Source organism: Ruditapes philippinarum, unplaced genomic scaffold, assembly GCF_026571515.1.
Source record: "Ruditapes philippinarum isolate M1 unplaced genomic scaffold, ASM2657151v2 ctg644_1_1_1_1, whole genome shotgun sequence".
In the NCBI taxonomy this organism is placed as follows: Eukaryota; Metazoa; Mollusca; class Bivalvia; order Venerida; family Veneridae; genus Ruditapes; species Ruditapes philippinarum.
In genome coordinates, this window is record NW_026859959.1 from 323,335 (window position 1) to 387,292 (window position 63,958).

Genomic DNA, 63,958 nt, shown 5'->3' on the forward strand with positions numbered 1-63,958 from the left:
GGCTTCGTTACACTACCAGATCGCAGTATAAAAACGAACAACCCAAGAAAAGATAATTTTATACGCATTTTTTTTTTTAGAAAACAGAAAATGTACCTTGTTGATAAATGTAGATTATAAAAACTGCTTTAAAATATAATATACATGGATAGAGTTATACCGTTATATCTTTCGTTTGACAATGTTTATTTTCAATAAATGAGTACTGGCATTGGAACTTAATGACTTCAAAAATAAAAGTACTGGCACTGCATCGAAATCTTGTACTGGTACTGCACAAGTTGACAAATACTGGTACTCGTACTAGTACTACATCCCTAGTTCTGATGCATCTCTGACTTTTATGGTCACTTTTTTGTGTTCTTCAACGTACGGTATTCCGTTTGGACAACCGTATTTCGTCCCTACTAGTGATGCATAATGGTACGATGTTGAAAATGCGATGGTACGATGATACGATGATGAAAACACGATGGTACGATGGTGAAAACACGATGGTACGATAGTGAAATCGCGATGGTGCGATGATGAAAACGCGATTAAACATCGCGTTTACACCTTCGTATTATCGAGCCATCGCAATTTCACCATCGTACCATCGCGCTTTCTTCATCGTACCATCGTGTTTTCACCATCGTTCCATCGTGCATCGCTGGTACAGACTAAATAAAAATCACGATTGTCAAAACAACGCAATATATATTTGGCTTCACGATGACAGTCAAAAATTGTCATTTTCAAATGCTCAAATTATTTGCTGCGTCATATCTCCCTGCCTGGTAAAATGAAATAAATACAAATGTATCTCGCTTTCACATGCTGACTACGACATGCATAAATTGTTACAACGAGATTTAACTATAACGCAGTCATGATATTTTCTTGTAATAACTAGATATACCGCCTTTATAATTTGCATTATCCCATATTTGTGGCATACTTTGAGAAAAATCTTAGTTCCGCGCCTGTATTTGAAGTTATGAAGTAATAAATTTCATCATGCACTTTTTTCATGATAACGAGATAAATATTTCGTAACTGAAAGATAATTTTCTGGTAATAACGAGATGCTTTGCATTTCTTACGAAATACTACTATACCAGAAACACAAGATAGTTTTTTTTATTGTAACTAGATACTTGATCGAAACAATATGTTTACTGTCTCTATTTGGCTTTTGTGAAAACTGTTATGCTGACGTATGTTTTATTTTACTTGTATACGCTTATTTCAGAGAAAGTTGTGCGACCAAATATTGCCTTTCATGCGACGAACGTGAAAAATAACAGTCCCGTTGCTGGTAATACCATTGTATTCACTGACATTGTTCTTAACATTGGCGAGAGTTACAATACTGATACTGGAGAATTTACTGTTCCACTTGGAGGCATTTATCTGTTTACTGTTCAGCTATGTATTTATAATAATAAACAAATTGATTACGGATTGGTGGTTGATGGTAAATATAAGGATGTAGCAAGGTATCATGACAACTATGGTAGTGTTTCCTGCTTCAAGTTAACTACAACAGTCTCAGTAAAGTCAGGTAACAAAGTCTGGGTAAAGGTGATATATCGGGGGGGAAGCGGAGTTATTTTGTATCACTATAAAAAAAACTATTGGACATCATTCTCCGGAGTTCTTATTCATATAGATTAATTCAGTATGTTAAAATTGACGAATACATATGAAGAAATATAGCATTGACTTAATTATACTTAAACGTTTGGAATGTATTAATCATAGTGTTTTAACTGAAATTTCTTCTATTTTGTTTTCGCTGGATAGCAGTGCTTATTTTTATATAATACTTAAAAATATTATAATTAATTGTAATGATTTAATTTATGGTATATTTTCACCAAAAAAAACAATGAACAATTGTTTCAATGGACGAACAATTTTGATAGCGCAATAAGAACATCAGACATAAACAAATGGAAATGTAAGCAGACCGTCTACACTCCATTTAATGTATGTAAAATGTGAAAAAAAATATTGCAAACACACACATATGTTTAGATGATATAATAATTTTCAAATCTTATCAAATTATTTTAATAAAAATATACATGTAAAACAATAGAAAACCTTTAAGCCCGTACCTGTAAGATCCAATTATACATGTACATGTATTTCACTTATGATCACCATATTATTAAGGAACAGAATTAATGCATTTATTTTATCTTGCTTGATGACATTGTAACTTTCATTATGCTTGATTCCATCTTGCTTGATGACATTGGAACTTGCATTATGCTTGATTCCATATTGCTTGATGACATTGGAACTTGCATTATGCTTGATTCCATCTTGCTTTATGATATTTAATTTTTGCATTATGCTGGATTCCATTTTGCATTATTTCAAACTGGCGAAGCGTTGATCACAAGCCATTTATCGTACTGTTTTTTTTAATTAACGTCATAAACCTTTATGCATAAGTTACTTTTCTTTACGATTTAGTTCATTTTTGTATTAGTTTTATGTTGAAGTCATTCAAAATCGAATATATTTTATACCCTACTTCCTTTTGTACACCAAAAAATTACCACGATGGATTTTGTTAAAGTGTGCCTTATACGATTTATAGCTCGCATGGCGTGATAACTGTTAGCTTTCGCTTTTTTCCATTATTCAGTGTTTATGCTAACTAAAGTTTGCGTGTCTGGTGCTTTGTGGATTATGTTTGGTCATCTGACATTGTATATATATAAACAATTTAAACAATTGTGACATGTGCATAGCCAATTACAAATAATGATCATATATGTGTACGAATATAGTACACAGCCCAATGGGCCTATAAGTCACCAATAAACTGTGTCGTAGACACCCCTAACACACCACCACATTCACATACATTTATGCTTAAAGATATAATATGCGCATCTTTCAGTAATATATTTTTATTACAGAAAATTATTATTATCTGAAAAATTCCTACTAAATATGTCTTATTTAAATAAAAACACATACAAACAAAGCGTGGGAATCTGTGTTTCTTATAACTGGTCATTTAAGTAAAGTTGTGCCTTTCTTAAAAGAAACTGCCATATTCTTTCAATAACACTATATATTCATAGTGTCCACTTATAGTGTATAGAATTTAAAGCAAAACAATAGTGTGAAGCCAAATGATGTTTATTTTATATCACACAAAGACTATGACGCAATTATCGATATTTTTCAATATTTTCAAATATCAAGTTTCAGCATAGTATATATTTAAATTCAATTTCTCTATTGCACATACGACTAAGGCATACGCTCAAGAAGTAGTATCACGGTGCATATCCATATCGGTACCCTCTTTGCGAAATATGCTCAAACGGTACCCTCCTTGAACATGCACAGGTCATTCTCTGCTAAAAACAAACATTCGATGGATAACAATCCAGTAAAATTTCATTGTAATAAGGAAAGGAGGTATGACACGTAGAAAAGATGTATACCACGGAACACTAGAATGTTTTATTTATGTGCTGATTTGTCATGTGCCCGTTTTTCATGTACTGCAACTTCACAATAAGCTACAAAAAATCAACATGTCTTGCCTCGCCCATCACATCTACATATTTTTCGGGCTTAAATGAACCTATGGCTTGATTATATATGCATCATACATATTTAATATGTTCATATACATATCCTCTTCGGACAAATGGCAGTATATTGTCAAAAAGAAATGAAAAATTCATAAAAACACCCTACTTTCGGTTTTGCAGCTGCACGGGCTACCTCTCTTCATTTGAATATCACAGGTACCCTCTCATTTTTTAACACATAGGTACCCTCAAAGCACGACATATGCTTTTATTTGCGTTAATCCCTAAGTATGTAATATTAACATAAAAGTATGAAATATTACATACATACTTAACGATTCAAATGAAGAGAGGTAGCCCGTGCAGCTGCAAAACCGAAAGTAGGGTGTTTTTATGAATTTTACATTTATTTTTGACAATATACTGCCATTTGTCCGAAGATGATATGTATATGAACATATTAAATATGTATGATGCATATATAATCAAGCCACAGGTTCATTTCAGTCCGAAAAATATGTCGAGGTGATGGGTCGAGGTGATGGTAGAGCGTTGGACTGTGAATCGGGCGACCCGGGTTCGATTACCGAACGGCGCAGATCACTTTCGTTGTGATTTATCATGAAATCCTTTCTACGGTCACTCGTACTGTACCTCTGCTCTGGCATGTACAGAAGTTTCAGTTCCTTGCGATAGTGAAGGCAACTAGTACTGGTAAACTGCTTGACAGCCTGCCCAAGAACTATGCGGTGGTTGAACTGTGCTCTGGTGAATTCAATATGTGGCTTATAGTGAAAACTACCACCACCACCTCCACCACTATACTCCACGAGCCAAAATAGCGGGACCATCCAAAAAATAACGGGATGTACCGACAAAGCGACACCTGCTGTCATAATATGAAATAATACAGTCATAATAATAAATACTTAAATAATTTATTGTTTGCTTTTTTACCTATGAATTCACTTATTTTAGGTGGACATTTAATACACATATTGGAAATAAACTTGTCAACAACTCCCATCATTAAATTACTATTTGTTTACATGTTTAGTTTAGACCCGTTCTGTACGGAATACCGTTAGGGCCATCGTGATTATACGTTAAAATACAGATGGCGACAATGCAAGAGTGCGACAGTGCGATGACGACAAAACGACAGTGCGATGACGACAATGCGACAGTGCGATGAAGACAATGCGACAGTGCTATGGCGACAATGCGATAACGCGATAGTACGATGACGGCAGGGCGACAGTGTTATCGCACTGTCGCCATCGCACTGTCGCATTGTCGTCATCGCACTGTCGCATTCTCGTACTGTCGTCATCGCACTATCGCACTGTCGTCATCGCACTGTCGCATTGTCGTCATCGCACTGTCGCACTGTCGCATTCTCGTACTGTCGTCATCGCATTATCGCACTGTCGCCATCGCATTGTCGCACTGTCGTCATCGCGTAATCGCACTGTCGACTATCGCCTTCTGGACGGTTCTAAACTGCTGGCGAATAAGCTGACGGTATAGATTATGGGATAATTTTACTTTTGTCAATATTTTTTTTTCTTGTTTTTTCTTTTCCTTTTTATTATTTTTTTGTTTGTTTCTTTTCTGTATACTAATAATGTTTAGATAAAATTATTAATTAATAATAAGAATCATTTTATATATAAATACTGAAAGAGTTATACATTTTTTTATTTAATCATATTTATTAACTATCTTTAAGAAATATAAAAGAGCTATGTTCACCAAGCACCAAAAATGGCTCGATCTTAGATATTGATAAAAATCTAAAGAATCTTCAATTTGATAGGTAGTTGGTAGTTGGATATTCAAATAACCTACTACCTACTACCTGGTAGTTGGTTGTCCTTAATCCCCACTACCTACCGGCAGGTAGTTGGTAATTCGAATTTTGCATGTTTCCCTTAAAAAACAACAACAAACAACAAAAATAAACAGTAAGAATTTTTCTGGATTAGGTATAATGGATAGATGTGTTTTTCAACATTGAAACACATTGTCTCACAATGTCCACCAGCGAAATCAGTTGGCCAGTTAAACTTATAGTAGGATTTGCTGTTAAGTTAATCTTAAAGTGAAAATTGTTGACCACTTATGTTAGATATATATAGAAAAAAAATTATGTGTTGACGTTTTTCTAATTACATGTATCTTTAATAAACAATGATTTTATTTTTTTTTTTTTTTTGCATCTTTTAAATATCAACATAAGATCATTTTTATCTGAGATATTTCTATTACATTGTACATTAAAGTTTCACACAATTTATTACATTTTCCGTCTATGTATAACTCTTTCAGTATTTATGTATAAAATGATTCTTATTATTAATTTATGATTTCATTTAAACATTATTAGTATACAGAAAAGAAACAAACAAAAAATAATAAAATGGAAAAGAAAAAACAAGAAGAAAAAAGATATTGAGAAAAGTAAAATTATCCCATATTCTATACCGTCAACTTATTCGCCAGCAGTTTAGAACCGCCCACCAGAAGGCGATAGTCGACAATGCGATAACGCGATGACGACAGTGCCACAGTGCGATGGCGACAGTGCGATAATGCGATGACGACAGTACGACAATGCGACAGTGCGATGACGACAATGCGACAGTGCGATGGCGACAGTGCGATAACACTATCGATCTGTCGTCATCGTACTATCGTGTTATCGCATTGTCGCCATAGCACTGTCGCATTGTCTTCATCGCACTGTCGCATTGTCGTCATTACACTGTCGTATTGTCGTCATCGCACTGTCGCACTCTTGCATTTTGGCCCTCTGTATTTTAAAGTATAACCACGATGGCCCTAACGGTATTCCGTAGCTATGTGTAGTTCGAGGTCCTTATCCGAAGACTGTCAGAAAGGGCCGAGTAGTTGCGATTGCTGCTTAGTGCGTTCGGTAACATGTGACTATAATATCGATATCGTTGTCATCTTCCTTGTCGATGCGCAGTCAAGGAATAAATTGAATCATATGAATGCTAAGACGTCAAACTCGCCAAGTATTGATTAAATTCCATTATTTATTGTGAAAAAGTGTCGACAATGTATGTGGCAGATTTATAGCAAATTAAATTGACAGGTACTTACCATTTTACATCAAGCTATTAAGAATGTCCTTTAGACACCGAACATAATAAAATTGAATATTAATTAAATATATAGCATATTAAAATATGTGAGTTTGATGGTTCGGAAAGGAATTAACACATGAAGTTGCAATACATGATAGTGCACTCATAATGCATGATAGCATTCAGCAAAACGTAGGTTTCTATTATCATACTGAAGTATGGAAGCAAGCATTATGTAAGTCCCAATATCATCATCAAGCAAGATGGAATAAATGCACTATTCTGTTCCGTACCAGTTATTTTTCATATTTCACACTTAAGTTATATCCTTTAACAACAGTAGTTAATTATATGCCACTCATGAGCCCCAGTTATTACATTTTCAAAACTCATAAAAATATTGTTTCCGCTGCTCCTTTTTCTACTTAATTTCTTTAATTTGTAAACCAGTAAAAATATATTCCTGATTCAATAAGGGAAGAGGGCTATGTGTGTTTGTATGCTTTGATACAATGTACAAAAAAATATTGGCCGTGATTATCAAACTTCAAGAAAAGATAAGTAATTTAACAGTAAACACAACTAGTGGTCAACAGTAATTATCAATCCTCCATAAGAAGGTTGAAAAATGTAAGAAATATTTTACTGTCTACCATGAACATGTGCATTATTTCCGGAAGTTCAGCTTGATTACCAAGTTAAATTTGTACGGTCAGATTATAATGAATGACCACCACCTCCACCACTATACTCCACGAGCCAAAATAGCGGGACCATCCAAAAAATAACGGGATGTACCGACAAAGCGACACCTGCTGTCATAATATGAAATAATACAGTCATAATAATAAATACTTAAATAATTTATTGTTTGCTTTTTTACCTATGAATTCACTTATTTTAGGTGGACATTTAATACACATATTGGAAATAAACTTGTCAACAACTCCCATTATTAAATTACTATTTGTTTACATGTTTAGTTTAGACCCGTTCTGTACGGAATACCGTTAGGGCCATCGTGGTTATACGTTAAAATACAGATGGCGACAATGCAAGAGTGCGACAGTGCGATGACGACAAAACGACAGTGCGATGACGACAATGCGACAGTGCGATGAAGACAATGCGACAGTGCGATGGCGACAATGCGATAACGCGATAGTACGATGACGACAGGGCGACAGTGTTATCGCACTGTCGCCATCGCACTCTCGCATTGTCGTCATCGCACTGTCGCATTCTCGTACTGTCGTCATCGCATTATCGCACTGTCGCCATCGCACTGTCGCATTGTCGTCATCGCACTGTCGCACTGTCGCATTCTCGTACTGTCGTCATCGCATTATCGCACTGTCGCCATCGCATTGTCGCACTGTCGTCATCGCGTAATCGCACTGTCGACTATCGCCTTCTGGACGGTTCTAAACTGCTGGCGAATAAGCTGACGGTATAGATTATGGGATAATTTTACTTTTGTCAATATTTTTTTTTTCTTGTTTTTTCTTTTCCTTTTTATTATTTTTTTGTTTGTTTCTTTTCTGTATACTAATAATGTTTAGATAAAATTATTAATTAATAATAAGAATCATTTTATATATAAATACTGAAAGAGTTATACATTTTTTTATTTAATCATATTTATTAACTATCTTTAAGAAATATAAAAGAGCTATGTTCACCAAGCACCAAAAATGGCTCGATCTTAGATATTGATAAAAATCTAAAGAATCTTCAATTTGATAGGTAGTTGGTAGTTGGATATTCAAATAACCTACTACCTACTACCTGGTAGTTGGTTGTCCTTAATCCCCACTACCTACCGGCAGGTAGTTGGTAATTCGAATTTTGCATGTTTCCCTTAAAAAACAACAACAAACAACAAAAATAAACAGTAAGAATTTTTCTGGATTAGGTATAATGGATAGATGTGTTTTTCAACATTGAAACACATTGTCTCACAATGTCCACCAGCGGAATCAGTCGGCTATAGTACAATATGTTGACCAGTTAAACTTATAGTAGGATTTGCTGTTAAGTTAATCTTAAAGTGAAAATTGTTGACCACTTATGTTAGATATATATAGAAAAAAAATTATGTGTTGACGTAAATTTCTAATTACATGTATCTTTAATAAACAATGATTTTATTTTTATTTTATTTTTTTTTTGCATCTTTTAAATATCAACATAAGATCATTTTCATCTGAGATATTTCTATTACATTGTATATTAAAGTTTCACACAATTTATTACATTTTCCGTCTATGTATAACTCTTTCAGTATTTATGTATAAAATGATTCTTATTATTAATTTATGATTTCATTTAAACATTATTAGTATACAGAAAAGAAACAAACAAAAAATAATAAAAAGGAAAAGAAAAAACAAGAAGAAAAAAAATATTGAGAAAAGTAAAATTATCCCATATTCTATACCGTCAACTTATTCGCCAGCAGTTTAGAACCGCCCACCAGAAGGCGATAGTCGACAATGCGATAACGCGATGACGACAGTGTCACAGTGCGATGGCGACAGTGCGATAATGCGATGACGACAGTACGACAATGCGACAGTGCGATGACGACAATGCGACAGTGCGATGGTGACAGTGCGATAACACTATCGATCTGTCGTCATCGTACTATCGTGTTATCGCATTGTCGCCATAGCACTGTCGCATTGTCTTCATCGCACTGTCGCATTGTCGTCATTACACTGTCGTATTGTCGTCATCGCACTGTCGCACTCTTGCATTGTCGCCCTCTGTATTTTAAAGTACATAACCACGATGGCCCTAACGGTATTCCGTAGTTCTGTGTTAGTTCGAGGTCCTTATCCGAAGACTGTCGGAAAGGGCCGAGTAGTTGCGATTGCTGCTTAGTGCGTTCGGTAACATGTGACTATAATATCGATATCGTTGTCATCTTCCTTTTCGATGCGCAGTCAAGGAATAAATTGAATCATATGAATGCTAAGACGTCAAATTCGCCAAGTATTGATTAAATTCAATTATTTATTGTGAAAAAGTGTCGACAATGTATGTGGCAGATTTATAGCAAATTAAATTGACAGGTACTTACCATTTTACATCAAGCTATTAAGAATGTCCTTTAGACACCGAACATAATAAAATTAAATATTAATTAAATATATAGCATATTAAAATATGTGAGTTTGATGGTTCGGAAAGGAATTAACACATGAAGTTGCAATACATGATAGTGCATTCAGTAATCATAATGCATGATAGCATTCAGCAAAACGTAGGTTTCCATTATCATACTGAAGTATGGAAGCAAGCATTATGTAAGTCCCAATATCATCATCAAGCAAGATGGAATAAATGCACTATTCTGTTACCAGTTATTTTTATATTTCACACTTAAGTTATATCCTTTAACAACAGTAGTTAATCATATGTCACTCATGAGCCCCAGTTATTACATTTTCAAAACTCATAAAAATATTGTTTCCACTGCTCCTTTTTCTACTTAATTTCTTTAATTTGTAAACCAGTAAAAATATATTCCTGATTCAATAAGGGAAGAGGGGTATGTCACAGTGTTTGTGTAATTTGTTACAACGTACGAGAAAAAGCCGAAATAATATTGGCCGTGATTATCAAACTTCAAGAGAAGATAAGTAATATAACAGTAAACAACAGCTAGTGGCTTACAGTAATCATCAATCCTCCATAAGAAGGTTGAAAAATGTAAGAAATATTTTACTGTCTACCATGAACATGTGCATTATTTCCGGAAGTTCAGCTTGATTACCAAGTTAAATTTGTACGGTCAGATTATAATGAATGACTGAAGTTCATTGTATCTAGTAGTTTTTACTGGATAAAAATCTCAAAAGGCTATTATAATATGCGTTACATTAAAATACAAAAGCATAATCTTCTAACTGGTCGTATTAATATATGATACAATGTACATGCTTTGGGTCAAGGAAAATATGTGGAAGTTATATAGTACATTTACTGAACTTGCTAAACGTAAGCTAAGTTTAAGTTAGCTGGATGGCTTATGAGTCTATGTTTCATTAAATTTAACGTAAAGTCTAAAACAGAGGTGTATAAAAAGCTTTTATTAACAAACCATACAAAATCATGTATAAAATATGAATCATTCGAGCAATAACAGACATACTGATGTATAATAAATTCAGTTTCCAATAAAAGATAAAAAAAACATTCTTTGATGAAAATATTAATCATTTTAGAAAATGTGGCAACAGCTAGCTGTCACGAATGTCAAGTACTCAATATTGGTAACGAAATCAATTATGAAAGTTCATTAGGGTACAGAGATGTTTCTCCGTTTGTTTTTATACTCTTCCATACATTTGCACTCACTCACTCACTCACTCACTCACTCACTCAATCACTCACTCACTCACTCACTCACTCACTCACTCACTCACTCACTCACTCGAACACCGTTCACTCAAAGCTTCCTTTATATTCATCCACTTTTTAAATTAAAACTGGTTGTCATATAATCCCTATACACGTTAATACTTTCTACTGATTTAAGGGCGATTGCTTATTAGAAATGCAATCTACAAATAAAGCTGCTTATTAACTCAAAACTGGAATAGATATAACATACGTGATAATTTACAATAATATTCTGTGAACTATTACTTACCACATACACTCACCCAGGTGCGCATACACGGACATTAAAACACACACACGCACGCACGCACACATAAGTGAATGTATGAAATTTATCGGTTATTGTTGTTTTTTTCTAAAGAATTTTTCTTTTCAAAAAGATTTAATTACAATGTACTACGTAAATGGGCAAAAAGATGTCCCCTTCAGCAAATAATTTCATGAAATACCAAGTTATATGAATATATACATGTATATATATGATATGCCTCCGGGAAAATACCGCTTAAGGTAATACATCTTTTAAATCAGATTAGTTAGTTAATTGATAGTCAGTACTCAGTCATTTTGGATTCATATTCGTAATTAGGTTAACATCTCTGACTTTGGGAAACACATGAATTGTCCAATCTCAAGTGATAATATGAATCATTCATTGCAGCAGACGTTGAAAGGAACGCCGTCATCCGGCAATTGTTGGCAACCACACTTTTCAGGCGTCCTTTCGTTATCTATTGCTCAAAATTATGCTTTGTAGATATTTGACACAAAAAGACCACGTTTAGTTAGCACATATTTCGAAAGTCAATGGTATCACATAAAAAAATAAAATAATGTACATAATGACGTCAGCAACAAGACGATACCGGAAGATGCCCTGGTGGCGCTGCTGTACCATCTGGCTGTGTTGGCTGGAAAAGACAGAAGTAAAAATGTACTTGTAATGCTCGATCTAAGAAATTTCATACTGGAATAATATATTTTTTTTTTCAAAATATTTCTTATCTTTTTATTTTTATACTCATTTCATCAGGGAAATTATACTAAGTTTTAACGATATTCTCAAATTCATTTTTCGCCGGCGTAAACTGATAAGAAATGAAATTAAAATGAATTAAAATGTCAATGAGGCATGGAATTTCTGACTGATTAATCTACAAAAGTCCGAGAAGTTTAAATTGAGAGATAACTTACCAACACCGCCATTGATGAGTCTAAGAGCTGGGCGTGACCTGATTGCACGTGATCTATGTCCCATCCAAAATGTGTTATAGTCTCGCACCACTGTCGCTCTGAGGGAGAAAAATCACAATTGGAATGAATTAATATTTAAGCGTTTGTATATAAATTAGATTTCCTGTTATAAATTGAGTGCATCAAAATGTTATGGTAATTATATAACTCTCAACCTTGTCACGAGGACATATATGCACGTGCATCTGGAACGATTGAAATTAATCTGAAATAATATGACCCTTTTCTATATAAATATATATCAGTTTATAGAATAAAAAATCACGAAACAAAATATTTCTATAAATTCATTACTTTCGTCTGGATTTGAAATTATCATTTTAAACTAAAATTTATGAATTTGCTCATTCATTGCATGTAATTTGATTACATTGGTATTACTCATAACAAGGCATATCTTCATGTAAAAAATGCAAAGTATGAATATAATAATATGTAACCCGGAGTTGAAAAATATGATGACAAGACTACTACTTACACAAACTGAACTGGCCTGTTGTAACCCACGGGCGGTATCCACTGTAATTGCACCATATTTTTGGGCGAACTTTCGGTGTGGGTCACTCCTGTGCCCCGGTTACACTGCATCCTCTGGCACATTACATTGCTATAAATATGCAAACAACATTAAAATGTTTTAGAATAATATTGACAAATTTAACGATTTTAGACTTGCAAAATAGAATGAATAGTACAATTCAATGTTAAATAAACGAAATAATTTGATTGCAATTAGCTACATTGTATATAAATGTTGTTGTGTTTTAAATTTTATATGATAAACAGAAATATATGCACTTTAGTAGAAATAAAATTAGCAAATATCACGTGTACATGTGCACTAAATACTAGTCAGCTTTATCAATTTCATCAGAAGGAGGTCCCATCTTAAGGCTACGAGTGTAAAATATAATAAAATCTTAATATTTTGATACTTAAGATGAAACTGGAATACCACGAATTTAACTATCAGGTATTCGACTTACTTGTTTATTTGGTTAGCTTGATTTCCCATAAAAGGATTATTTGGGTTAAAGTTGGGGTTGAATCCTGGGGGCACCTGTCGGCGACCTCTCCCGAACTGACCTTGCATCTGCATAACATTTGGATTGGCCCTTCCAACAACTTGCTGTTACGAAAGATATGCATGTAATATATTTAGACTTCACCGAAAAATAACAACAAAACAAGGCAAAAAAAAAGAACTTTAAAACTTTTAAAACCTTAATTGATACATATACATACTGTCCATAACTATTATATATTTCAGGAAACTGCTGTTGAAGTATGACTATGTTGGCAGTTTAATATTTCAACTTGTAGTAATCCGACAGTTGAGAAAAATGTGTAAAAAAATGCACGAATTGTAACAATATACTAAATCATCGTATAGTTTTGGATTTTTATCAAGTCACAAAATTACATACAGAAATGTAATACAATATCAAGATAAAGTTGATTGTATTGAAAATTAAACGTTTATTGTAATTGAACTAAAATTGCGTCCCATTTATGAAATTCGGATAGTTTGTAAATCTGTATGAATAACGAATATGGATATAAAACTATCACTAGCAGCCTTACCTGACCGTTCATATATCTATATTCTCCTATATACCGGAGTTGACCGTCGGGAGTTTTTGTTCGGGCTTGCAGGAGAAATCCCTTAAACTGAGCATTGAAGCGCCCTCTGCGTCCTCGAATACGAACTGAAAATACGACAGACAGTATGATAAAAGACAAGGTCGTTGATGATGATTTTAAAAAAATGAGGAATACAACATCGCAGGGCGGTCTTCGTAATTCTAACTCGAAAATGAAATGTAAAATTAAACATAGGACCATAGGCATTCGTTTCACAAGGATTTTTTTTAAACATCGATAAATTATTTTGTTTATATAAAAAGCTGTTATCTTATGTATACAAAATAATTAATCGAACAGTTCTTTTTTTTTTTTTGCATTTGAAAGTTAGTGCCTATGCATTGGAACATAAGATATTTTCACTAAAGGCAGAAAATTATAATTATGTTGATCATATTAGAAATGTTCGGGATGCGACCTTTAAATGTTAAAGAGAAAAAACGAACGAGTCTCACCAATAACACCGCAGTCCCGTTGTCCGTTCTGGGTACAGGGTACATAACCGTCCAAGTTTGTATCAATAATGTACGGAGTTGCAGTAGTTCTTCTCACGTTAGCACCGTGACCCGGCTTCATAGTATCACATGCCATTGGGTTGGCTCCAGTCCTGTGACCACTCACTGAGGTCCATACAAATATTAAACATATAAAGCTTAAAAACATTGCCATTTTTTCACGAAATTATAATCTTAAATATTCGTCGAGTCCTTTGAAAAGTATACGTACACACTTCGAGAAAACCTGTAAATTCACAAAGTACCGAAATTCATATTATATAGTGTTGATTTTTTAAAAACAATTTATCCTGTGCTCCTGCTCGGCGAAAGGTTTGAATGAAACTGACGGTGGACAGAGAAAGGCTGGTCCATTTTAACGAGTTTAGATGAGGGCTGCATATTTGATGAATGCGTTTATCCTAAGGTATTGAGTAAGGGTATTTCTATATCTCATCCATATGAAATGGATGGAATGTGTCAAGAGCGTCTATTCGGCGGCCTTCGTAATTTGCCGGCTTTTTCCGTCTCAGTTATAAATAAGACACACGGAGTTTTCCGACTACTCACGAATGTCACCGTACTCATTTGTACATCGCTTAGCAATGTCTCAATTAAATACTGAAACTGTCAAAAATTGATTCATAACTATTTTGTAACACCAAAAATATTTCGTTAACTTCCGGCTGTTTTTAAAATGATATAATAATTAGTAAACCCTGTTAGTGGTTTAAAAAATAAAAAATAAACATGTGTAATAAAGTTTATTAAATGATCATGGTCAGAAAGAACACCTTTAAAGATTTCTTATCAGATTTTTGTGCAAACTTTACACAGTTTTGATCAGGTTATTATTCTTTGTTATATTCACTTGCTTGGTATGAATTAATCCTTTGCAGTCTCGGAAATTTGTCGCCTGCTTGTTTTTTTATTTATTTAACCGAATTTCCTTGAAATCATGTTTTTCATTCTTGACATAATTTTAACTTAATAAATACGGTCATCGCTTTATTCTCGAATAAAAAACAATATTTGTAAAGCGGATACATCGTAAATATTTAACCTTGGCCTCTTGGCGGCAACTAAATCTAATTAGGATGGCTAGGAAGTGCCGTCTGATTATGGCATGTACTGGTCAGTCAGTTATTGTTTAGATCTTCTTCCTCAGAATGATAGTTTTGTCCAATTTGAAAGATGGACTTGCAAAAATGAACAAATACATTTTATATATACATAGCGTGGTAAATGTTAAAGTTAAAGTCGTGTAACGGCTCAAAGTTTTAAGCCTATAGATTACCGAGTGCAGAGTCATTCAATTTGAAGATTTAAAAAAAAAACTACATCTACATAATCTTGCCTCTAGTATGGTATATTCTAGTTAAAAATATAGATGTATAATTAACTCCATGACTTTGCCTTTATTTTCACAGTTACTGTTTGTTTCAATTTTCTGAAATGCATTTTGTATATAAAGATATCTATCATTGATGGCAAGGTTGCTCAATTGTATCTTACTTCGACACACTAAAGAGATGTTTTGTTTCTAACTTTACTCCTTGAGGAAGACCACCTTACCACTTCTTGCATTATTTCAGGCACGAGCCGGCACCCGAGTAGAAACACCGTCGTGCCGTAAGCTAACTATATAGATAGCTTCCTTGCATGGAAGATTCGAGTGTCCCTGACGGAATTAGAACACACAGCGGTAAGTTGCAAATGAACAACCACTGGACCACGGAGGCCCCAAAGCGTTTTTATAGTACATAGCATAAAAGTGTCCAGCTTAAAGGCAATGATCTTTATACATAAATAATATATTATCCCTAGATGTTAAACTAACAAGCAAATTCGTTGAATTTATATCCCCCGCCGAGTACTGGTTATTATTAACACAACAACTGAAGACATAAGGCTTTATTTATATATTAATCATGGCATAAACAGTAATATTCTTTGAACTTGATAAATATTCAGGACAATAACAGAGCCATAACTTTGTGTTAAATAGTAAAATCTGGAAATGCCAATGAGATGTATGCATACTACATAACTAATCAAGGGCCATAAATCTGAGTTATAAGTATCTGACTGGAACAAGGCGACTATATGCACATCTCCTCTTAGTATCCCATAAAGTTTCATTGAATTCCAGCCAGTAGTAGCGGAAACAAATATTTTTCTATATGGATACTGCATAACTAATCAAGGGCCATAACTCTGAGTTAAAGTGTCTGACCGGAACAAGCCGACGATATACGGACGGATGGACGGAAGTTCTAACAGGAGAGTAATTATGTGGCTACTCTATTGTTCTCTCTATTGTTCTTTTTAGCCACGCAAAGAAAATAGCCACATAAAAGCATTACGGAATGAATGACATCAAAGAGAAAGAACAGTTACCTATTGTCCCTCCAGCCACATAATTACTCTCCTGTGAGAGCGGACGGACGGACGGACGGACAACGCCAAAACTATATCCCCCTCCCGATTCCATCGGCGGGGGATAATTATTATACTGAAAAGTTTATTTTGAATATATGTAAACATTACTGTTTACCCTAACCTGGTTTATAAGCGGAGAATACTGGATGGGTACAAGCGGAAACACGTGCAAGTTACCATTTAGTTCCCTGAGCAGTATGATACCAGTATGAAGGGTTGTATGTAATAAAAGCATCCCCAGGCATAGTAAATAAATGTCCATAATAATATTAAAAATCTCGTTTCCAAAGTTTGCATATTTAATCAATAAATGCCATGAAGTTTGGTCATGAGTCCGTTGGGGGGAAAGACTATGGAGAATCACATAACTATGTACAGCCTTCACACAAGATCGGCAACAGTCTAGTATGTAGAGATTAATGCACTTTATTGGAAGAAAAAAATCCAGGCATTTCCTTAAATTTTTAGCCGTACACTTTCCAGAATTTTCCGCCGTGCACTTTGTCATGAGTCGTGTTGATTTGCCAGCCATATCATTTCATTAACATCTTTCTTAAACAGGAGCAGAAAGTGTAAAATAGTCAAGTTCATAAACACTTGTGTACTTGCAACTTATTTTATTTATGATAGTCACTCATAAAGTTATAAGAAATGCAAATGTATACTTGTATATATTTATTTTTGCAAATAAAATTGAGACCTTCACCGTGAAATTCAATATAATACATGGTTATCATTTAAACATACATGTATTTATAACAATATAATTTTCAACATACATTTTTTTCTGTTTACAAAAACACCATCTGAATTCATGTACATTAAAGATACTATACATCCAAATATTTTAAACAGTCATATCAATACAAATGTATTCTACATAATCAGGTGAATTCCATTTGAACATAAACATTGTAAAAAATGAACAATGAATTTTGCAAAATTAGTAAAGACAACATAAAATTAAAGCTACATTTGAGCAACAAAAAAAAAGAACTTGGACAACTGGTCTTGCTTATCTCAAAACATTAGATCTACATTTTAGCCGCGCCACGACAAAACCAACATAGTGCGTTTGCGACCAGCACAGATACAGACAAGTCTGCGCATCCGCTCAGTCTGATCTGGATCCATGCTGTTTGCTGTCAGTTTCTCTACTTGTAATAGAGTTGGTAAGCGAACAGCATGGATCCTGATCAGACTGCGCGGATGCGCAGACTGGTCTGGATCCATGCTGGTCGCAAACGCACTAAATTGTTTTTGTCATGACGCGGCTCATTTATAGAAAAATATAACACATAAACAAGAGCTGTCAGTAGGACAGAGTGCTCGACTTCTCTCAGTGCTTGATAGTAAAACAAAGAGCCTTAGTAATGTAGAATTTTTTATGTTCTAAAAGGGCCATAATTCTGTCAAACTCCATGTTAAAGTTAGGGGATCTCCTATTATGCTCTCAAATAAGTGAAAGTTCCTACTCATTCTTTACAGTACTCTTGGGGAAAACACTTTGCACACAAAAACCTGAGAAAATTAACTAGAGTGAGGCGGACACCAGTGTTGGGTACAATAATGCTACCTATTCTTCCACTAGTCGAGCTTAAAGGACTAGAACACATAAAATACATAAAAGACAACAAAAAAAACAAAAACAAAAAAAAACACAGTTTATATCCATGTATCATTAGAGAAAGCATCACTTTTGTTACAGGTGAGATCCTAAAAAAATACATCTGACAACAGCTGACAACTGACAACAATGTTTCTGACATTACATGATATGAACTTAGGCAAGAGCTAATATGACAGACAGATACATGTGAGAGAGTTTTCAAAAAAGCTTTTTTATCTTCCTACTTAATCGGTGAAGTTTATTTTATGTACTGTGCACTGTCAGCCATCTTTAATTTTCAACAAACTTTGTCTCTTAACTTCATTTGATTCATGGTAACAAACTCCCCCCTCCCACCCTTGCAGGCTTAATTTGATAATAAAAAAAAAATAATTAAGAAAAATATAATTCAGTATCAGAATGTTGAAAAAAAAAAATTAAAAAAAAACAACATGAAATGGGAAGGTTGATGAACAATTGCTCTCATTATTGCAAACAAAATTACTTGTGAAAGTTTATGCCTTAAATCTATAATTTATGAGAATATTTTTCTGAAAACCAAAAGAAGAAAATTAAAGCACAGAAGAGGCTGAATTTGTTTGGGTCTCAGGATGTCAGAAAGATGAAGGTTGTGAGATTATAAACCAATTTGTTTTTGTATTATAGTGCCACCAATGCTGTTTCCAGTGTTATAAATGTAGTTAACTGGCTATAAGGCTAATTGCAACACTAATATTCACTTCAATGTTTATTTGGCTTAAACAATTAAAAAAAAAACAACAACATAAAAAACAACAAAAAACATGAGTTGCCTAGGATTTGAACTCCAGACCCTTGCTTCTTAAACGAGCGTGTAACCCCTCTACCATGGAAAATTTTAATATAACAGATTGAAGAAAATCATATTATTCTAAATTAGGGTTTGTAACCCTTATTAATTTCAAGATATTTTGTTCATGGTAAACCTCTTGTTTAACACTGATGTAAATAATCATATAGCTTAATGTAAGCATGTATATCTGTAAAGAAAAATGCAATATTAGAGATCTTCCCAGAAAAGGCTTGAAAATTAATGTGCCTGTCATTTGACAATCCTTACGCAGTGATCTCCCCTTAATTTTTCGGCGTTAGTGTACTTATAAAGGGAAGTAACCGCTTTGAGGAGTTCGGACTACTTTCGGATTTTGCAAATAAGAGAACCAGGGTCTGAAATTTCGCTACCATCATTTGTTTGGTCTGACGACCCAAACAAGTACGTTTAATACTAAAGTTTTTGAACTTTAAAATAAGAATGGTAAACTGTTAAAAAGAGTCATTTTAATTGACACGCCTATAGTGCGACGCTAATATTAGAGCACTTTAATGCTATGTATGTATATAACGCAATTGACGTCATGTAAAGTGTTATTACATTAGTGTGATATTGTTGTTATTAAATGGCTTATTACACTTCTGCGCCACGGTTTAAATGATAAACATGCATAAATACAGTAACTTTAGTAAAGAAGTGACATTAATCACCATCAACAAAAAGCACAGATATACATGATATAAAAAAGTGAGCAATTTGAGCAAAAGCAATGTTATTAAAGCCAACTGTAGTAAAAAGAGCACAAGGATATGTTTTAACATCTTCTATCTTTATCAACATGGCACATGGATTAAAGAACAATAATAATGATAATAATAATAAAATCACCAAGTGTTTAATACTGACTATCTGTTATAAAGTAAGTAAATATAGTAGTGATAATCCACATAATATGAGTCATAATAATACATATAATATTGATGCTGATTAGGCATGGTTACAAAATTCTAAATTTTTGAAAAAAATTCTCCAATAAATAAGTAGATTTCTTCTTTATAAATGATATCTAAATACATGTAACAATATATTGACCATTTAAATATATGTTCATTTGTTGCTTTTTTTTAATATGAGAGTAAAAGAAAATGGAATGTTTCATAAATTCACAGCAAAAACTGTAATTTACAGTATATTTGGTCTCTTTACAAAAATTGCATAAAAATGTTCAAACACACGCACACAACTATATATTATAATAACATAAAAAATATACACATATAAATTATTCTATTTTTACAAAAGCATTTTTTGTCTTTAAGATTTAACTATAAAATTATCCTATAAATTCAATTAAATAATGTTGAAAATAAGCTACAAATGGATTTCTTTAACAAAATGTGTAACTCTAAAATATGGCACTTATTGACGAGTTATATAAAGACATTTAGTACTAATCTAAAATGCTAAAATATTAAAATAATACTGTTAAAATTATGATATCTTTTTATGATTACACAAACCCATATATTGCTGAATTTTACAAAATGAACTGGCAACCAACTGTTATACAGAAACAGTCCATTATTAAATTTATGGATATCAGGATACAAAATATATTTGGATAATTGGTCGTACAGCAGTTTGGAGCCTGGTCTGACTGTATGGATGTACAAGCTGGTCGTACAGCAGTTTGGAGCCTGGTCAGACTGTATGGATGTTCAGACTGGTCAGACTGTATGGATGTACAAGCTGGTCTGACTCTATACTGATGGCAAAGGTTTGAACCTTAAATTTGAACTAATATTGTAGTGCAGGAAATGCTAAAAAAAATCATAATACCATACAGGAGATGTTAAAATCATACAACAGTTGCTAAAATTATTTCATAGTACCATACAGGAGATGCTAAAAAAAATTTGTTGTACCTACAAATGCTAAAATTCTTTCTATTTAATAAAATGCAAAACTCTTCTTTTTTTTCCTTGAAAACTTGAAATTGCAATTATGGCCAAAAATCACAAACTATGAATACAAGTTGAGTTAATCAAATATCCTAATTAAGCAACTAATTGTAAATAAAACAATAACTGGATATGTATTGGTGATAAATTTTAAATTAAGAAAAACATGAACAAGAGCAATCAGTGACCACCTGTTTCGCATGATGATAAGACAATACAGTTGTTGTATTTGGGGGGTGATAAGACAGTTTGTTCCCTTAATGTATATGTTGCGACTTTGTAGTATGTCTCTGCTACTGTGAAGCAGGAGACACAAAACGTTCAATCACATTTTTTATTCTAACTCTAAGAGCTATAACTCAGTCAAAGATCATTCTGAAAACACATTAAATATTGAATAATTAGTATAAGAGAAGTAGTTTGGGCATAACATTGAACTGGAAAATGCTGACAAAATGCACAAATTAACTTGGTACTGATCATGATGAAATTGCACCAGTTAATTTTGGATGAGTAGTCAGGACAAGTTTGTGACAGATAGACAGATGATAGAAAAGTGATCTTTGTAAGTACTGTATAACTAACATATTTTTTTATAAATGGCCAAACCTCAGCCAAAAATCATTCAACCAATAACACTAGTAACATTCGCAAATACATGAGCTACTTATCATTCCTGTAAAGTTGTATATATATATATATATTGCACCAGAGATATAAGAGAAGTATTCTAGACAAGTTTTAAAAAATAAAATCATTAAAGGGCCATAACTCTTACAAAAATCATTGAACTGGAAAATGCTGATTATATAAACAACTAGATTTAGTACTGATCATTCCTATAAAGTTTGGATGAAATTGCACCAGCAGTTATTGGGAAGTAGTTCGAACAAAGTCTGTAACGGAAGGACTGACATTCTCCCTGAGTTGATGTTACAGATTTTTTCATCGTAAAATTCTCATAAACAATGTATTTTCATCCCATAAGCAACTTTTCCCCACAAATACAAGCCTGCACAGAATGAACATGGATATTCATCCTATAATGTCACTTGAGTCGCTATGGACAGACAGACAGACGGACAGATTACTGAGAAGCGATTCCTACAGTCGCTGTTACTCTGTAGCAGGCAACATAACAAGGTTTAGATAACTAATGTTCTATACATCACACATGATACCATAGTATTTCAAAAGTTAACAAATGATAATGTACAAGTGTTGTATCACAATTTCAATAAAGACACATTTAATTTTTTTTTATTTGAATTCACTTTAGAATTAGCAAAATTATCATTCTTTAAACTGGAAAAATTTACTTACAAAATATCTTTTGATGCATAAGTAAAAGATAAATCAGTGCTAAAATATATTAGAAACATAATACTGAATGGTTTTTGCTATATTTGCGACAAAATATTTTAACTTTAATTACATGTATTAACAAATTATAAAATACTTTTTTAAGCATATTAGGCTTTTATGAATTGGATCCAGTAATTCAATCATTATTTAAATATATGTACCTGTATATTCCAAAAACTCGTACATAAAACTAAAAGATTAACATCTTACCCGCTGACTGTGCACTGGACCAATTTGTCTATTACATTTTATAAGGGATTTCAATAACAAAATACTAAAACTGAGCAACCATAAGTAGAGAGCCTCGGCAGACTGTACAAGAGTAAAGGCTGGCCTGAAACTATACTAGTGGCAAAGAATAACTTTCTGATCCAGCAGATTAAAGTTTAAACATCATTAAGTATGTAATTCAAAATTACACATTATATACAATATTGTACAAGATGAACTTTGCAATAAATGCGATTGTGTATATAATGAGTGGGCATTGTCAATGGTTGGAGTCTGTAGAAAATCTTTCATGATTCTTGGACTGCACATTTTTTGTATTTCATTACTTTAATATCTTAATATTATACCAATACAACTAAATAATATCTTTTTTCCACATACTTACAATATGCTATATTTTTATAATTACTTATTATGCGAAAAACATAGAAATTAAAGTCACATGGCTTGGGTACACCTTTATCACAGAGTTCACCTTGTCCTACACTAAAGTATTTATATTCTATATTATTTTATTAATACATCTTATCTCGGACATAGTTCACTCATTTATATTTTGTCTGCAACTCCATTAATTATTGTAGAACTTCCGCTTTCCATTCTTCTGTTTTTTATTGTGTCCATTGACTTGTGTTGAGCCATTAACATTCTGTTTATCTGACTGCATGTTGCCATGACTACGAGACTTTGAGGACCCTTTCACTGCCTTTCCCCTGAGACTGAACCTGAAATTAATTAACAATGATGATGTCTTCATAAATAATAGTAATGTCTTCATTAGCAATGGTAATGTATTCATTAACAATGACAATGTCTTCTTTAACAATGGCAATGTCTTCTTTAACAATGGCAATGCCTTTTTTAACAATGATTATGTCTTCTTGAATAACAGACATGTCTTCATTAACAATGGTTATAATTTAATTAACAATGACAATGTCTTCATTAACAATGACAATGTCTTCATTAACAATGGCTATGTCTTCATTAACAATGACAATGTCTTCATTAACAATGACAATGTCTTCATTAACAATGACAATGTCTTCATTAACAATGGCAATGCCTTCTTCAACAATCATTATGTCTCCTTGAACAACAAACATGCAAACATGTCTTCATTAAAAATGGAAATGACTTTAATAACAATGGTTATGTCTTCATGAATAAATAGTAATGTCTAAATTAATAATTTTAGTTCTAAGTTAGTTTGCAGTTTATTTGAAGCACTCTGGTAATAAATACTTCCACTCTCATTGAGCATACATTGTTGCGAACACCATCCACAGAACTTTAACCAACAATATAACTTAGCTTATGGTCATGGTTACCTTAACAACTAGGCCGCCTATTCTGTTAGCCAATGAAAATTAAAGATTTTAATGCTTGAATATAATCAAAATTACCTTTTATTATCATTACTATTATTTTTGTTTACCTTTTCTGAAGATGATAACTAATCCATGTTCCAATGATTGGCCCCACCCAGTAAATAAGGATATGTGCTGCCCCAGAGGTGTCCCCACAGCCCCAGGTATGCCCTGTTGCCATTGCCGGGTGAATATACATTCCAGTTAGATGAACACCTGGAAAAAAAATCTACATCCAGTAACAGGAGAAATCTTGACAGGAATCTTTACAGTTCATTTCATTAACAACATATAATGATACATAATATAAAATTATTTTTTTTTAAATTCCCCTACCTAAATTTGAATAATGGACTTGTCTTGGAATTGAATTTGGATTGCTGATGTAAATGTTTTTGATATCTAGCAGTTAACAGTAAAGCACACAGTCGATTTTGTTGACATAGACTAATCATTATCATCACAAGCATTAAAGTGTTTTTATAGAGCTAAACATTAAATTTTGATGTTTGTGAACTGTTAAATAATTGTTTATAATGTGATTAAAATGATTTATAAATAATGAATACCTAGAATGAAAGAAATTTATCACTGTATTTATTATAATTGAGTTTGGCATCCCTGTATTCATCTCCAAACTTACTAAAAATAGCAGCTGAATATTTTGTTCTAGGACATTTTATTCTGGTTACGTATAATATTCATGTATATTAAATTACATATAGTCATTCTATGTAACGAATTAGCCAACTATGGGTATAAAAAATAATTTTTTACTGTTTTTAAAATTTTATAAAATATTTCATCAGATATAGCTTTAGAGCTCTGTTTAAATTTTCTTTAACATATTTTATTAAGCAATTATATTTATTATACAAATTTCAACTGAACCTGCAAATTTTTGTTACAATGTATTAAATAAACTTATTTGATACAATGCAAATATCAAATTACTACATCAGCTAATTGATAAATAAATAAAAAGTCTACAAACAAAACACTTTGACTTTCCTTGTAAGGTATTGTGCTAAAACAAATCTGTTGCTTATTCAATCTGCTTAAAATGTTCTAAAATCCACTTTTTTTTAAACTAAAGAATATTCTTGCCTTTAAAGCTGATTCATGAGCATTAATCTCTTGTACACCAAAATATCAAGAGTATTAAAAATTGTTTTACCTGATACGACAAGTAGGCCACTATTAACCACCTTGATGACAGTATCAAAATAAAGGTTCCTTGTAAAAGTCTGGTTCACGAACCAGCAGTCATAGATCACTGCACAAAATTCAATCAAGAATCCAACATATACAGGTACATGGAGATCCGTGGAGCAAAACTCATCATAGTACTCCTTGACACGTGCTACATACATCGGATGAAGTTCAAGCCCAAGTATGTAGATGCCGAGACGGTATGCTGCAAATCCTGCAGCGATCTGGATTAATGTTTTAAGGATACATTTCCAAAGTGGAATGATTCTCCTGTAGTACTGAAGCCAGACAGATATTGGGTTTCCGTCGCCACCTCTTAACGTCATCAGCGACAGAAACATGGTTGGAACCATGGCACTCATGTATCCTGATTCCCCGTAATTTTTTCTCATAATGCCATGCCCAAAGGGGAATGTACAGAATGTCATTGTTTTAACAAAGTCCAGAACGTATATTCTAACCGATGAAGGTACGACCATTCTCGTAAAAGTGTGCAGTAAAAGGCCAATGATATAAGCAGACATGTATATAAATATTGCCGCTGGCAGTGCTGGTAGAAATTCCTTTCCAGGGTCCCATCCTGTCACTGATTCAAACATTTTATTCCAGCCAAAGGCATATTGTTTGTCCTCTAACAATGTCTCCATTTTCTAGAAGTTGACCTTGAGTGCTTTGTTAGATCTGTAAAAAAAAACACCACATTTTTAGACTATATAAACATATTGATAATTCTGTAAAATATATATATTTTAACTTTAAGTATTTGGATTTATGAAAATTCATGGCACTGGTATAACTTTAATTTGCATTGAAAAGTTGTTGGTGCCTCATTTTTTAATGGTCAAATAAACAACAGTTACTGATCATTTGATTTTTACATTCAACTAATATTTAGTGATTAAATTAATCATAGTTTTTTCGGGGTTGATTAGGTGATAAGATTACTATTTAAATACCATAATTGGAAGAAGTCTTTTATTGATTGATCAGTACTGTAAAGTGTACTGCGATAATTAAAAGCATACATGTGAACTCTCCCACTATTAGCGGGTGACTCCCACTTTCTGCAGCCATACATGTATTTTGAAAGATTTTTCTTAAAATAAGGGGTATTTTCATAAATTTAAGAAATCTCCCTCCTTTTGATGTCCGAACTTTCTTCTTTGTTTATAGCAAATTCTAAATTCTCCCTCTTTTTGAAGAAAAATCTCCAACATGATCATCAAAAAAAGTTCACATGTATGATTTTGACAGGAAAAGTACATTTTATCATTTGATTGCATTTTTTATCTTCAGTGTATTTTCTAACTTCAAATCAAATCAAAATTTATTTATTGTCGGTATATATCCTAGAGTCATTAGTTTTGACGCCCTTAAGCTGTTTAACTAGTGCAATTTTTTTATATTGAACTTGATCGTTAAATAATATACAATGTAAAGTTACTATGGCATGTTGTTTATCACTGCAAACCATTTTTATGTTTGTTAAAAATTCAAAATCAGTTAAGTTTTGTACTTGAGTAAACAGACCGTGGAGGCATCCATTGCTGTTTACAGTCATATGAAATGACGCTTTTTCATTGGGTGGTTATTTTAAAAGGATATTTCACTGTAACGTAATATGAACAGCAAAAGAATATTTTTAATGAGCAAACATGCAATGAAACAACATCGTGAAAACTTAAAATTATGTTTTATTTCATATAAAACTGTCCATTATTTAGGAATGCCATACACCCTAGCAGTGGTCTTAATAGGTGCACCTGTCTCTTTCACTTTGAATGTATTTACCATTAATCTTGATGAATAGCATCTGTATTTGGCTTACAGGGCTGAAAAATATATCTAAAATGAAAGATGTTGCAAAGATATGTATATGTTGATTTGAAAAAATGATTTTTTTCTTTCTTTTTTAAACTTTATATACAATAGTTAACCTATTATGAATTTTACTCAGTATCAATTAAAAACCAATTAACGTTTTCAAACAATATAAGCTGTACACCTTATGCTACAGTGAATATTAAGGACACTTTGCTGAAGTTTTGGTCACATGACACTCATAAGACATTTTAAAATGGAGGATAGAAACAGAAAAGGGCAGGTCAAGATTTTTCAAAGGCTTTATTTGCAAAATTATTGCTTGCATGAACATCGATTGAATTTGCATTAGTAAAAAGATGAAAAAATACAGTAAATTTGATAAAGGTGAAGTATTTTCAGTGAAATGTCTCTGTCTTTCCACATGTTTTAGTTATACGTTGTAAGTACATGCTTGCAGTGCAGTCAGCAAATTATGACGTCATGCGAGGTCGTTTTCGTCATTTGTTAGGTCAAAACAAAAATGGCGTCAAAATAGATGAGCGTCAAAACACATGACCGGACGATATATATAACATTTTACATAAATTTTCGGACATCGTAACTGTATTAGCATTCACTTTTAGATATTGATAATACATTTTACAGTAGCGAATGTACAAATAGAATCTGGGACAGAAAGATACATTGTTAGTCCCAAATAAAATCTATCAAATATTTTGTGTTGATCTATTTGACTGTGTTAAGATAGATCTGCTAAAGGTGTTATCTTTTCTGTCAAACATCTGGAAATAAAATAATTGGGAGTGAATCGTCTATACAATTGACAAAAGTGGGAGTGAAACATCTAGATTTGAACCATCTTGGGGGTGAAACGTCTCAATAGTGAAATTTTATGTCTTCAACTCTTGTGTAAGTTGTGGATTGAACCGTCTGGCATTTCCCACAGTGACACCAAAAAATTGTGGAAAATGTACAGTCCACTGTGGCAAGCCAATGTTGGGCACTTCAATGTCATTTGATGGTCTCTATAGAGCAAGATTTTACGAGGCATTTTCAATATTAGTCGTAGAAAAGATATTCAGATCTACCTGTTTCATAAAAGTAACTTTCTGACACATCAAAGTCTTACAGAGTGCTGCCCCTTGGATTTTAATCTCAATCAACAAACGCACTTAATCAGACAACTCGATTCAAGCGTCCGATTACTTAGCACGTGAAAATGGAAAATTTACCTAATTTTAAGAATTTGACAGCCAGCGATTATGGCAGACCAAAGGAAACACAGAATCAGGTTTTTTATTTTTATAAATATCACATATACCACTAATATAAGGTTAATAAATGTATGTGTCTACGAAAAAACATTTATATCACTGGTTTTCGCGACTAGTCAACATTGTTATTTAGTGTTGATTTTGTATAGCAATTATAATTTGACATTAAAATAAAGTCGTCACGTTACTTTTTAAAAAAGAATTTAATTTAATAACTGTTCTCCTTGCAACAGTGTTGCAGAAGGTCTTATTGTTTGGTTTAAGCAGGGTCAACTTGGCTAAAAAATCTTTAAGAAGTTCCATTTACTTTTTTCTTTTAAATTTAACATACTGGGATCCTTCATATTTACCAAACAATCAGTTTATCAGACAAAATCTATTCCTGTCAAATAGAACTTAATTTTTTTAAATAAAAAAGTCACCTGGCCTGAATCACGCAAAAAATGTCCATTTTGAAGTAAATAACAACAAAACCAGTCACAGGTAAATATTGTTGATTCAGTTCTTTATTTACTTACATGCCCTATTGTTTACTGTGCAATTTCATGGCCTGGTCACATGGGAATTATTTTTTTCTGTGCATGCCTGAATGTTGAGGCTCTTAATGGGTTATTTTTATCAGTTTTACTTTTACATATTCTCTGCATTATCTTAATAGCAGACAATCATAACATATTTCAATGATAAAACATATATTTAAATTTACTTCAAACAGTAATTCGTTGTTGTCTTTTACAAAGAAATGCATATTAAAAACCATATAAACCGGTTATGACAAGGGTCGAAACTCTACATGAAATGTAAATAAAATGAATCATCTGGCTTTTACAGGCTTCATGATGACCAAAAGGAATCTGTATGACGAGGAACAGAATTCAAAATGAATATCAAAAATTTTAATTCATTAAATGACTTATGAAGAATCAATCAATATATGGGCATCTTCGTAACACTGAGCATGACTGCCATACTCAGTGTCTATTTTTAGTGACATCTTGGCGTTTTCCAATATCTTAACCTTGCCATTTAACAGTCCTAGTTCCCTGGCTGATTGTTTAAAGATTAATTTCAATGAATGCACAACTTCAAAATATTTTAAAAAAAGGGCTCCTGGCCTCAATGGGGAAAAATTGTGTAGCAATTTGGGAAACTTGAGAATTTTTCCATTGTTGTCAAAAAACTACAATATACAGGACTTATAAGTTTTATTCATGTATAAGATCATATTATTATTTTAACAGGCAGGTTAAAATGAAAAAATAAATATCATATTTCTAGAAAAATAATAATGATATTTCATTTAAACGTTGTTTGTTCATTGATTATAATATAATGACATAAACAGATAGAAAAATATTTATTTATTGTCACTTTTTTGATAATTATTTCCCCTTTTTAACCAGGTTTTCACGAAAACCGGGTTATTGAAATGCAGAAGTCGGCAGGTGGGCGGGCGTCAACTTTTGGTTTCCGCTCAATAACTTTAGTTTGCTTTGGCCTATTGACACCAAACTTTGTGTGTAGCTTATATCAAGAGTCAGCTTGGGATTGCTAGCCAGGTGTCTGTGATCAAGGTCAAGGTCACTGTTACTAAAAATAGAAATTCAGTTTTCGCTCAATAACTTGAGTTTGCTTTGGCCTATTGACACCAAACTTGGTGTATGGATAGCTTATATCAAGAGGCAGCTTGGGATTGCTAGCCAGCAGTCTGTGATCAAGGTCAAGGTCACTGTTACTAAAGATAGAAATTCAGTTTCCGCTCAATAACTTGAGTTTGCTTTGGCCTATTGACACCAAACTTGGTGTATAGATAGCTTATATCAAGAGGCAGCTTCTGATTGCTACCCAGGTGTCTGTGATCAAGGTCAAGGTCACTGTTACTAAAAATAGAAATTCAGTTTCTGCTCAATAACTTGAGTTTGTTTTGGCCTATTGACACCAAACTTGGTGTATGGATAGCTTATATCAAGAGGAAGCTTGGGATTGCTACCCAGGTGTCTGTGATCAAGGTTAATGTATTTAGTTTTCATGTTATAACTTTAGTTTGCTTTGACCTTTTAACACCAAACTTGCTGAGTGGCAGCTTTGGATTGCCATTTAGATATCTGGGAGCAAGTTCAAGGTCATTTGCTGACAATAGAATTTTCAGCTGCTACTCAATAACTTCAGTGCACTTTGACCTATTGATTGCTGTCACATCAAAACTTGGTCGTTGAAAACCTGGTTTTCGTCGCATTGTGGCGCTTCTTGTTCATGTTTTATAACACATAATTTTTGAAGTTCTTAAAAAATATGTTATATATGCAAAGTATAAAAAAAGATAGGTTAAGTAACTTCTTTATTGCGCCAACAACTGTCAGCATACATTTCAGAGAAAACTTCAAATGTTCAGTGTCAAACTATTGTCAAAAAATATAATTGCCAAAAACAGAATACTTAATCCAAATATATGTAAAATACAATAAACTTGAGCAAAATTAAGATGTTGGTCACATTTCTGTTAAGAACTTTAAGTAACAACATAATTTTTATGAACTTCAAATACATTGTATATTGTTTCCTGAATATAACTAGAGGGGAAATTTGAAGTTGAGCAGGACTTGCCTTTTGGTAACTTCATTTGAAAAATTATACCAGTTGTTTCTAATTAAAACACCCAAGCATTAATCTGGATTAAATCAACGTCATGTGCATATCTGTCCGTACACATGATACTGTAGTGTGGACAAATTTAGGTAATTTTGATACCCTCCTTGACGGGCCTCAGATATATGTGCCAACATAAATACTTATATAGAAATAAACAAATTAGTTACAAGGAGAACCTATCTGTACTGTGTCATTTTTTAGAACTCAAGCTTTAAAATAATGAAATCTGTATGGAAAAATGTTCAAAAAGTGTGCAGTTGATGGTCCCCTACCAGTATACTTACATTTTTTTTAGTGGTGATTTGTCATACAATTTTACAAATATCGGCAATTTTTTTATTTAATTTATAGAACAAGCAGCGGTTAAATACTGAAGGGGGAAATTAATATAAAGCTATAAAGCAGAAAAAGGGAAAATCTGCAATTTAACAAACATTTGATGAACTGTTTATTAAAGTTTTAAAGGCAAGATACATGTACATTTGTATTAGACATCTTTTGTAATTTATTGTTTTAATTGCTATAGATATTTGAGCAATATCATTTAAACATTGATTGTGACCCTCAAACATTAAAGTCTTTGACAAGTGCATATGTCTAATATTTTTGGTTTATATTGCCTTAACAGACATTGACATTCTTTTTTACATAAATTATTTCTTGAGACGCTTATAACTGCTTTCAGAATCTTCAAGATCTTGTTAGGCCGCACATTGAATCTTTCAACTGTATTTTACATGAAGGATTGGGAAAAATCATTGAGGTAAGTCATTTCCTCTATTTGTTCTTTATGTTATTGAAAAGGGCTTGCCGTGGAAGTTTTGATATCAATATAAATATATCATCAATTTTCAACAAGTGATTCAATATTGATTTGCAATTTGGAATATAAATGCATCAATTTCATAGCATATCTCCCTTTTTTTGTCTGAAAGGAGAAGTCACTTCAAACCCCTTTTCTTGGCGACTTTGAATTTAGAATTTAATTTTCTAAGGTCAATGAGAAGAAATAACAAGAAAACTGACTTTCTTTTAGAATGCTGTATTTGTAAAGACAAAAACAAGCATGCATGACACAATTGTGACAGTTTATATCACATATTCAAATGTTTTCAATTGTAATAGTTATTGACTTTGATTTATGTCATAGATAAATTGTATTTTAGGCTTTTGATATATCAATATTCAGTTATTCATCGATGATAGGCCAATTACGCCAATATGTGGCTGTGTTATTTATTTCTATCCTTAATACATGTCAAGAAGTACGAAATATTACCCGTTATAGTATAGGGGTTTCTTATTTTGCAAATCTTTGTCATAGAATAACAATAATCAGGCAATTGTTCCTACAGAGCTAACTAGTAGTATAAAGTACAAAATTATATATTTATGCAATAATTTGATTTTTCTTAAATTATTGTAAACTAGTTTTTCATTATTCATATTGCAGAATTCATTACCTGTGGAGTTTTCCTTGCCAAATGGTGATCGTGTAGCTCTAAGCCTTCAGGTACTGTTAACAAATATTCAAATTAAAATTTGGATTGGACATCAAATAATATATCTTTGTTATTCTTTTTACATAGTTACATACCAGTTAAGATTTTTTGTTTGGTTTTAAAACACACCAACACTTACTTATACTTGGTGTTTTTCCAGCCTCGCTGATAGAGGATGATGGAGGAATATGTTATATGTCACCTCAGTGCTTTATTCAAAGTGTTTGATTTTGTGTGAGATTTAAAACTCTACCAAAGAAACCTCCCTCAGGGGCTGAATAAGATATTTATAGTTTACCTTTTGCCTTGGTATTTTTTCTTTGTTAGACAAGTACACATAATTATGAAGTAATTAGGTAAACATTAAGAATTGAATCCAAGGTATAATAATATTGTTTACCTATTTATCTGTAATTATCAAAGTTGTATTTTTTTTATGTAGGATATTATAATTGGCAGTCCCAAAGTTCATGAGAAGGCAATATGCAGGACAGCCAAGGTCTACCCAGCAGAGGTATTTATCACATACCCATTCCGCTTTTATGATTATAAAGTGTAATAAATAGAATATTATATTATTTGTGTAGCTTCTCTACTTAATTTATTGCTTAACTTATCGAACTTGTTGACTAAGTCTAAGATAATACTATGCTCGCCAGAGGCTTGCAAAATATAACTTCATTCAACTTGTTCAATAAATTCAGAATGCAACCTACACTCATTCAGTATCCTCTATTACATGTGCAAATCATGATTATTTTAGAATATTAACCCTTTACCTGCTCATTGTATGTTATGGGCCATTTCTCCTAAAGTATAAAAGCAATGGACATGAATCTTCATAGGATGATAGATCTAATTGATTAGAAGTGCAGTGCACAGAAACTGCTCTGCGCTTCTTATTTTTAGCTCGACTATTCGATAAGAATAAGTAGAGCTATTGCAGTCACCCGAGCGTCGGCGTCGGCGTAACCACTTATGTTAAAGTTTTTGTAATAGTTCAAATATTTTCAAAGTCCATTGACATATGGCTTTGAAACTTTGCACACTTGTTAACCATCATAACCCCAACCTGTAAACAGGAGGAGGTAACTGTATCAAGCATTTTTTTTACTATCAAGCACTAAGAATAGTCAAGCGTTGCTGTCCTACCGACAGCTCTTGTTTGAGTTATTGCCCTTTTGTTAATCTTCATACTTTATTTTTTTGTCCAGGCCATTTCTCCTGAAGTATAAAAACTATGATCTTTCAACTTCATAGGATGATAGATCTCATTAATAAAGAAAAAGTGCAGTGTACAAGAACCGGTACTCTGCACTTCTTATCTTTCCTTTATTAATTTTCATACTTTATTTTTGTCCAGGCCATTTCTCATAAAATATAAAAGCTATAGACTTGAAACTTCATAGGATGATAGATCTTATTGATAAGAAGTGCAGTGCACAGAAACTGCTGCTCTGCACTTATTTTGTGAGTTATTGCCCTTTGTTAATTTTCATATTTCATTTTTGTCCTGGACATTTCTCTTAAACTATATTGTTCACAAGGCGACACATCCGACTCAAGTTCTAGTTTAAATGTAACAACATATTGTAAAAATTTTCTGCTGTTTAGCATCCATAGATATGGCAAATAAACAGTGCCTTACCTATATTCAATGCTTGTAAGTTTCCTATCTGAAATCAGGGAATATCTACAGTATGATAGGCATTCTTACTCTATATGTAATATAGTTTAAAACTGATTTTATAGCATGTCCATTTCTCTTATTTTAGTGCAGATCTCGAGGTACAAGTTACAAAGGCCCACTACAGGTCCAGATAGGATACACAGTGAATGGACAGGCTGGGCCGCCCATACCCAAAGTCCTGGGTCAGTTACCTATCATGGTTAAGGTAATCTACAATTTACTTATGTTGTTTTAAGATTTATTTAGATGTGCTGTACATAAGTTAAACCATTGGCTATTACAGCCAGCTTTGTTTGCTATGAGATACAGTCGACTCTCGTTATCTCGAAGTCATTGGGACCGTCCAAAAAATATCGAGATAACGAAATGTCGAGATAAACAAATTAGGGTTAGAACAAGGCGAAACTGATTTTTACAAAAGACATGTGCATACCTTATGTCAAACAAACTATAATATCCCCATGTCTTGTTTTCATAGGCCTAGTCAATATTTAACAAAGTAACATAAGCGGATGTTTACCAGCGGAAATACGGGTGTCTGTGATAAAAACACATAGTGAGGTTTACTCAGTAATACACCAATATAGTGAATCGGATATCGGATATGGTTGATCCGGATATCCTCCCGGGTTATTTATCGGGTCTTTCACGAGATTGTCCCACCGCTGATTGATTTTGGTGGTGATGTTGTGAAACAATATTGCAACGATAGCGTTTCTATACTTTCACTTTTTCATTTACATTTAAAGTCATAATGAATTGATACAGTGTTCGAATATTTAAAAAGAATGTAAAATTCACTCATTGTGGACATAAGTCAATCAACACGCTAAATAGATTAACTTTTATAAAAACAGCTAAACTTGTTACAAACATAATCGTCATTATGACACGCGCTATTAATTGAGCAATTATCGTCTAGATTGTGTTTTTCACACGTCTGAAGGGAACAGACGAAGTCGAGATAAACAAAGGATAGTAGTGTGAAAATAACTGTTGGGGCTGAAATTTTACATCGAGATACTGAAAATATCGAAATAGAAATATCGAGATAAACAAATATTTCCAATATAGATAAAGAAGGAAGAAAATCGGGACTTTCAAAATTTCATCGAGATAACGAAATATCGAGAAAAGCGATGTCGAGATAACGATAGTTGACTGTATATGGTTTGAAAGCACTAAAGGTTGCTTTAGTGCTGGCTACACTTACATTGTCACTGTATTTAAGAATGATTTATGGCTATATGTAGCACTGAGTATGAGTGTAATTAGCGATCACTGTTTTTAAGCATTTTTACCAATCATAATGTGGCAATTGATTTGGAACAAAATTTAAATCATGGGGAGTCACATATATAACATTGAGATCAGTGTATAAATAACACAAGGCGCAATGATGTCTTTTCTTGTAAGACTGTTCTTATAACAAATCAAGCCATTTGAGCTAAAAGTGTATAATCTATGAAAACAATACTTTATACATAAAAAAGTGCCTGATGATGTGTTATGTTAATATTTTGTGTCAAGATTAATATTTATATATATTATTGGGTTGTTTCAATTCATCATAATGAGCTAATATGTGCATATATATGTAATAACAGAGTGAGATGTGTCATCTTTCCAAGATGTCGCCAAAAGAACTGATCAAGCATGGAGAAGAGGCAGAGGTAGGCATTAACATATTAGAAAGTTATGATTAGGTAGGCATTAAACTTTGAGAGCTAGGCAGAGGTAGGCATTAACATGTTACAAAGTTATGATTAGGTAGGCATTGAACTTAGAGAGCTAGGCAGAGGTAGGCATTAACATGTTACAAAGTTATGGTGAGGTAGGTATTGAACTTTTAAAGAGCTAGACAGAGGTAGGCATTAACATGTTACAAATTTATGGTGAGGTAGGTATTGAACTTTTAAAGAGCTAGGCAGAGGTAGGCATTAACATGTTACAAAGTTATGATTAGGTAGGCATTAAACTTTGAGAGAGCTAGGCAAAGGTAGGCATTAACATTTTAGAAAGTTATGGTTAGGTAGGTATTGAACTTTTAAAGAGCTAGACAGAGGTAGGCATTAACATGTTATAAAGTTATGGTGAGGTAGGTATTGAACTTTTAAAGAGCTAGACAGAGGTAGGCATTAACATGTTACAAAGTTATGGTGAGGTAGGTATTGAACTTTTAAAGAGCATGGCAGAGGTAGGCATTAACATTTTAGAAAGTTATGGTTAGGTAGGCATTAAACTTTGAGAGAGCTAGGCAGGTTATTGTGAGGTACTAAGGCATTTACCTTTTAGAGAGCTAGGCAGAGATAGGCATTAACCCTTAAGAGAGGTAATGGTGATTATGCCAGGATTATGCTACATATATAGAGCTTGGCCAGCATGTAGTTCTGTACAGTATGACCACACTGAATACTTTCTGCTAAATATATTGATATTATTTTGTTGTTATTTGTATCGCAATCCCTCAAAACTAGCAATGGACTAGCCAGACAAAAGGATGGTAGAGTCCAAAATACAAAATTCTGTGGGAAATAATTTGGTACTTTTTACATATCCGAGGAGGAAGGAATAAAAGGATTCAAGTTCAAATAGCCTGACTTTACAGAATCTTTAAAGTTGTTTGGCCAACAAGACCAAACCAACAGGGCCTTTTTCTTGAAATTTTATGTTAGACAGCTCAGATGATTAACATGTATTGCAAAATATTATGTCATACAGTAATAAAAGAATGAAATTTACAGTGTAAATGAATAAAAGGTTATTTTATGTTTTGTAATATATTTCAGGAAATGGGAGGTTATTTTATTGTAAATGGTATAGAGCGTCTTGTAAGAATGATAATCTTGCCTAGGAGAAATTATGTGAGTATTAACAGAGAAGAAAACATGCATTAAACATCTTTTGTATTTAATTATAGAAAAAGTCACATGAATAATCAACCGGAAATAATATCTGTCATATGTTGCCGTTCAGATCAGAATATCTATATATATATCCCGAGGGGACACGCCCATGGGCTGGCTCCAGAGGGATGGAAATTCCCATCTGAACTGCAAACTTATGTCAGATATTTTTTCTTGCATATTCTACCATATTCCATTATATTTTAAATTCTTTACCTTAATAAAAACAATTTTCCATGGAAATGTAGGTCATTACACCCGTAACTATTTTCAAACAACAGCTTATGAAATTAAAACTTCATTCATAACAGTAAAATTATGTCAGCCTAAGCATGCCATTGTATAGCACTCGACTCATCTGGCACACACACCCCCCCCCCCCCCCCCCCCCCCTCAATGCAAGATGAAATTTCTGGCTTGGGTGAAACTAAAGGAAACACCAGTCTGCTATGCAAGAATAACAAGACCAATGATCTACTAGATGATTTATCTCACCTGCGTTAATGCCAGTCCAGATTTGGTGACCAAGTTTCCAGTCACATTTATTAAATAAATATATTCAAATCATTTTCAAATATCAGATCCATAACTCAGTCCATGACTCCATTTGTCAAAAGAATGATCCGAACATGAATAATTGAGGAAAGAAAAAGAATTAATTAAAATATTCACTTGCCATGCTGTAAATAGAAGCGATTGCTAAAACGAGAATTTATAAAGATCAGAATTACAGATAGCTGAAGTGTAACAATAACATGTTTTGTTGGTTGTTTCATTGACACTTGCACTAATGAAGTCATATGGCAACTTGCTAGCTTTAATGGTGGAAGAAAACCTTAGGTGACCTTTAAGTGTATTTAAGACACTAACTATGACCTGAGTAAAACTGTCACCCTTCCATTAGCTAGCAGAAAAGCTACCTCACATAGAAGAATATAAATTTCCTTGCATGATTCAAACCTAAAGTTTGTAATGAGCATATGATTCTCAAAACATGTTGTAACAGTCTTCTGAAATGAAACTTTATTAATTTTGGTGTCATATAAATGGTATGGCACGGTAATTTCAGAGGTTACTGAATGTAAAGGGAGGTAACTGTAAACAGACATGATGTTTTCTAGTTATGTAAAATCAACAAGAATATCACTGAAGGCAATGGTAACATGTTATATGTTTAATTTCAGCCGATATGTTTGACACGACCAGGTTGGAGAAAACGTGGCACTATGTTTTCAGACTATGGTGTCATGATGCGATGTGTCAGATCTGACCATACTGCTACTGTAAGTAATATAAATACCACTGTATCATGTGCACTGTTTTTATTCTAAATGGTGTATTTATTTTGTTAAAAAGAATATACATGTACATGTTCAATTAATTTTTATACTAGACATGTCAGCTAATTTGTCAAAGTTTTAGCTTGATTTTGTTTTAGTCTATCATACTTGTATGTGAATAGCAATATGCTTTATACTCATGATAAGAAAATAAAAAATTTTGTTTATACTGAAACATGATAACCAGAATTGTGAATGAAACTGTGGTTTAACAAGTACCATTCAGTAAATGAGTAATAGATAGTTACACACTTACTAACTCCATGGTGTGAACATAAAAAAACCTGCTTAGCTCAATAAGGAGAACATAGGATTTCATTTGTAATACAGGGCAAAGGCAAGGCGCAATTTCTTTTGACAAATTGAACACAAACATTGAGTCTGATGGACATGTGTCTCTTGTTGTTTATTCAAAAATCATGTGGCCTTAGTAGTTTGTCAGTTGTGAAGAAACTGGAATTACTGGTTTGTTATCAATGAAAGGTGGTTAGGTGAACTTTCTGCTAAAATATGACCAAAAATGTTCAAATTGTCATAAAAACCAAACCAGCAATATATAAGTTAATAACCATTCCAACTTGCTTCAGCATTAAAGTAAAATTTGTTAAAATGATTAAAATTAAAAGCAAATTTTATGATAAATTTATATTTTCAATTTGACAGAATATGGTATTGCACTATCTGAATGATGGAACAGCCAAACTTTGTTTCTTCTACAATCAAGAACTCTTCTTTGCTCCTATTGTTGTGATTCTGAAGGTAAGTTTATCATCCATTCCATATTAAAAAATGAAAGAAATACGATTATTATTATAGTAATGGAAATAATTGAAATGAGGTTTGAAACAATGGATCTTGGAAGAACACAAAAAGTAACAAAGTGAAAGAGTATGTTGTCAATTTAGTGCAGTGTCAGATAGAGTTTTGACCGAGTAATTTAAGTTGCCCTGTACTTAATATCAATATTGCTATATGTTTTTTTTTGTTCATTGATTGCAATTTGTTGAATGTTGAGGATTGAATACGACTTAAGCCAATGCTTGGGGAAGAATGAGAGATATTCTCATTGCAGGGCTTTACTATTAACTGATTGGTTAAAATGCTGTTAAAATCTGTTGGTATTTTTAGCCTGTAGATTAAGATAACCCCCTTGATCACTGGCCAGATCAGTTGTTTTAGTTACATCTGTTGCTATAGATAGTTCTGGCTTCCATAACTTTAAATTGCTGTTTTGCAACTGTAAAGTAGTACTATAAAACCTGTTCACTGAAGTCTCTTTAGATACTGTTGCTACAGATTAAAATGAAAGCCCTGCCACTGTCTGTCAAGAATAGGCTCAATTAAACTTCTTTTAACAATTGTGTCACAGACTGCTCTTGTGGATCTTCCCTTTTTTCCAGATATTTATGCTGACATATTAGTTACATCTGCTTACAGTGTGTGGGAACATAACACATTTCATTTCCTTTTCATTGTATTTTCCATGAACAGAATACAAAGTATAAGGAAAGTTTTCAAATATAAAATATGTACATGTGTTAAATAAACTTAGAATGTACAAACATTGATTTAATTCAGGTATATTATGTAGAATGATATTTGATGTGTACATTGCAGGGTTTGATGTCATTACCAGATAAATATATATATGATGAGTTGGTAAAAGGAAAAGAAGATGACTCTTTTTATAAAGGGTAAGGTTATAGCAGTTAAAGGGACACCACTGTGGTTTTTGTTTTATTTTATTGTTTTAAGCATTGGAGTTCCTTCAAGTCAGTTATATGGAAAAATGTTATAGTTTACCCAGGGCTCCAATTTAATGCTTGCAAACTTGCAAGTAAACTTAAAATTGCCAGTAGTTGTTCTGTTTTTTTTTTTGTTTACCAATTTTTGCAAGTTAAAAAAATTAGAAAATATGCATCAAATCATGTTAATTGTGAAGAAAATTAAGTTGTGCAAAGTATAATTGACAATGCATTCTTTATTGATGATGTCCAAAAAAAAAACAACAAAGACAAATATATAAATTATGCATGATAATGCATTACATGTAAAATGAAATTGTGGAAAAAGGTACATTTTGGTTTTTGGGTTAATACACTAACTAGCAACAATTGCCAGTGAAAAAATAGTTAAATCTGAGCCCTGATACTAAGTTTTATGAAGATTATGTAGGAATCAAAAATGATGATGTTTCTGGGTCAGATTATGAGGAGTAAACTTTATAGATAATAGACTATGATAAATTTTGATTTGAAATAATTCTTCACATAAGTAGTATCTTATAGTTATAGTAAGTTAAGTCCCCCTTCTTAGCTCAATAGGGAGAGCGTCTGATTTGTAATCCAGGGGTGACTGCTTCAATCTTGGGGTAAGGTACAATTTCTTGCTGAATATTGACCTCGGACATGTTCGGATCAGCGTAAAAACCTAAAAAACAAATAAACAGTAGTATGTTTAAGTACAAAGATAGGACAAAGTCAGCCTTATTCACTGTCACCTAATCTCAAAATCAAAATATCAGTTTCTGGATTCCTGCAAATTTTCTAGTTCTATGTTAGATACAATGTACATGTTTTGTGTATAAACAAAATTTATAACAAGGAAAAATCTAATGCCTTTACATTTGAAGTTCTGTGTGATTTATTTTGAGAAATTGGCATTTATTTGCAATATTGATACACATTCCAGGCAAAGTTCTAACAACCCTCAATTCTACATTGCCATCACACTTTGGTTAAGTTTTTTTGCATACAAATTAGTATTTCCAAAACTACTGAAGGGAATGAAACTTCGCACATTATCTAACATGATTAGCACAAGTCCTATAACTCTGAGTTACCTTTTATTTTAGACTTATGCCACTTTCCTTAAAGTCAAGCACTGAGAATAGTCATTTGTATATGTGTATTTTCTCTTTTACTAGATGTGTAGTGGCTATGTTACGTCAAGCATTGAACGAGAATTTGCTCACTAAACAATCTGTGTTAAAACATATTGGTTCGAGGTTCCGTGTGAAACTCTCGCTACCGGAATGGAAAACAGATGAAGAAGTTGGACAGTTTCTTTTACAGTAAATATATGTTACATTATGATTTAAAGATGTTTTTTTTGACAAATTTGGTACATTTCTGAATATAAAACTTAAGTATGAGTTACAGAAGAAAAGTCATTGCTTTCAATTTCACAATTTTCTGACAAAATCTCCAAATTTAGTGTAATGCTAAAATTTATTTCCAGATATCCTTCCAATCTAAATTGAGTAACAAATCCATTACTTCTATTTGTCCTGTAAATTATGCTTTGAATTAAAGTTTAACAAAAGTACAATATATTATCTGTTGTTTTTTTCTAGTAAATGTAAAACCCAAATTATAAATCCTCGTAAGAACAAGAAATAATCTTTGTTTGCCTCTTTTTCTTATCTTTCTACATTTATTCTTAAACCTGTTCTTTAGTTTAAAATGATTGTGAGACAACATTGCAATATATTTTTGTATGTTTTCAGACAATGTGTGTGTGTACATTTAACAAACGATGTTGATAAATTCAATCTCCTGGTGTAAGTAAAGTCTGATCTTATTAGTCTATGTTTATGTTACTATGATATCTTTATATTTATTCCTTAGCTTGCTGAAATAGAAAGTGACTAGCCTTTACAGGTAGTATGGAGCGTGGCAAGGTGTCTGCACAGGCTATATTCGGAGCCTAATATTTGTGTTTTAATTTTGACATCACATAGAATTAGAATGAACTGTTCTGAATGAAAAGCAGGACCAATCCATTACACAAATTCAACAGGTTAAATGTAAAGTCTTTCAATGCTTACTGACTGAAAATGACTTACTGTTCCAATTTGTATGAAGCTAAACCATGCATGCCAGTTGGGTAATTGGTATATACATAGTGGATATGTATTTGATTTTGATAAATATGGTCTGTTTCTCACTTAGAAGAAAGAAGGCTTAATGCCTGTTTATAGTTATACTGTTAAAGGGAATTTGAAGAGTTTGAAGTTGACTGTTCTTTTTATGCCTCCGCCATGTAATGGCCGGGGCATATAGTGTTACCCTGTTCCATCATTCCGTCCTTCCGTCATTCTGTCATTCTGTCATCATCAGTTTCCGTTCATTATCTTAAGAACGGTTGCACACATTCAACTCAAATTTGACATATGGATATGTCATGAGAGAATACAGGTCAAGTTCGAATTTGGTCATGATTCGATGATTTTTGGCAGAGTTATGCCCCTTTTACTTTGAAAATAATATGAAATTTCAGTTTCCGTTCATTATCTCCCCAACGGTACAACACATTCAACTCAAACTTGACATATGGATATGTCATGAGAAAAACCAGGTCAAGTTCGAATTTTGTCATGGTTCAATGATTTTTGGCAGAGTTATGCCCTTTTACTTTGAAAATAATATGAAATTTTCAGTTTCCGTTCATTATCTCCCCAACGGTACAACACATTCAACTCAAACTTGACATATGGATATGTCATGAGAAAATACAGGTCAAGTTCGAATTTGGTCATGGTTTGATGATTTTTGGCAGAGTTATGCCCCTTTTACTTTGAAAATAATATGAAATTTTCAGTTTCCGTTCATTATCTCCCCAAAGGTACAACACATTCAACTCAAACTTGACACATGAGAAAATACAGGTCAAGATCGAATTTGGTCATGGTTCGATGATTTTTGGCAGAGTTATGCCCCTTTTACTTTGAAAACAATATGAAATTTCCAGTTTCCATTCATTTTCTCCCTAAAGGTACAACACATTCAACTGAAACTTGACATATGGATGCGTCAAAGGAATGCGCAGGTCAAGTTCAAATTTGGTCATGGTTCAATGATTTTTGGCAGAGTTATGCTCCTTTCACTTTGAAAATAATATGAAATTTTCAGTTTCCGTTTATTATCTCCCCAATGGTACAACACATTCAACTCAAATTTGACATACGGATATGATTTTGGAATGCCCAGGCCAAGTTCGAATTTGGTCATGGTTCAATGATTTTTGGCAGAGTAATGCTCCTTTCACTTTGAAAATAATATGAAATTTACAGTTTCTGTTCATTATCTACCCAACAGTGTTGCATATTCAACTTAAATTTGACATATGGATATGTCAAAGAAATGGGCCGGTCAAGTTTGAATTTGGTCATGGTTTGATGATTTTTTGGCAGAGTTATGTCCCTTTCACTTTGAAAATAATATAGATACATCTTAGGAATAAGCAGTTTAAGTTTGAATTTGGTCGTGGTTCAATGATTTTGGACAAACTTATTTTTCCTGAATGTTGGAAAAATTTTGAACTTTCAGTTTCAGCACTCATACTTTTAGCCATTATTTTGGCTACAAATAAGCAATATGCTATTTTTAAAAGGTTAAGACTGAATAATTTCAGTGCCTTGAACATTGTATGAAAATGGTTTGTGTTAACATTGAAAAGTTTTAAGGGCTTTGAACTTAAAATGAAAAAAATAATTAATGCACCATCTGAAATTTTGGCTGCATGTGGGGCATCCGTGGCATGATGACACATTTCTAGTTTTCTATATATGCTTGTAGTGAGAAAACATTAATATGATTATATGATATATTTAGTGGTGGATATATCACATCAAGTGTTATTACTGTAATATTTGCATAACAAGGTTATATCCTTTGACAGATACATGACCAGAAAATTGTTTGACTTTGCGAAGGGAAAATGTGCTGCTGAAAATGGTGATAGCCCCATGTTTCAGGAAGTTCTGCTTGGAGGTCATCTATTTCAGATGTATCTGAAGGTATGTATGTATGTAGAAGTGATCGGATTGAAAATTCTGTGTTAAACTGCGTACTTCAGCAGTCTACAATCTTAAAATAAATCAGGAAATTAAACTTATTACACTCTACAACCCTGGGTTTATGTAATGGACTTGACCTCCTTTCAGCTTATGAACTGTTCATTGTCAGTTTTGTGGTAATGCAGCATCTAAATACATCAGTTAAATGGAAAAGAGATTTGTCTGTTAGATTATTAGCCATGCTTGAACTTTAGGAGTAAAAAAAAAATTAAGAGTGAAGGCATAGTGATTAAGGTGTTTGGCTATTTACCCAGGGACTGTTTTTTTCAAGCCCTTCTTTGGTCACACACCAGTACTGGTTAGTTCCAGGAACAGGTATTCCTCCACCAGTAAAGCTGGACAGTTACCATAGAAAAAGGTTCAAATAAGAATGAAAAGACTAATTTTAAAAGTCATGAAAATGATTTTCTATGTATTAAATGTTGACAGGAAAAACTGGATGGATATTTACAAATAATAAAATCTGTGATAGATAGACAGGCAAAGGCTTACAAAGGAGGGAGTGAAAGGTACAGACTTACACCAGGTATGTTATTATTATATAAAACTTTATGTTAAATGACCAGACTGTGTTTTTGTTATAGACACAGTGCTATAGGGTCGGTCAGGACTATCAATGGTTCAGGAAATAAGCTTCAAAGTAAAATCCAAGGGTGAGTTTTTTTTCTAAAGATGGGATAAGATGATGTTTTTTGATATTTGTTCTCTATTTACTCTATAGTTGCTATGTAGACAATCACTAATGCATTACCTTTTAATTTTCTCACTGCAAAAATAAAGTTTTGTTACAGATAAATTCAAACTTATACTGAGAGTATAATCTTTCAAAGGATTTTTGATACAAATTTATCCATATGTTCATTTCTAATTTTTCATTTAGATAACTTGTAGACATTGCGCATGAGTGTTGAGAATTATCTCTCTTAACCTAGGAAATTACTATAACATAACATTTCTATGATAGCAACAATCAAGTTCCATTCCTGAAGACGTTATATGTTTGAGGATCCACTTACCCCTCACCACCTTGGGTTCAAATCCTTCTACAGACTTTGAATTCATTCATTTGAGATAGTTAGCTTATGAAAGATAGTTGGTTCTACCCAGGTGTCAGCTAGTACATGAAAATGCATATAGAGGTGTCCCTTGTGATTTTTCTCTAGAATTACATCTTAATAATAATTGACTAATTTCTTTAATATTGTCACTCTGTCTTAATACCTGCTCAACTGACCATTATAAAAAAGTGTTTCTATTACAAATTCAGTTATTTGTACTTCAGGTCTAAGGACAATTCTCCTTATTCTTGTTACAGCACAGTGTATTTTGTTATGGTCATTGTGCATATTTGATAAAGAATTAAAATTCTTTAAGTTCAAATCTTTATCTTTACAGATGCCCTAATTAATGCATTGAGATATGGACCTGATATTTGCAAATCATTTGAATATCTAGTAGCCACAGGGAACCTTGTTACTAAATCTGGACTAGCATTGATGCAGGTGAGATAAATTTCTAGTTTGTCTGTTTTCCTGGTCCTTCAGGATCAGTGATTACATTGTTGAAAATAGAATACTTCATATGCCTGTGCTAGAGGGTTTAAGAGAAGTTGCATTTTCCATTTACTTTTGTGAATAGCATCAATCAAGTAGAAAAAAATGAGTTCATAAAAAACACGAATCCTATGTAACACATGTCAGGACCACATTTTATTGGCACAAAATGAGGTTTTATGTATATTTGGCATAAAAGAGGGTACTGGTTTGATTTCTGATGCATATTTCAAAAGGTGGTCATGATAACAGATATTGACCAAGGGCTCTGTGTTTTACAATGATCCCCTGTGACTGTAGGGGTTGAAATCACATGACTGTCTGTAGGTCAAGATTCTGTGGGTATTTTTGCGATATGTTGGAAAGATGTAAGTTCTCGTACAAAAAAAAACAACAACAAAAAACAAAAAGTCAAAAAGATAGTTTGTCATTTTTTGAAACTCTTTCCTTTTCCATCCCATCATATGCAAACTGTATTGTGAGTGTACAGAAATCGGGTCTGCCATAGATTTGTTTGAATGATTGCCTAATGTCAGAACAGACACAGAAATCAGTTGATGTTATTGTTTTTCAGAATTCTGGTTTGACAGTTGTAGCAGACAAATTAAACTTTATGAGATATATTTCTCATTTCCGTTGTATACATAGAGGTGCTTTCTTTGCCACAATGAGAACCACTGCTGTGAGAAAACTTCTGCCTGAAGCTTGGGGTTTGTGTTTAATCTTTTCATCCTGAATTTGTGAACCTAAAACTGTTTTTAAAGCTGCATGCTTACAAATGAAATATTTAAAGAAAATCAGACTTGATAAAAAGGATTGTAAGAAAAGTATAAAAAAATTCAAGATTCAATGACTGATTTCAAAGTATCTATCACCATTTTTCTACTGCATGCCTAAAACAGTAAGAGCTATTTTTGCATATTTTGCCCTCTTTCTGGTAATTTATGTGGAAATTACTTTCCATTTGTTTGTTTGATGGGGTTTTATGTCGCACCGACACAGTATAGGTCATACGGTGACGTTCCAGCTTTACTGGTGGAGAAAGACTTCGGATGCCCTTCCAAGCATTATTTCAGGCATGAATGGGCACCTGAGTAGAACCATTGACATTCCGTAAGCTAGCTTGATAGCTTCCTGACATGAAAGAATCCAAAGTCCCTGTTGGGATTCGAACCCACAGCATAATACTTTTAAATACATTTTCAAATTTTTATATTCCATAAAGTTAACTGCTTATTTATATATATTAGGTGTTAATGTTTTTGTGTACATATTTGTTGTAGGTTTTCTATGTCCTGTACACACCCCTGATGGTTCTCCATGTGGTCTGATGAACCATGCTACAGCTATGTGCCAGGTAGATATCCTAGGAATCCTTTATTTACACAGTCTTATAAATGGTTCTATTTTTGTTACCAAATAAACAAAATTTAGCAAATAATTTTTTGGGCTTTTTTTTAATATTTTTATTTTGTAAATTTCTATTTTCTGTATATGTCAAGACTGAAAATTTCATTTTGGAGATAAGATTTTTTACCCCCATGAGAATGTATCATTATCATATAAACCACGGTGCAATAAAGCCATTTTATAAAAACAGTATTACACAAGTGCAATTACACTTTGACATGACATCATTTGTGCTATATATAAACATAGCATTAAAGCACGCTGATGTTCGCGTTACATTATAAGTGCATCAAATAGAAAATGAGTTTTTATACCCCCGCACAACAAAGTTGTAAGGGGGGTATACTGGAATCAGCTTGTCCGTCCATCCGGCAGTCCGTCCGGCCGTCCGTCCAGCTGTCCGTCGGTTTTTTCTTGTCCGCCCAATAACTTAAGATTCCTTTGACCCTTAGTCTTCATATTTGGCATGGAGGTTAGTCATGATTAGTAGATGACCCCTATTGATTTTGAGGTCACTAGGTCAAAGGTCAAGGTCACAGGGGCCTTGACTTCAAAAAGCTTGTCCGCCCAATAACTTAAGATTCCTTTGACCTACAGTCGTCATATTTGGCATGGAGGTTAGTCATGATTAGTAGATGTCCCCTATTTATTTTGAGGTCACTGGGTCAAAGGTCAAGGTCACAGGGGCCTTCACTTCAAAAATCTTGTCCCCCCAATAACTTAAGATTCCTTTGACCTACAGTCGTCATATTTGGCATGGAGGTTAGTCATGATTAGTAGATGACCCCTATTGATTTTCAGGTCACCAGGTCAAAGGTTAAGGTCACAGGGGCCTTCACTTTAAAAAGCTTGTCCGCCCAATAACTTAAGATTCCTTTGACCCATAGTCTTCATATTTGGCATGGAGGTAAGTCATGATTAGTAGATGACCCCTATCGATTTTGAGGTAACCAGGTCAAAGGTCAAGGTCACAGGGGCCTTGACTTCAAAAAGCTTGTCCGCCCAATAACTTAAGATTCCTTTGACCCATAGTCTTCATATTTGGCATGGAGGTTAGTCATGATTAGTAAATGACCCCTATTGATTATGAGGTCACCAGGTCAAAGGTCAAGGTCACAGGGGCCTTGACTTCAAAAAGCTTGTCCGCCCAATAACTTAAGTTTCCTTTGACCCACAGTCTTCATATTTGGCATGGAGGTAAGTCATGATAAGTAGATGACCCCTATTGATTTTGAGGTCACAAGGTCAAAGGTCAAGGTCACAGGGGCCTTGACTTCAAAAAGCTTGTCCGCCCAATAACTTAAGATTCCTTTGACCCATAGTCTTCATATTTGGCATGGAGGTTAGTCATGATTAGTAGATAACCCCTATTGATTTTGAGGTCAAAGGTCAAGGTCACAGGGGCCTTGACTTCAAAAAGCTTGTCCCCCCAATAACTTAAGATTCCTTTGACCCTTAGTCTTCATATTTGGCATGGAGGCTAGCCATGATAAGTAGATGACCCCTATTGACTTTGAGGTCACCAGGTGAAAGCTCAAGGTCACAGGGGCCTTGACTTCAAAAGCTTGTCCGCCCAATAACTTAAGATTCCTTTGACCCACAGTCTTCATATTTGGCATGGAGGTTAGTCATGATTAGTAGATGACCCCTATTGACTTTGAGGTCACCAGGTCAAAGGTCAAGGTCACAGGGGCCTTGACTTCAAAAAGCTTGTCCGCCCTATAACTTAAGATTCCTTTGACCCACAGTCTTCATATTTGGCATGGAGGTTAGTCATGATTAGTAGATGACCCCTATTGATTTTGAGGTCACTGGATCAAAGGTCAAGGTCATAGGGACTTTGACTTCAAAAAGTTTGTCCACCCATTAACTTAAGATTCCTTTGACCCACAGTCTTCATATTTGGCATGGATGTTGATCATGACTATAAGGTGACCCCTATTGATTTTGAGGTCACTGGGTCAAAGGTCAAGGTCACAGGGACCTTGACAAAAGCTTTTCTTCTCAATTGCTAAAGAATGTCCTGTCCGCAATGTATTGATTTTGACATTTTCACATTTGAAGCATGTAGAATACATAACTTAGCAATGCACTGGCTTAGTAACCTCAGATTTGGCAGGGAGGTTGTCTTTGAGCTCTAAATGGCCACTGTTGATTCTGACAAAGTGGTATGCGGGGGTATTCACGCCATGATAGTGGCAGTTCTAGTTTTTAACAGTTTATCGTTCTTGTTTGTTATACATACATGTATGTGATAAATAGGATATTATATTCGTATAGATTCAATACTAAATTTATTAGCCAGAGGATTGCATAATATGATTTTATTCATTTTGTTCAATAAATTCAGTATGAAACCTACACTCATTTAATATTCTCTATATATACATTTGTTTTATTATATGATCAAAATACATATGAATTTCTACTTTTGATATTTTTTCTTAGTTTTCCTTTGTCAAAAAGACATGCCCAAATCAGATGGAGAGTGCAGAAATTGTTAACCTATTTTTGGCATTCAATTCCATGTTAAAGAAGGTTAATGTACATACAAAGTGCAGCAAAACACATTTTTAGTTTATCCTTGTACTTTGACAGAGAGGATACTGCCTGACTGTAGTTTACACATGATGTTAGTACTCTATAAACTAGTACTCTAAACTGTAAAGCCAGTTATGATTAACAATTGGTTTCTATTAATAGTGGTTTAAATTTATCACTACTTTTTATGATGTTAATGACATACTTTGTTTTGAACAATATCACCTGGTGAATATCCCTTTTCTATTGACTGTGACAGTCGCAACACGGAGAAATTGGTAGTCATATAATATTTTAAATTTTAACAGTATGAGATAATAATATAGAAGGCTCTATAAATATCTATGTGATTCCAGTTCCAGGTTTTCACATTTCACGAACCAATCATTAAAGCTCTTGATATAGTAGGAGTGGCCTCATTGGATAATCCACCTTGTCCAATCGGAGAGTGTTACACAGTTATGTTGGATGGGAGGATTGTGGGATATGTCAGTGAGAATATGGCACCGCAGGTGGAACAAAAATTGCGTGTTATGAAAGTTAAAGGATTGCATAAGGTATTATTGTATTAACATCGTTTTTGCATAGTTCAGTTGTCGTGGAGAACATGTTTACTGCTTGGTGTTTTCACCTTTTTCACCCTTAACATGCTGAATTTGTGTTATGGATTTGTTCTGCTTTTTTGTTTGGATCAGTCCACTGAAGGTGAATTGGATATCAGTATTAAAACTAAAAAAAAATGGAGCTACCAACAATATAGAGGTAATCCTTGTCTTGCTCTATCGTGTTGATAAGGCTAATTACTTTCAATTCTAGTGAAGTAAGGGTTGAAATTTAATATGTTATACATGTATAACATCTTAAAGATTATATTCCAGGAGTTATTGCCCTTGAACTGATGATAGATTATAGAATACATAGATAAAAGTCATTTGACTGACATTTTTTTCAGAACTAAGTGGATAGAATTAAGGAAAATGAAAATAAGATATTTATGTAGGTGCATCGATATATGGATACATATATTTTTCAATGTTTACTAATTTGGATGTGTATATTTTTCTCATCTTACTAACATTCTTGAAAGTGAAATTTTTTTTGACAAGAATAAAGCTTTTAGGTGTTCTGTGACAATGTATTTCAGGTTCCACCTACAATGGAGATATGCCTTGTGAAGAAGACAGAATACGCCAGTCAGTACCCGGGTTTATACCTGTTTACCACGCCAGCCAGAATGGTTCGCCCTGTGAGGAACCTCGCCTTGAATGAAATTGAGATGATAGGAACGTTTGAACAGGTGTACATGGACATTTGTATAACTCAGAAAGAGGCTTACGAAGGGGTAGGAAGTAAACTTTATGAAAAATAAAAAATTACAACTCTTTAGCAAAAGGCAACAATGTAAAGAATAATTCTTGAATGTTTCTTGTTCTAAAATGTACAAATATTTTTCTCCACTAGACTCTTTGTCCCAGATCAATTGTCAAGGAGAATTGAATTCTCACCACAAGATCTGATCAATGATCCCTGGATAACTAATCCAATATTCTCCCCATTGAGCTAAGCCGGAATAAATAACATTGATGTAACATTCAACAAATATAACATACAAAATGTTAACAGGAATTTATGACTTACACAAACATAATGAGGAGAGTTTCTTACATGAATCAGTTATACACTTGTATTTCACAGATTCTATAAAAGGTATGTTTGGTTTCTAGGTAACAACACATGAGGAACTGGATGGTGTCAGTATGTTATCAGTGGCTGCCAATCTAACACCGTTTTCAGACTTCAACCAAAGTCCCAGAAACATGTACCAATGTCAGGTATATATACTTTAATACCATTCTTCAGTACTATTACACACTCCTTATGTAGATATAAAACAATACTGGTCGGAGACCATCAACCGGACACTTTTGGAACATTTTTCCGTACAAATTTCATAATTTTTAACCTAGAGACCTACAAATTTGACACAGTTCCGCTAGGTTCTTCTCCTAACTAACAAACTAGATTGTTTATTTCTGATTGTATTGACACTTATATCTGAGGCTCGACAAGGAGGGTATCAAAATTACCTAAATTGTCTACACTACAGTACCATGTGTCCGGACAGATATGTACATGACGTGATTTAATTCAGATAAAAGCTTGGGTGTTTTGATTTTTAACATGATATACAATATGTCAGTAACAAATGCTGAAGTTTTGGATATTCTATTATTCACTCTGCAAATGATTATAGCTGGTATATGAGGTCAGGCATTGCTTTCTTGACCCCCAAATTTCAACGTCAACATTCTTGAAATAGACATTAAAATATTACCATTTACGGAGGTTGAAATAAATTTATTTACTTAATTTTAAAATAAACATGCACTTATTGTTGATAAAAAAGTGACTGACAACCACTGAACAAAGAAAATACTAAATTAAGCATTTTCGGGGCCGTCCGGGTTTGGTGGTTGTCCGGTTTTGGTGGTCCCCAACAAGTAGCATAGCTTGTAGTAAACTTCTATGTTAATTATTACAAAAAATTTAATATTTTTCACATGTTGATAATAACCAAAATTTTAGATACTCACTTTTGGGTTACATTATCTTCAACAGAGTATCCTGAGATCTTTGTCCACCAGTAAAACAGGAAAGTAACCATAGACCTGTATCATTGTCCATGTGACTTAAAATCTCAACTAAATAAAGGACAAATAAAAACACATCATAAAATATATATACACATGTAACTGAAAAGTGCCTTATTGATGCTACCTTTAAATTTGATTGTAAATATTTGAGTCAAAACGAATCCAAGAATTATTGCCATAAAATATTTACAAAAAAAATTCAATATTACAGATGGGTAAGCAGACTATGGGTGTACCATTACATGCCTTAAAGTTCAGATCAGATAATAAGCTGTATAAAATACAGACCCCACAGACTCCGATGGTCAGACCGACCAAGTATGACTACTATGACATGGATTCATACCCACTTGGTACAAACGCTGTGGTTGCTGTTATTTCTTATACTGTAAGTTTATACATCATTTTGTTAACAAGTTTCATGGTGTTTACCTTGCAACTCAGTGAGTTCACCAGCATATGCTATTTTCTCAAAGCTAGTTTGTAGATTATTTGAATTTTTGGTCAATATTTTTACTTCTATTTAGCTAATTTTTTACATACAAAGAAAAGGAAAGATCCATCCTCCAAAAAAGCAGCCCAACTCAATTGAAGTCAATAGTAAAATTATGTAATGAGTCTTTTAATGACATGCTTATCTTCATAAATTAACAACTTCAAGAATTGTAAATCGTAAATTTATTAATGTTTAGGACTTAAAAATATTACTCCATTATTTTGAAACTTTCAAAGTTAATGAATTTATTGTGTCATTTTAAAAAGTATGCACAAATCTTATAGATTAAAAAGAAACTGAATAGATGTTATCTGGAACTCTGCAAATGTGGGTTTTTCCGTTCTAATCTAGGGGTACAAACAAACTTACTATTAAAGCTTCACGGTGCCTAACCATTCTCAATAGAGTGGTCAGTGAGTTGTGCATAAAATCAACATATTTACCAAATTGTAACTGTTTAATTTTGTTTGTGGAAAAACCCACTTTTGCAGAGTGTCAAAGTAACTCAAATAATTCTGAGTACCTATGACAAATTTCTATGTTTTTTACGATACAAAGGGATACGACATGGAAGACGCTATGGTTATCAACAAGGCAGCATTCCAGCGAGGCTTTGGTCATGCCACAGTATACAAGACTGAGATAATAAATCTAGGAGATTTAATTAAATCAGGATTTGATACCACACCACTTATATTCTGTCAGTATATTGTGCTGTGAAATTGAATACAGCAAAATCATTATTTATTATTCATGGGACACTAATTTTTGTGATTTTTCGTGGATAGGTCAATTCATGAAAATTAAGATACCATGAAATTTTATATGTATGCTGTACGTTAATTGCATTTGACATTTTTACAAAGCAAATAATGAAGAACCCACAGAAATGTCCTTTTTGACAGAAAAATGAAAATAATGCCCATGTTTTTATGTGAATTACATTATTTGATTTGACAGTATTTTGACATGTGTTGCTGAGACGTTATGATCATTTTCTGATTGTAAACCACTTCTCCTACACTGATGTTACTTTAAATGTTATCAGAGTGATTTAATTCTTTTGTGTGTAGAAGATAGCTGTACAACATGTATAATGTCAATGTTACTTTAAATGTCTGCCTACTTATCTCATTTAGGAAAAATTTTAGATTGATAATCAAGGGGTGACATGTTCAATCCTAGGGGAAGGCAAATTTAAATTTTGCTGTGAAAACTGATCTTGGACATTAAGGATACTCATGGCTGATTCTGAAATCATGTTGTATAAATAGTCGGTCAATCTTGGAAAAATTGTTGATTACTGGCTATAGTTATCCCTTGCTGAGATTTGACCAAAAATGTGTGAAAATTTGGCGTATGACAAACTAACAAAAGTAACTTTAAAACATGGAAAAAGAAACATTATGAAACAAAACCAAGATGTGTTTAACACAAAATAACTCCAATTCTTATGTATGGATTGACTAGTTTAAGGATAGGATTGTTTATCCTTTCACAACATTGTCTATTTTGTCTATTAGTTTATTTTGCAAGTTTATCACTATTTTAATTGTTACAATTTTAGCATCATCAGAAACTAGCAAGGCGTACCTGGCAGGTGAAGTAGACTTGGACGGTTTACCTTATATAGGCAGATGTATCAAGCCTAATACAGTTTATTACAGGTGAAATTTAATTTTTAACCCTTACCACGCTCAATTTCTTAATTGGACTCACCTGTCTGTCAATCTGGTCAAAAACATTCATCATTTTAAGGGAAAAATTCAAAATAAATACTGGGTCTGACTGAATAGCAAACAGTGCAGATCATGATCATATAGAATCAGTGGCTACCAACAAGCTAATGGTTTAGTACCATAGCAACCAATTTTTATGCTCCCCGAAAAATTTCGGGGGAGCATATAGTCGCCGCCTTGTCCGTCCGTCCGTCCGGCCGTCCGTCCGGCCCCTTTTCTTGTCCGGGACATACCTTTGAAACAACATAAAAGTATAAGAGGTATCAACATGAAACTTTGTAGGTAGATAGATCTCATTGAGTAGGTGTGCAGTGCACAAGAACCGTAACTCTGCCTTGCCTAATTTTTGAATTATTCCCCTTTGTTTATTTTTACACTTTGAACTTTGTCCGGGACATAACTCTAAATGTATAAGAGGTATCAACATGAAACTTTGTAGGTAGATAGATCTCATCGAGTAGGTGTGCAGTGCACAAGAACCGTAACTCTGCCTTGCCTTATTTTTGAATTATCCCCCTTTGTTTATTTTACACTTTGAACTTTGTCCGGGACATAACTCTAAAAGTATAAGAGGTATCAACATGAAACTTTGTAGGTAGATAGATCTCATTGAGTAGGTGTGCAGTGGACAAGAACCTTAACTCTGCCTTGCCTAATTTTTGAATTATCCCCCTTTGTTTATTTTACACTTTGAACATTGTCCGGGACATAGCTCTAAAAGTATAAGAGGTATCAACATGAAACTTTGTAGGTAGATAGATCTCATTGAGTAAGTGTGCAGTGCACAAGAACCGTAACTCTGCCTTGCCTAATTTTTAGTTCGACTATACGAAGTATATGGAGAGCTGTCCTACTCGCCCCGGCGTCTGCGTCGGCGTCCGCGTCCAGATTTTAGATTAAAGTTTTGGTGCAGTAAAATATTTTTCACTATAACTTTGTCATTTCTTAAGGTATCAACTTCAAACTTCAAATATATGTTCCTTATCATCAACCACATCTTATGTGACAAGGTTCATAACTCTAGCACCAATATTTTCAGATTTATCTCCCCTTGAACTTAGAATTTTCCTTAAAAAATACTATTTTTTACTGATACTTCTTTATTTCTTAAGGGATCAACCTCATACTTCAAATATATGTACCTTATCATCATCCCCATCTTATGTGACAAGGTTCATAACTCTAGCACCAATATTTTCAGATTTATCTCCCCTTGAACTTAGAATTTTCCTCAAAAAATACTATTTCTTACTGTTTCTTCTTTATTTCTTAAGGGATCAACCTCATACTTCAAATATATGTACCTTATCATCATCCCCATCTTATGTGACAAGGTTCATAACTCTAGCACCAATATTTTCAGATTTATCTCCCTTTGAACTTAGAATTTTCCATAAAAAATATTATTTTTTACTGTAACTTATTTATTTCTGAAGGGATCAACTTCATACTTCAATTATATTTACGTTATCATCATCCACATCTTATGTGACAAGGTTCATAACTCTAGCACCAATATTGCAAGAATTATCTCCCCATAAACTTAGATTTATTTACTAGAAAAATGTTATTTTTTATTTTAACTTTTTTTTAAAGGTATCTACCTCAAACTTCAAACACTTATTCCTTATCATCAATTTACATTTTATGTGACAATGTTCATAACTCTTGAAGCAATATTTACAGATTTATCTCTCTTTGAACTTAGGATTTTCTTTAAGAAATATAATAACTTCTTTATTTTTTAAGGTATCTACTTCAAACTTCAAATATATATTTCTTATCATTACACAAATGTTGTGTGGCAAGGTCCATAACTCTAGCATGACTATTTCTAGAGTTATTCCCCTTGATCTTGGAATTTATGTTAACAAACGTTATTTTTTACTGTAACTTAATACATAATTATAAATAATTGATTTTTCTTTCATAGTTTTGTCCTCCTTACTGAGTCCAGTATTTCATTAGTCGAGCTTCGCTGTCTCCTGTGACAGCTCTTGTTTAATTATCCCCCTTTGTTTATTTTACACTTAGAACGTTGTCCGGGACATAACTCTCAAAGTATAAGAGTTATCAACATGAAACTTTGTAGGTAGATAAATCTTATTGAGTAGGTGTGCAGTGCACAAGAACCGTAACTTTGCCTTGCCTAATTTTTGAATTATCCCCCTTTGTTTATTTCACACTTTGAACTTTGTTCAGGACATAACTCTAAAACTATAAAAGGTATCAACATGAAACTTTGTAGATAGATAGATCTCATTAAGTAGGTGTGCAGTGAACAAGAACAGTAACTCTGCCTTTCCTAATTTCTGAATTATCCCCCTTTGTTTATTTTCACACTTTGAACTTTGTCCAGGACATAACTCTTAAACTATAAGAGGTATCAACATGAAACTTTGTAGGTAGATAGATCTTATTAAGTAGGTTTGCAGTGGACAAGAACTGTAACACTGTCTTGCCTACTTTTGGAGTTATTGCCCTTTGTTCATTTTGACACTTTGAACTTTGTCCGGGACATTACTCTAAAATTATAAGAGATATCAACATGAAACTTTGTAGATAGATAGGTCTCATTGGGTAGAAGTGCAGTGCTTAAGAATCATTACTCTGCCTTGCCTTATTTTGAAGTTATTGCCCTTTGTTTATTTTTACTTTTTGACTTTTGTCCGGGACATAACTTTAAAACTATTAGAGATATCAACATGAAACTTTATAGGTAGCTAGATATAATTGGATAGAACTGCAATGCTTAAAGAACCTAAACAAAGCCTGGTCTTATTTTGGAGTTATTGCCCTTTGTTCATTTTTACACTTTGAATTTAACCCGGGACATAACTCTGGTATCATCAGGAAACTTTATAGATAGATAGATCTCATTGAATAGAAGTGCAGTGCAAAAAAACATAACTCCGCCTTGCCTAATTTTGGAGTTTTTGCCCCTTGTTCATTTTTTTTATACTTTCCTGTGTCCAGAAGCTTCTCGAGGAGCATCACCCGGTTCAACCGGTTCTTGTTGTCTTTGTGTTCAATTGATCAAGATAGATCTGTTTTAATAAATTGGCATTCATTTAGAGTAAATGTCAATCCACCTTGGGATTTTTAAGTCTTAAAAAAAGCTTTAATTTGCCTTGCTCCTATCATGCAATGCTAAAAACCTGAAAAAAGTCCTTGAATTTGATTATCTTCAAAATATTTCATGAAAAGTCATTAAATTTGTCTTAGAATTTGCTTGGAATGAAACTGTATGACAGAGTGCATGATACAAAACATTTTCCCAGTAATTTCCCTTTTTATCACTTTGAAAATAGGGCCTTGTATGGTTAACCTATTCCGCCAAGTGGGATTTATCAAAAAATTTCAAGTAATTACTTAATTTATTTAATGATATCTTTCATATTTGGTAGGTGGATACCTTTAACGGTCCTCTAATTTTTTGTGGTGTTAGGTGTCTCTAGGTCAAGGTCAAGGTCACTTGTGTAACAAAATAAATCTTAACATTTCTGCTCATACAGCCTTTATTTTTAAGTTAATGTCATTCATGTTTATAATAGTCATACCAAGGGAGGTCCTCTTCCTTTTCCTTTAGTAAGGGGTCATTTGGGTCAAGGTCGCCAATGTCAAAAATAGATTTTTTACACTTTTACGGGTGTATTAACCTTATTCTATCGACAGATGTCTTGTATATTTTGTAGGAACATAAAATTGAGGTATTCTCATTTGGATGGAGGTAGGTGACAGTTGGGTCAAGGTCACCAGTGCTAAAAATAGATTTTTACACTTTTGCTCATACAGCCTTTATTAGTCCCCTACCGGTTTACCGGAGGGGACTTTAGGTTTACCCTCCGTCCGTCTGTCCGTCCGTCCGTCCGTCAGTCCGTCTGTCCGTCCGTCAGTCCGTCCGTCCACAAAATTGGATCCTGCGATAACGCAAAAAGTACTGAAAATATTTTAATGAAACTTGATATATGGATTGATGGCAGTATGGAGATTATGCACGTCTTTTTCTTTTCTTCCTATGTTGAAAATTCTGGTTGCTATGGCAACAAATAGACTGAAAATATGGCAAATTTTACACATAACCTGGATCCCGCGATAACGCAAAAAGTACTGAAAATATTTTAATGAAATTTGTTATATGGATAGATGGCAGTATGGAGATTATGCACGTATTTTTCTTTTCTTCCTATGCTGAAAATTTCTGGTTGCTATGGCAACAAATAGACTGAAAATATGGCAAATTTTACACATAACCTGGATCCAGTGATAACACAAAAAGTACTGAAAATATGTTTATGAAACTTGACATATGGGTAGATGGCAGTATGAAATTATGCACATCCTTTTCTTATCTTCCTATGTTGAAAATTCTGGTTGCTATGGCAACAAATAGACTGAATTTCAAGATTTCTGGTTCTAGTTTTAAGTTTTTTCACTATAAGTTCTTTATTTCTTAAGGTATTTTCTTCAAACTTTAAATATAAGTTGCTTGTCATCAACCACATCATATGTGACAAGGTTTACAACTCTAGCGCAGAATTTTTCAGAATTACCTCCCTTGAACTTTAAATTTCATGAAAAAAAACATTGTTTTTTTTTTAATAACTTCTTTTTCTGAATGTATCTACTTCAAACTTCATATAAAATGTTTCTTATTATCACTCAACATTAAATTTTGTGAGTGTTCAATACTCTAGCAAGACTATTTCCAGAATATGCCCCTTTTGAACTTAAGACTTTTTTTTGAGAAATTGGTAATTTTTACTCCAACTTCTACAATCATGATAGGATTTTAAAAATGTTATATTTTGATAACAGGGATGTTTTAAAAAATAACTTTAGAGTGTCTTTCAGTCCGTCTGTCTGTACATAAAAACTGTTTCCTGTGATCACTTTTAAAGAACTTTTTCAACAAATTTACTTAAAATAGGAACCTAAGTGAAATGGCCCTTCAGAATGTTGCTTGGGCTCTTACCGGTAGGGGACTTATGGATTGCTTGCAATACTATGATAATTGCTTGTTTATTGACAGATTTGTATTATAATTGGTAGGAAGATAACTTACATGGTATTCTTCCTTTGGATGGAGTAAGGGGTCAGTTGGGTCAAGGTCAACAGTGCTAAAAATAGATTTTTACACTTTTGCCCATACAGCCTTTATATATTGACAGATTTATTTCATATTTAGTTAGATGCTTATATCCTAAAGAATGTAGCGCCTAATATGAAATAATTGTCATAAAAGTGGCAAAATGTAAACAAAGTAGAATTTTGTCTTCCATACAAATTAGCTACTTCACTCTCTAAAGTTAAATTATTGACAACAGTGAGCACGGGGGCATTTGTGTTTATCAAACAAAGATTCTTGTTTATTAAATTTATTAGTGTAAACTGTGTTGCACTGAGAAAAGTTAAATGTTCTGTTCCTGGGACAGCTCTTGTTAAATAAATGAAGGTTAAACAATAAGCTTAGTAGATAAATAACAGATTTATTTTTACAGTTACATAAACACACAAAGTGGTGCAGAGAAAGTAAACTATTACAAGAGCCAGGAACCAGCTTATGTAGAACATATAAAGCTGTTAGGCAATGATACGGGAACCAGTGGGAAATCAAAAGTTGCTATCATGCTTAGAATTGATGTAAGTTTATACATGTAGTATCATTTTGTAGATTGTTATTGCACTAAGATAACGATATAGTATTTTGTAATGTATTTGATGGAATGATTTGTTTTATATTGGCTTTCTGGGGCATCCATGACTGAATGTTTAAGCAGGGATTTACATCACTGTCAGATTACAGGGGTCCTATGGATGTAGGTCCCACCGCTTATACAGGGGGTCAAATTATTAAATTTGACTTTGAAGGTGCAAAAATTCATGGTGTCCAACTACAAAATTTTTGCAGTTCAACACCTTACCAAACAAAACTATTTACTTGTTATTATACCCCCAAAAACGAAGTTTGTGGGGGGGGGGTATATAGGAGTCACCCGGTGGTCGGTTGGTCGGTCGGTCGGTCCAGACGTCCGTTGCATTTTCCTTGTCCGGAGCATAACTTGAAAACTAATGGTTAGAATTCAATATAACTACATACAATGGTAAAGCACATTGAGAGGAAGTGCAGTGCACAAGAACCATAACTCTATTTTGACTAATTACAGAGTTAACTGTTATTGCCCTTTGTTACTTTTCCTTGTCCGGGGCATAACTTGAAAACTACTGGTTGGAATTAAAAACAACTTCATACAATTGTCAAACACAATAAGGGGAAGTGCAGTGCACAAGAACCATAACTCTATCTAAAGTAATTACAGAGTTATTGCCCTTTGTTACTTTTCCATTGCTTTCTTTTGTCCGGACCATAACTTGAAGACTAACTGTTGGAATTCATTATAACTTCATACAATGGTCAAGCACATTGAGAGGAAGTGCAGTGCACAAGAACCTAAACTCTATCTTGACTAATTACAGAGTTATTGCCCTTTGTTACTTTTCCTTGTCCGGGGCATAACTTGAAAACTACTGGTTGGAATTAAAAACAACTTCATACAATTATCACAGACAATAAGGGGAAGTGCAGTGCACAAGAACCATAACTCTATCTAAAGTAATTACAGAATTATTGCCCTTTGTTACTTTTCCATTGCTTTCTTTTTGTCCGGAACCATAACTTGAAGACTAATTGTTGAAATTCATTATAACTTCATACCATGGTCAAGCTTATTGAGAGGAAGTGCAGTGTTCAAGAACCATAACTCTTATCTTGACTTATTACAGAGTTACTGCCCTTTGTTACTTTTCCTTGTCCAGAGCATGACATGAAAACTACTGGTTGGAATTCAAAATAACTTCATACAATGGTCAAGCACAATAAGGGGAAGTGCAGTGTACAAGAACCATAACTCCATCTTGACTAATTACAGAGTTAATGCCTTTTGTTACTTTTCCATTGCTTTTTTTGTCCGGAGCATAACTTGAAGACTAATGGTTGGAATTCAAAACAACTTCATACAATGGTCAAAGTGCAGTGCACAAGAACCATAACTCCATCTTGACTAATTACAGAGTTATTGCCCTTTGTTACTTTTCCTTTTCCAGAGAATAACTTGAAAATTACTGTTTGGAATTCAATACAACTTCATACAGTTGTCAAGGACATTAAGAGGAAGTGCAGTGCACAAGAGCCATAACTCCATTTTGACAAAATACAGAGTTACTGCCCTTTGACTCACTTTTCCTTGTCCAGAGCATAACTTAAAACGAAACTGGTTGGAATTCAAAACAACTTCATACAATGGTCAAGCACAATAAGAGGGAAGTGCAGTCACAAGAACTATAACTCCATCTTCAGTATTTATAGAGTTTATTGCCCTTGGTTCCTTTTCCTTGTCTTTCTGGACTTATTACAGAGTAATCAATTAAACTTCATCAATGGCCAACCACATTGAAAGGAAATGCAAACATACAAGAACCACAACTATCTTTAATTGCCAGAACCATAACTCTATATTTCAATTCTTTTACAAGGTATTCTGTTACTAGTAACATCCTCATTTCCGAAGCAGTCTTGTGGGGGTATTAATCACATTTAGTGATAGTTCTAGTATTATATATAGCTTAAAGTTTTTAACTGAAAGGGTTTTTAACTGTTTATGATGTTAATCAAGATTTTTAAAGCCAGCATTATATTTTTTATGCATCCACCTGGATGCAAAACCTTGGGAATTGTGCATCAAAGTAAGACTTTAATATAGGGATCTATTGATTAAGGATCCTGCATCTGGTGAAACACCCTGGTTAAGGCAGTTGACTTCAAACCACTTGCCCCTCACTGCTTTTGGTTCAAATTCCTTCAGAGACTTTGAATTCTTTCATGTCAGGAAGCAATCTAGTTAGCTTACAAAATGTCAGTGGTTCTGAACTTCTACTCTGCCTGAAATAATGCACAGAGGGGCATTGGGAAATCTTCCTTCCATGGGAAAGTCGCCATATTACCTTTACAGTGTTATTATGTAGTAAAACACAACCAAAACAAAACAAATTTGTTTTCTAAACACATGTTGCTTGTTCTCAAAAGAATAAAAATTATTAATCATTTGTCCCTCATCAATGTTTTCTTGAATCCTAGCTGAGACTTGTCATTTGTGTGATGTTTAATTTGAGAAGAGTGAGGTCTTATTATGAAGGGAAAAGTAAACATTATCATGATCTTTAACCCTTTCACTGCCATAGGGACGGCTTATGCCGTCCCTGTTATTTTCGGCGTATTTGCCAAATTGACTGCTTTTGCCGTTTCTATAATTATAATAATAATAATAAATTAATAATAATAATAATAATAAATATAAAGAAAATTATACCATCGGCAATAATTATTATTAGTCCCCTACCGGTTTAACCGGAGGGGACTTTAGGTTTACCCTCCGTCCGTCTGTCCGTCCGTCTGTCTGTCCGTCTGTCTGTCAGTCCGTCAGTCCGTCCGTCCACAAAACTGGATCCCACGATAACGCAAAAAGTACTGAAAATATTTTTATGAAACTTGATATATGGATAGATGGCAGTATGGAGATTATGCACGTCTTTTTTTTTCTTCCTATGTTGAAAATTCTGGTTGCTATGGCAACAAATAGTCTGAAAATATGGCAAATTTAACACATAAACTGGATTCCAGTGATAACTCAAAAAGTACTGAAAATATTTTTATGAAAACTTGAAATATGAGTAGATGGCAGTCTGGAGATTATGCACATCTTTTTCTTTTCTTCCTATGTTGAAAATTCTGGTTGCTATGGCAACAAATAGTCTGAATTTCAAGATTTCTGATTTAAATTTTCAGCTTTTCACTATATGTTCTTTATTTCTTTAAGGTGTTTACTTCAAACTTTAAATATAAGTTTCTGGTCATCAACCACATCATATGTGACAAGGTTTATAACCTTTATGCACAAAAAAATATCAGTATTACCTCCCTTGAACTTAGGGGAAAAATGTTGTCTTTTTTAAATAACTTCTTTATTTCCTAATGTATCTACTTCAGTTATATAACC

At 33.3% G+C, this 63,958-nt stretch overlaps 4 protein-coding genes and 1 long non-coding RNA gene across 5 annotated transcripts in view; 3 read left to right on the forward strand and 2 right to left on the reverse strand.

Annotated features, from left to right (window-relative positions):
- LOC132758425 (heavy metal-binding protein HIP-like) overlaps positions 1–4,555 on the forward strand; it is a 5,530-nt gene extending 975 nt beyond the window's left edge. The window contains exon 2 of the mRNA XM_060750101.1: positions 1,235–4,555. Within this exon, the coding sequence (XP_060606084.1) occupies positions 1,235–1,659 (425 nt within the window). The 3' untranslated portion in view covers positions 1,660–4,555. The remainder of the gene's footprint in view (positions 1–1,234) is intronic.
- A 6,147-nt stretch (positions 4,556–10,702) lies between these two features.
- LOC132758426 (putative ferric-chelate reductase 1 homolog) lies at positions 10,703–14,827 on the reverse strand. Its single transcript, XM_060750102.1, has 6 exons — positions 14,428–14,827; positions 13,913–14,037; positions 13,315–13,457; positions 12,807–12,935; positions 12,269–12,366; positions 10,703–11,985 (listed from the first exon to the last, which is right to left on the reverse strand). Exons 1-6 carry the CDS (start codon positions 14,639–14,641, stop codon positions 11,888–11,890), a joined length of 807 nt encoding a protein of 268 aa, XP_060606085.1. The 5' UTR covers positions 14,642–14,827; the 3' UTR covers positions 10,703–11,887.
- Positions 14,828–21,867: 7,040 nt separating this feature from the next.
- Positions 21,868–28,444, reverse strand: LOC132758429 (aquaporin-11-like). The gene is made up of 4 exons (XM_060750104.1): positions 28,380–28,444; positions 25,433–26,148; positions 24,324–24,471; positions 21,868–23,610 (listed from the first exon to the last, which is right to left on the reverse strand). Exons 2-4 carry the CDS (start codon positions 26,112–26,114, stop codon positions 23,457–23,459), a joined length of 984 nt encoding a protein of 327 aa, XP_060606087.1. The 5' UTR covers positions 26,115–26,148; positions 28,380–28,444; the 3' UTR covers positions 21,868–23,456.
- LOC132758428 (DNA-directed RNA polymerase I subunit RPA2-like) lies at positions 28,429–60,548 on the forward strand (the record flags this gene model as incomplete). Its single annotated transcript, XM_060750103.1, is given in 24 exon segments — positions 28,429–28,582; positions 31,900–31,977; positions 32,668–32,727; positions 33,159–33,230; positions 34,492–34,611; positions 36,014–36,079; positions 37,196–37,270; positions 38,497–38,595; positions 39,316–39,411; positions 40,270–40,346; positions 41,579–41,725; positions 42,161–42,214; positions 44,335–44,452; positions 44,942–45,038; positions 45,908–46,014; positions 46,640–46,775; positions 47,349–47,422; positions 50,373–50,573; positions 51,161–51,358; positions 51,741–51,848; positions 52,882–53,058; positions 53,725–53,866; positions 54,734–54,833; positions 60,407–60,548. Coding segments are annotated over 24 exon segments (2,616 nt in total), but the record flags the coding sequence as incomplete, so codon positions are not given.
- On the forward strand, positions 47,803–49,689 carry LOC132758430 (uncharacterized). The gene is made up of 2 exons (XR_009629572.1): positions 47,803–48,276; positions 48,430–49,689. It is a non-coding gene; the product is annotated as an uncharacterized LOC132758430 (long non-coding RNA).
- Positions 60,549–63,958: the final 3,410 nt, after the last annotated feature.

What these genes read in the sequence shown, in the direction of transcription:
- LOC132758426 (XM_060750102.1), bottom strand. Translation starts at nt 14,641, where the DNA reads ATGGCAATGTTTTTAAGCTTTATATGTTTAATATTTGTATGGACCTCA. An exon ending in AACAGGCCAGTTCAGTTTGT is followed by an intron (nt 12,367 to 12,806) that starts GTAAGTAGTAGT and finishes TTTCTCCCTCAG; the next exon opens with AGCGACAGTGGTGCGAGACT. An exon ending in ACTCATCAATGGCGGTGTTG is followed by an intron (nt 11,986 to 12,268) that starts GTAAGTTATCTC and finishes TGTCTTTTCCAG; the next exon opens with CCAACACAGCCAGATGGTAC.
- LOC132758429 (XM_060750104.1), bottom strand. Translation starts at nt 26,114, where the DNA reads ATGGAGACATTGTTAGAGGACAAACAATATGCCTTTGGCTGGAATAAA. An exon ending in TGGCCTACTTGTCGTATCAG is followed by an intron (nt 24,472 to 25,432) that starts GTAAAACAATTT and finishes TTTTTTTTCCAG; the next exon opens with GTGTTCATCTAACTGGAATG. An exon ending in AGTTATCATCTTCAGAAAAG is followed by an intron (nt 23,611 to 24,323) that starts GTAAACAAAAAT and finishes AATTAATTTCAG; the next exon opens with GTTCAGTCTCAGGGGAAAGG.